This window comes from Rhipicephalus microplus, chromosome 9 (genome assembly GCF_043290135.1).
Source record: "Rhipicephalus microplus isolate Deutch F79 chromosome 9, USDA_Rmic, whole genome shotgun sequence".
Lineage (NCBI taxonomy): Eukaryota > Metazoa > Arthropoda > Arachnida > Ixodida > Ixodidae > Rhipicephalus > Rhipicephalus microplus.
Window position 1 is genome coordinate 50,198,542 of NC_134708.1, and position 72,089 is coordinate 50,270,630.

At 43.9% G+C, this 72,089-nt stretch overlaps 3 long non-coding RNA genes across 3 annotated transcripts; 2 read left to right on the forward strand and 1 right to left on the reverse strand.

The window, feature by feature from the left end:
- Nucleotides 1-4,645: 4,645 nt before the first annotated feature.
- Nucleotides 4,646-19,834, forward strand: LOC142771766 (uncharacterized). The gene is made up of 4 exons (XR_012886130.1): nt 4,646-4,742; nt 15,252-15,313; nt 17,447-17,499; nt 19,697-19,834. It is a non-coding gene; the product is annotated as an uncharacterized LOC142771766 (long non-coding RNA).
- Nucleotides 19,835-29,661: 9,827 nt separating this feature from the next.
- Nucleotides 29,662-38,681, reverse strand: LOC142771764 (uncharacterized). The gene is made up of 2 exons (XR_012886128.1): nt 38,117-38,681; nt 29,662-30,329 (listed from the first exon to the last, which is right to left on the reverse strand). It is a non-coding gene; the product is annotated as an uncharacterized LOC142771764 (long non-coding RNA).
- Nucleotides 38,682-39,068: 387 nt separating this feature from the next.
- LOC142771765 (uncharacterized) lies at nt 39,069-49,468 on the forward strand. Its single transcript, XR_012886129.1, has 2 exons — nt 39,069-39,394; nt 49,311-49,468. It is a non-coding gene; the product is annotated as an uncharacterized LOC142771765 (long non-coding RNA).
- The last annotated feature ends 22,621 nt before the right edge of the window (nt 49,469-72,089 follow it).

The window sequence follows — 72,089 nt, forward strand, 5'->3', positions numbered from 1 at the left end:
TGGAAAACGTGAGTCAAAAGCAGCCAGACAGTCATCTAAATTGTCGGCGTCGCATTCAGTCGTGGGAAGGGGAAGTCGCGATAGGCAGTCAGCGTTCGCGTGACGGCGGCCACTCTTGAAGCACACATCAAAGTCATATTCTTGCAAACGGAGCACCCATCGTGCAAGACGACCGGTTGGAACTAGTAGACCAGTGAGCCAACAAAGTGAGTGGGAATCTGTGACGATGGAGAATCAGTGGCCATGGGTGTATGGGCGAAACTTGTGCGCGGCAAGGACAGCTGCCAGACATTCTTGCTCTGTAACAGTGTAATTGCCCTCCGCTTTACTCAAAGAACGACTCGCGTAGGCAATGACATGTTCGGCGGTGCCATGACGCTGAACGAATACTGCGCCGATATCAATTCCGCTTGCGTCACTGTGAACCTCAGTTGGGGCCGATGCGTTGAAATGACGAAGAATAGGCCCAGAAGTGAGTAGAAGCTTCAGCTGCGAGAACGATGACTCTCACTCTTTTGTCCACTTGAAAGGTACATCTTTGTTGAGCAGATGAGTATAAGAGGCTCAGCAACATAGGCAAAGCTAGGAACAAAGCGCCCGAAATACGAACACAGGCCCAGGAAGCTTCGGAGTTCTCGTAGCAAGTGTGGTTGAGGGAAAGTGCTGACCGTGGTGATTTTGTGGGGATCAGGCCGAACGACGTGTTTGTCTACGAGATGGCCAAGAATTAGAGTTTCACGAACACTAAAATGGCACTTTTTGTAAATCAAGGTAAGTACTGCTTTCTCAAGGCACGGGAGAACGACATCAAGTCGTCAATTGTATTCTTCATACATGCTGCCAAAGATTACAACGTCATAAAAATAGCAAAGACATACTTCCCATTTTAAGTCACTGAGAACTGTGTCCATAAAGCGCTCAAACGTGGCTGGAGCGTTACATAGACCAAACGGCATGACGTTAAATTCAAATAAACGATCTGGAGTTATAAAAGTCGTTTTTTTTTATCAGCAAAGTGCATAAGGATTTGCCAATATCCCGATCTTAAGTCTACGGAAGAAAAGTACGAAGCAGAGTGCAAACAATCGATAACGTCGTCGATGCGGGGAAGCGGATATACTTTTTTTTTGTAACTGAGTTGAGCCACCGGTAATCTACACAGAATCTCCAAAACCCATCCTTCTTTTTTACAAGTGTAGCTGGTGCTGCCCAGGGGCTAGACCACGCTTGTATAACTTTCTTAGACAGCATTTCTTCCACCTGCTCAGCAATAACTTTATGCTTTGACGGAGCTACTCTGTATGGTCTCTGATAAATGAGATGGGCGGAACCAGTATCAATCGCATGACGAGTGCGTGAAGGTGATGCAGGAATTCTGCGACTATTCAGTGCGAAATCAAAAACGAATGCATGATTGGAGAGAATTTGAACTAACGCTTGTCTCTTCTCTGGCGATAGCTACTTATTCACCATATCCATTAGTATGTCATCACTAGGACAAGCCACATCAGAGGTATTTTCCTTTTTCCTGTTGTTGCTAATGACTGCAATGTTAACGTTGCTTCTAACAGTGAATTCAAACACAGCCAGCCTCATTCCACCAGGCAGTACAATCAGCTCGGAAGAGGAGTTGACCAACCATACCAAGGCCTTGCCACTACTTGCAGAAATCACGCAATGCGGCACAGCCACATCCTTCTTCGCACAGCTCAGCTGGATTGGGTGAACTATAACGTCAACGTTATCTGCTGTGATACCACAAACATCCACGGGCACTTGAACTATCGATTGGGCCGGTAAAACTGTGTCATCGACGACTGCAACAGTCTGTTGGCATCGCGTGGCCTCTTCACAAAAACCAGACAGTAGAAGCTCGCCAGCTGCGCAATCCACAGTGGCTCCACATTCTTTCAGAAAGTTTATCCTCAGGATAACATCATGAGTACAATTAAGAACTACTACAAAATCTGCTTTAAACAATTTAGCACCGAAACTAAAAGTTGCAGTACAAACTACCACTGGGCGCAACGGTTCTCCACTCATTGCACGAAACGTTGTCTGGCTTCTCCAAGAGAACATCACTTTCTTGCCAAGACGAGTCTTAAAATTTCTGCTCATGACAGAAACAGTTGCTCCTGTATCGACTAACGGGGGCGTGGGGACACCATCTATAAGAACACTGCTCCTGTTTTGTACCATGGAAACTGGCGGAGGCATATCTGTACGCAGTGAAAAATGTCCGGCGACCTCACCTCCATCAGCCGCGGCATCTAGTTTCCCGACGGAGGAGGAGAAGTGAGACGCCGGCGACCTGGTCATGGTGACCGATGCTGGCGGGAGGAGGCCGGTGGCGTCACACTGCAGACAGAAGCCGGCAAATCGCTGCGAAGGTCTGTTAAAAGTCGGTTCGGTAGTAGCCGTTGGGTGGCCAGCGATAGTCTCTCTGAGTACTTGCGCGCCGTGAGAATGCCGAGGGTCGTTGATACTGCAGCAGAGGTGGCTGATGCTGCTCTGAGCAGAAGCGGACTAAATGTCCACGAACGCCGCAGTAAAAGCACACAGGTGCTTCACGCCACACTCGCTACTGAAGATGGTCAGCGGGGATAATCTTGCCACGCTGCCCTATCGAGGGGTGATCTTTGCACGGAGTCGTTTCGCAGATCAGACATATATGCATGACGATGCAACTACACCGGCACCCTTGAGTCGACGAAGCGGAGGGCCACATGGTGTATAAGAACCATGGCCATGTGCTATCGACGGTGCAGTAGCGTCCTGCCGATCAAGTTCTTCACGCACTATTTATCGTATTGTTGACGCCAGATCGCTGAGTGGAGAGACTACGTCGATGCTCGTGACTGTTGTGACGTTGGGGAGTCTTCCGAATTTTGCCGAAATGCGCCGAGCATTAAGGGCCTCAAATGTTCGGCAATATCGGATGATGTCATTGGCCGACTGCAAGTCATCCTTTCCTATAAGGTAGTGATAGCTAGCCTCTGCAATGCCCTTAAGGAGACGCCAGACCTTATCCTCATCAGTCATTAGTGGGTCCACACTCTTGCAAAGCTTGAGAACTTCTTCAATATACATCGTACGTGTCCCCAGGGACTTGAGCACGTTGGCTCAGGGTCTGCTCAGCACGCTTCTTCATCGTGGTCGGATCTCCAAAACACTTCTTGATTTCGTCCACGAAATTCGCCCAGGTAGTCAAATTCTCCTAATGAATCTCGTACCACATCAATGCGGTTCCCTCAAGATAGTTGCGCTGACTGGTAGTGTCCCTGTGGTTATACAGACTCACCCGCTGATAGTGCTTGAGCCATTCATCGACAACCTCTCCAGGTTTCCCAGAGAACTGGCGCGGTTCCCTGTAATGGTGTCCATAGGTGTTAGGCGTAGCTGGTTGGATTTTGCCGTCAGGGTTCATAATGACTCGTAACGGTGGAAGTCCTGCGAAGCTCCAGGGGTGTGTCTTCCGCCGTACTTGTCCGGTGCTCCAAGGCGTTACCCAGCACTCTCCACCAATTATGTTACGGGTGAGAGATGTTTATTGTACAGGTGGGATGATAGATGGTTGCAGAAGTCAGGCCTGGCACAGAACACATTGACTTCTTTTTGCTCTACCCCACTTCAACAAAAGTCCCATATAAATATACGAGTATTTTCCAAAAGAACTATTTGACTTCCCTTCAAAATATCGCTATTTGTACATTCATAAGAATATGTGCTGCTTCACTATTGCTGTGCCCATTGCGCAGAACATGAGTGGTCATGATAACAAAATTAAGTTGAAAAATTAACTACAAGACAAGTCATGTTAAACTACAAGTGCATTCGCTTGAGAAATCATTCCTGCACTGTTCTAGCTTGGCACACTAATGTTGTTGAAAGCACTGTACAGCATGTCATAAATAAGGTTGATACTGTGCCCAACCAGTCTGTTCAGCTGTTTGATGGTTTAAACCAGTTCAAGAGCAACTAGACTTTCATTTCTGCAAAGTGCAAACTGAGCAAAATGACGTGCTTTGATCCCGAAGGCATATACACTAAAGTCTTAATATAATTAGCATAGATATAACAAAATATAACTTATAACAAAATAAATAAAAGATAGTCTTGCAATAGCTATATTGTAACTTTTATAATAAATTTTTTAATGTAACAAGCTTATTTGTTGTAAGATCCAAGTTTGTTGTAATGAGGTTTAAGTGTTTGACACCCTGCTTCACACCCGCTTATGAAGTCCTCATCACACCGATGTTGCTAAGACTCACTCGGCCTTGCACTACGAGAAGCTGACCGTGTATGTGCCGCCTCGTGTCTTCTTTTATAATACTGCCTGGTGAATGCCTTTTGGCAGATGCGGCAATGAAATGGCTTGTCACCAGAATGCTCCCGCAAGTGGCGCGTAAGGCTCTCTTTCTGGTTGAATGTCATGGGGCACAGGTGGCAGGAGTATGGTCTCTCGCCCGTATGAATGCGCACATGTTTGGCCAGGCCACACTTGCGCGGAAACACTTTTCCACAGTAGCTGCAATCGTACGATCGCCCGTTCATTGGCTTTCTCACCCAGGCAGCTGAGGTGTCGCGGTACAGGTGATGCTCCAGAGGACGGCTTATCTCACTTGGTACTTGAGAAAATGGGCTCGGCTCGAAAGGTGCGGTGAAGAAGACTGCGACCAAGAAAAAATTATGCCGCTTGAGCCAAACCATTCACCTGCCGACTCCCTGTGCCGTTGAAGGTTTGCAGTTTCGAAGCTGTTGTTTTTAATGTATTACACAATGAACCAAAAGTTCTACATTACACTTGAAGTGTACTGACTTTGTGTCTGTATATTCTTGCTATAAAGTTTCATAGCTAGCACAATGACGTTACACCTGCATAGAATCTTTTTCTAAAGGTTCAAAACCTAGAATCGCTCTGTGGTAGATTATCTTGCTGCAATTCAGAGAGCTCGGGTTCGATTACTGCTGAGATTCTGACTTTTATTTTTTGCATTTCTATGGTAATTGCTGCCAATGTTGGTTTTTAATAACGCCCTTGCATTTGAATTACACATGTCTGTTCTTGCTGTTCCTGAATAGACATTAACTCTCAGTCACCTGTGGCGCACACTTGCATACTGCAATCTGTTGTATGTGGGTACATGCCAAACTTGTTTGGAGAAAATGGCTTGATGACACACAATGGGATTTTCATGTTATTCATGTCATGACCAGACAGTCATATGCAGATCATTCATATGACCTTAACTAGGTGATGTACAGACCAAGTTAAGGAGGTAGTAACGAGAGTACCCACACAAAAGTGGCAAAATAGGTATATAGATTGAAATGCTTCATCTGGGTGCCTTTGGTTCGCTAAGAAATGCTTCGCATCTAGAACAACGGAAGATTACGGTACACACTACATATGTTACTTCGCTGACATGATCCCAATGTGCATATAGATATGCTATTTTCCTCTCAGATTATGCAATCAAAGGCTGGCTGATGCGTACAATGCTGTTTAGTTCGATCTGTACAGGCTTGACGACTGATTTCATGTTAATATCTCTACGCTTGGGCAGATGGCACAGTGTGACAAGGGTCATGATTCGGTTTAGCAACTACACAGTAACGTGCATTGCTGTTTTGGCAGCGAAGCTTTTTATGCTCGCATTACGGTTGTTGTCACTGTCGTCGTTACAAAATCTCTGTGTGATTGAAATTAGAACAGCACTTTCACAGGCAGCAATGTTCGGGCAGATTCTTGTGACCATTCTTGTTCAGACTTAAAAGGGGGCCCTGCAACACTTTCTGAGGATGATCAGAAAATGCTTCCGATTGGTAGTAGAGGCTTTCGAGAACACGCGATTCAAATATTATGACAAAGCACATGGCCTGGAACTCGCAATAAATTCTCAAATTCAGCTAAAAATTGCTCTCTCTTGACAAATGGCAGAAGAAACTAAAAAATCACTGAGCACAGCCGTTCGATCCTCTATTAGCTGATTTGAACATGGCACACTCAGCCGTTACAGGGATCACTGCAAGAGGCTGCGACTTGTCTACACGTATGTCCATGCAATCGCTTTAAAAAGCCGCTTGATCGAAAAGAAAAAAAAAGTGGTCAAGGTAACGACTCGGGCATGACGTATTTGCTTTCCCCCTTGTTATACCTCCCGGTTTAGTTTCCAGCGCTTTTATTGGGACCAGAGGAGAGAGAATGCGATTGCAGCATCCAAAATATCTTGGTAACTCTGCTCACACTAGATGGATACGAAAACTTTTTTGCGGGGGTAAATTCATGAGGCAATAAGCTTTGCAGTGAATATAATTCTATAGCTACTAGAAGAAGTGTAGCAGGGCCCCTTTAAGACATGCTTCGTGAGCCAAAACATTGATGCATTGCCCCAGCTGTCCTATACATTCCCATCTGCATGAAAGTGAAAAGCAGTATCCAAAATTCGTCCAGCAGTTGGTGTGCTTATGAGCATTATTCGCAATGCTTAGTCATGAATATGGCCTACAGCCAATCTTTCTATTACTGGACACACCGCATGCAGTTTACTGGGAGCCAAATAAACGACTTATACTCTGCACTGAACTGTAAAGATATTGAGGCCACAGGAAAATTTGCGTGCATAAGGCATAACAACCAAGTTCTTGCTCTTACACCTCCTTTTCTGTTTCTCGTTCCTTGACCAATTTCTCGCAACTAGCTTAAATCAAGGTTACTGGGTACAAGGCTTCCTCAAGTCTTGTCACTTGACATGTAAATGAGCCACTAACTGTACGTGCTTGAGCGAAATGTAGGCCAGACACCAGTAGGGGGGGCTCAACTATGTTCGTACGTGCATTTGAATGTGTGAACGTATATATAAACAAAATTGAAGAATTAAAATTTCGTGGGGGTTTGAGCCCCTCCCTTGGCTATGCCCATTCCGGAGACACAGATGACATTATTTGACACTTTGGAATGGTCAGAGCAAGTCAGTCCCTGTCCTGTTCTCTTTTTAACATCATGAAAGAGATACCATAATGTATGCAGCAGTACATAACACTCACACACACTTGCATAAAAGCAGCACAAAGAAACATGACATAAGAGACAGACAACATTTGCCCATACGATAATGCAGGCATGGCAACATGAGCATTTGAGGTGTTTCCCACATGCTAAAGGGACACTAAAAAACGAAATGACTATTTCTGTATTAGTGAATCCCACATTTACAATACCAAAATCACCAAGTTTGCCTCGACAAGTTGCTTGATAAGCGAGAAAACGTGCAGAAAAAAAAATGCTGGTGGCAGCGCCCCTTGAAGTCCCCACACCATTCGACACGACATGACAGACTTTGACAGCGACTTCTAGGGCCTATGTAGTTCCTATTCAATAAAAAAATGAAGCATGTTGTTCTTTGAGGGAGCTAAAGCTTTAGCACATCAAGTTCCAGAAAAAATCCTGGAGCCAGTGTTGGTCGAAATACAAACAAAACTTTTTGAAATCTGTGATGTCATGCGCAGAAATTTCAGTGCAAAATTCAAAAATGAAACTTTGACCTTAATTTTATATGCTATTAATAAGCCTGTAATGGTGAAATTGGCAATAGAGTCAATTGAAGCCTTTAATGAAGCGTTTCATGCTGCCATTAACAGTCCAAGCCTCTGTACAAACTGGATCGTGAACAATTCTTTCAACAAGTTTGTGATCGTAATCATGAACTCATTTCAGGAGAGCACAATGCTGGAGAGGCAGCCATTTTGGTTCCACTAGCACTGACTTGCTTATTTATGCCATTCTTAGCTCTCTTTTCTATACATGCAATACATTTATATCAAGCCTAATAAGATTAAATGCCGCGAGATGAACAAAACTCCAGGATCTCATGTTGCTGCCATTGTCCCGCGACCTGAAAGAAAAAAAAAAGCTGTGTTATATTGGTGCTGCACTTATCATTTAGTAACACAGATGGAGCATAAAGTTTTGAGATAAAGCACATTGAAGTGCGCTAGTGGAAAGCGGTGCAATTATGGCTCTATAGTTTATCTTGCTTGTAGGTGTGTGAACCAATTTTACCAACAATCCACATTCCATACTCTAACGGATGCTCATTATCTCAACATTGTTTAGGCACAATATTGATTAAAAGCAATGTCACAAAAGCAAACCAAAATTTCATCAAATGCCCCCATTTGCAACTAACTTGTCTACCACATCAGTCAACTTGGTCGGTGAAACAATGACAGTCTGTCATTAAGAGACTGTTATATGAATGGACTTAGACATATGAAGGGACCAAAGGACATCAAGCAAGACTGCCCATCGACATGCAACTGCTAGGCATATGTATTATATGAATGAATGGTCAAATTTTCAAAAGCCAAGAAATATGATCGCTGTTATGTCATATTTTCATTTCTTTATTTTAGTTCAGTTACGTCATATTTTAATTTATTTATTTTAGTTCAAAAGCAGCTAAGGTGATAACATGTTTATCACATCAAATGGAACAAGAAGTTCAATAACATGATGGCACTTTTTTTAAACCACACAAGAAGCTACAGCTCTCGTGAAACAAAGACAGGTGCACCTGCAGAGGCAGAGTGCATGCAAAGAAAGCGACGATGCATAGAAAACTTTCGGCATGTTGACACCTCACATGGCTGTTGGGGAGCAGAGGTAAATGTGCTGAGATACAATACTGCTTACTTAGACAGTTCAGGTAAGAAAAATAATGTACTAGTCAGCCAGTTAAATTTTCTTTGCTTGTATTGAAGTTTTTGCTGAGAAAAAACTAAAACAGAACTGTTATATGTCCAAGCCAAAATAAGAGGGGGAGGGGGAGAGATGAATGCCCTTTCCTTAAAATTTTGAATATTGCATCTGTGTATATATATATATATATATATATATATATATATATATATATATATATATATATATATATATATATATATATATATATATATATTGTCACGAGCGGTTGCAATGCACGGCGCATACAGCGCGAATGAACATTCAGAAAAAAGGTGAAGAAGGAAGACGACGTTGGGTGTGCTGTCTCGAGACCCCTTGTGGAAGTAAACGCGAACCATCCAGGCTCGCCTGTTTTTCAACCTTTTCGTGTACTTCTTGCGTGTAACATTTGGTGGAGCTGTGCTGGGTACCTCCCACGACCTACGACGGAGCCGTCAGCACCAGAACTTCGTAGAAGCCGTCGCCTTGCCGGACTTTCGCCATCGCGCCCCGACATGTCTCTGGAGCAAAATGACCCCCTCAGCAATGCCTCGGCAAGACCACCGCTGTATCAGCATTACCGAGAGCCACGGCCGTTCTCAGCCAAGCCAGGGGAAGACTTCGATGAATGGCTGACCCATTACGAAAGGGTAAGCCAATGCAACAACTGGAACCCGGCCAGCCAGCTCAGGCATGTCGTTTTTTATTTGACGGACACGGCCCTGGTTTGGTATGAAAACCACGCCGACACGCTTACTACATGGAGCAGTCTTATTGAAGAAATGAAGAAGTGCTTTAGCGACTCGGACACTAAGAAGAAACGAGCGGAAACAGCTTTAGCTCAGAGAGCTCAGGTGATCGGCGAGACTTGCACGACATATATTGAAGAAGTTCTCAAGCTGTGTAAGACCATCGACTCTCGAATGCCCGAGGAAGATAAAGTGGGACACCTTTTAAAAGGTATTGCGGAAGACGTCTATAACTTCCTCATTGGAAAAGACAACCTGAACACCGTATCAGACGTGATTCGGCACTGCCGCACATTCGAGGCGCTGAAAACTCGCCGAATCACGCCGAAGTTTGGACGGCTAGCCAATGTCACGACTGTGGCCAGCGTTGACGCGAGTCCGCAGACAGACCTCTCAGCTACCATTCGGCAGATTGTCCGTGAGGAGCTCCTGCGGCACGAAGAACAAACGCGTTATGCGGTGCCGCGTTGCGCCTCCGTCGCTTTCCGAGACGCCGTCTGCGCATCTCCTCCGGCTACTTGGCAGCATTCGGTGAATGCTGCGGATTGTAACAGCTACCGACACGACCCGCATTATGGCCAGACCGAACAACGCCACTACGACTCGATTGATCGGCGTTTTGATCAGCATCCACGCGACGTTCGCCCACGAAGACCCAGCACTGCCTACGACATCCAAGGGGAGGGGATGAGTTACTCTCAGCCTGTGGCCGCTGTGGAATATTTCAATCAGCGTCCGGAAGTTCGCCCTCTGCCCGTGTGTTACAACTGTGGCACGCCTGGCCACATAGCTAGGTATTGTAACCGACGTCGGGCATTCAGCAATGGACAGTCGGGATCGTTTATGCAACACGGTGGTCGTGCAATGGACACTAATAGGCCAGGAAACACCACTTTTGAAGGCTACTTCCGAGAAGAAAGAAGCCGTCACTTCCCTCTGGACAGCTATTCTGGAGAACAAGAAAGGTATCGAAACCGTTACCGCTCTCCTGCCTCCGAACGTACTCTGACACCACCACCAGCTTTCCGAGCGTCTCGATCTCCATCTCCCAGACGGCGTGTGACGTCATCATCTCCTCGACGCCGCTTCGCGTCACCACCGCCGGGAAACTAGCCAGCGCGGCCGATGGAGGTGAGGTCGCTGGAAAATCTTTGCTGCCGACTCGGATACCTCCACCTATCTTCATGCTGAAGAATAAGGTTAATGTACTTATTGATGGCGTTTCTACCATGGCTTTAGTCGACACGGGAGCAACTGTTTCTGTCATGAGTGTGGTGTTCAAAAATCTGCTGGGACGCAAGGTTATGTTTCATTGGGACCACAGCACAAGCTTTCGTGGAGTGAGTGGGGACTCATTATACCCGGTTGGTGTGTGTAACGTGGATGTCTCCTTGGGTGGTCAAACCTTTAACACTGAGTTTACCGTGCTTCCGCGTTCCACACACGATGTAATTCTCGGCATTGACTTTTTGAAATTGTGTGGCGCCAATGTTGACTGCCGAACAGGAGAACTCAGTATTTGCGGAAGTGTGTCCTCTGCGCTCTTAGAAGAATCATCCCAGCAAGAGAGTGTGTTTTGTGTTTCTGAAGACACTGTTGTGCCCGCTTTATCCGCGATGCGCGTTCCTGTTGTTTGTTCGTCTTCTGTTAGTACTTCGTTCGATGTTGCGGTGGAACCGGTCCATAGAAACTGTCTTAAGAAAAATGTGTTGGTTCCGTATTGTATGGTTTCAGTTACCGATGGATGCGCAGGGCTATGGACGCTAAATTGCTCCACTGAAGCCGTAGTGCTGTCTCAAGGCCTAAAACTTGCTACGTTTCAGGGAGAGTCATTTATACCTATGGCAGTGCTTACAGAACTACCGGATACAGCACAAACCAGTGTCTCGCACACCGCAAACGAACACATGCTCGGAATGGTAGCTACATCGCTCAGTGACCATGAACGTCGTGTTTTGATGGCCCTGCTCTCGAAACACTCTTCAATATTCGACTTTGCACAGCACGACGGCCCCACATCGATTCCTGCATCCCGTACTCGCCATCGCATCAACACAGGATCCGCTGAACCGATTCGTCAAAAACCCTATCGTGTGTCCTCTGCGGAGCGAAAGATCATCAGCGCTCAAGTCGAAGAAATGATGGGTAAAGGAGTAATTCGGGAATCGTCTAGCCCTTGGGCAGCTCCAGTGATACTGGTGAAGAAGAAAGACGGCACGTGGCGATTCTGTGTCGATTACCGTCGCCTAAATGCCGTTACTAGGAAAGACGTATACCCACTCCCACGAATTGACGACGCCATCGATTGCCTCTTTGCGGCTTCTTACTTCTCTTCTGTGGATTTACGATCAGGTTACTGGCAAATCCCTATGCACCCGGATGACAGAGAGAAGACCGCTTTTGTAACGCCCGATGGACTATTTGAATTCAACGTGATGCCTTTCGGGCTTTGTAACGCCCCCGCAACGTTTGAAAGGTTCATGGACACTATACTTCGCGGTTTGAAGTGGGAAGTTTGTATGTGCTACCTAGACGACGTTGTGATCTTCGGCCGAACATTTCGTGAGCATAACGAGCGCCTGGACTTGGTACTGAACTGCTTGAGGAAGGCCGGCCTTGTGCTTAATTCTAAAAAGTGCCATTTTGGTGAACGACAGACACTTGTGCTGGGACACCTGATCGACAAAGAAGGTATACGACCAGATCCACAAAAGACAACAGCTGTGGAGGCATTCGAGGCACCTCGCTCTGTGAAGCAGCTACGAAGTTTTTTAGGGTTATGCTCCTACTTTCGCCGTTTCATTCCCAAATTTGCTGACATAGCTCATCCGCTCACATGCCTTCTCCAAAAAGGTGTTCCTTTCGAGTGGAGCTCGGAATGCGACTCATCGTTTCGGCAGCTAAAGCTACTGTTGACGTCCCAGCCTATTCTTCGCCACTTCAATCCGTCATCACCGACAGAAGTTCATACCGATGCTAGTGGTGTTGGCATTGGCGCCGTACTAGTTCAGCGTGTCGGCGACAGCGAGCATGTGATATCGTACGCTAGCCGCTCATTGAGTCGCCCCGAGCGCAACTACACTGTCACCGAACAAGAGTGTCTGGCGGTCGTCTTCGCTGTGCAACGGTTTCGATCGTATCTCTACGGGCGCCCCTTTACTGTCGTCACGGATCATCACTCTCTATGCTGGCTTGTGAATCTTCGGGATCCCTCTGGTCGACTAGCACGCTGGGCGCTCCGTCTGCAGGAGTATGATTTCGTTGTTTCCTACAAGAGCGGCCGGCGACACGCTGATGCTGATTGTCTCTCTCGCCTGCCACTCCCAACGACTGAATGTGACGCGGACAACTTTGATGAATACATCGCTTTTGTGTCCACGGGATTTCCGGATATGGATACCTTCATATCAGAGCAGAGGAAAGACGACAGCTTACAGCCGCTATTCGCGGCCGCGCGGGAGTCCGCTGCAGACAATCGTTTTCGCTTACGTGACGGCGCCCTATATAAGACGAACTTCTCGGCTACCGGTGCGCGCTACCTTTTGGTTGTCCCCAAGAGCCTTCGCAGTCACGTATTATCTGCCATGCACGACGAACCAACTTCCGGACATCTTGGATGCACAAGAACACTCTACCGTGCTCAGGAACGCTTTTATTGGCCCCGGATGCGCAATGATACCGAACGGTACGTCGCCAGCTGCACCCAATGTCAACGTTACAAGCGACCAACTGACGCGCCGTCTGGTCGCCTTCAGCCTGTTTCGCCTCCTAGCACCCCCTTTGAGCAAGTTGGTATAGATCTTCTGGGCCCCTTTCCGCGATCCACAGACGGCAATCGTTGGGTCATCGTTTGCGTAGACCACTTAACCCGTTATTGTGAGACGGCAGCACTGCCGTCGGCCACAGCAAAAGACGTTTCCATCTTCTTGCTGTTTCAAGTTATCCTCAGACACGGACCTCCTCGCATCGTAATCAGCGACCGTGGGCGGCAATTTACCGCGGATGTTGTCGAAGAGACCCTTCGTCTGTGCTCATCAAGCTTCCGCCATTCCACTCCATACCATCCACAGACTAATGGTCTAGTGGAACGCACGAACCGAACGCTTGCCAACATGCTGTCCATGTACATCGATTCCGCGCACAAAAACTGGGACACAATCTTGCCTTTCATCACCTATGCTTTCAACACCGCAAGACATGAGACCACTGGTTACTCACCTTTCTTTCTCCTTTATGCTCGTCCACCACGCTATAATCTTGACACTATGCTTCCCTACTCTGCTCATCACAGTGAGCCGATCAACGAGATTCTCTGTAGAGCAGAAGAAGCGCGACGCCTCGCTCGGCTACGCACCGTCACCTCGCAAGACCGGTCAAAGATCCGCTATGACGACCGTCACCGACATGTTCACTTCAATCCTGGAGATCAGGTGTGGCTCTGGACGCCTTTACGGAAACGTGGCCTGTACCAGAAATTTCTCGCTCACTATGTCGGGCCCTACGTTATCCTCGAACGCCTCAGTGAGGTCAACTACCGCATAGCACGGCTCACAAGCACTGGACGGCGCTCGGCTACAACAGAAGTGGCGCACGTCGCTCGCATGAAGCTATGCAATGCACGAACCACTGAGTGACTCGCCCGGCGGGCTTCGTCTGCCAACGGGGAAATGTCACGAGCGGTTGCAATGCACGGCGCATACAGCGCGAATGAACATTCAGAAAAAAGGTGAAGAAGGAAGACGACGTTGGGTGTGCTGTCTCGAGACCCCTTGTGGAAGTAAACGCGAACCATCCAGGCTCGCCTGTTTTTCAACCTTTTCGTGTACTTCTTGCGTGTAACAATATATATATATATATATATATATATATATATATATATATATATATATATATATATATATATATATATATATATATATATATTACGCACCACACAAACACACATGCAAGCACATGCACCAAGATACATCAAGTATAATTTCAAAAATAATTGCGATTACGTATTATTTTTGAGGTGCTCCAATAATCGGACCACTGAAATTAAATTAATAGTGCTTGCGGGTAGCATGGTACAATAAAAGACAGTCATGGCCTTCAGCTGTGAATATCAGCACTATTTTTGGGCACATCATTTTGCAATTATTTGATTTCGATCAGTCTTCAAAGCAACTACATCGCCCTTGACAGGCATCAAGTGTGGCGAAGCAGCTTCTACGCCCGGTAAAGCATGAATGATATGATATGGCCACTGTGCAAATACCAATATTAAATCCCTAGCCACATTACTTCTAGTTTTTACATAGTCACTTCACTAATACTAAAACTAATATTCTGTTTATTTTATTAGGTTCAGACGACAAAGAAATGATTCTACGTGACCATGTCCTTTCTTTTGTTTCTTCAGGAAGAGGGTCTCATTCGAGCAGACCTGAAACCTTCAGCTTGCTAGTGAGGATTTATTCGCCAGCTGTAACCTCGTGAAAAGATTGTGTACTACACGACAGTAAAAGAGTGTTCCTCACTTGCCACCATGGCTATGAGTGGCATTGGCCCACTCCCAAGATTACACGCACATAAAGGTCCAATGAAGTGGATGGGAGAACAAGCGCTGTTGTAGCCAAATTGTTAGCGTGTTGGACGTGAAATTCGAAAGTTGTTGGTCTTGTCCTCATCGATGGCAAGTCGTTATCTTCTCAGCTTTGACTCATTTCTATTTATGTATAACTGCTACACCACAGTTGAAACTACAGATGACGTGCTTTCATTGGCTTCATTAGGTTGAGCCTAACAAAGAAAATAATGAACACCTGGGCCCCAAGTATTGTGCAATCTCATGAAGGTATGTGAAAAAAAAAACCCTCCTCCACCTTCTGCCTCATTGTCAAGATCTCAAAATACCCAGTTGCTCTTAGTCTTAGGTAGATATATGTGTATCTAAGCATACTGTTCGCATTGTATCTGGTAAAGGCAAGTACTTCAATGAAAACTGCTGAATCATGTAAGGGCTAAGTAATGCAGATACTTTTGCTTTCACCTCCTTCAGTTCATGTCATATGTGGTGTAATTTGTATTTGAACACTTGCATCAGAGTCAGCATTACCTTAGGCAAACAGATTCATATGTCACAATGCTGTTACTTTAGGCTATTTAGCATACCAGTCGTTTTACTAAATGTCCCGAAGTCTTGTTTGAGTATGCGAGCAATGCGAGCACTATACATCAACTAAAACTTGAGCCAATCAAGAAGGGTGTGAGGCAGAAGGACACAATCTCCCCAATGCTATTTACTGCGTGCTTACATGAGGTTTTCAGAAGCCTAGAATAGGAACAGTTAGGGATAAGAGTTAATGGAGAGTGCCTTAGTAACCTGCACTTTGCCGATGACATTGCATTGCTGAGTAACTCAGGGGACGAATTGCAACTCATGATTACAGAGTTAGACAAGGAGAGCAGAACGGTGGGTCTTAAAATTAATCTGCAGAAAACGAAAGTAATGTACAACAACCTCGAAAGAGAGCAGCGCTCTGAGATAGGTAATAGTGCACTTCAAGTTGTAAAAGACTATGCCTACTTAGGGCAGGTAATAACCGCGGAGACGAACCACGAGATTGAAGTAACTAGAAGAATAAGAATGGGGTGGAGCACATTTGGCAAGCACTCTCAAATTAGGACAGGTACATCACCACTGTCCCTTAAGAGGAAAGTATATAACAGCTGTATCTTGCCGGTACTTAGCTACGGAGCAGAAACCTGGAGACTTACAAAGAGGGTTCAGCTTAAATTGAGGACGACGCAGCGAGCAATGGAAAGAAAAATGGTAGGTGTAACCTTAAGAGACAAGAAGAGAGCAGAGTGAATTAGGGAACAAACGGGGGTTAAGGATATCATAGCTGAAATCAAGAAGAGAAAAAGGACATGGGCCGGGCATGTAGCGCGGAGACAGGATAACCGCTGGTCATTAAGGGTAACTAACTGGATTCCCAGAGAAGGCAAGCGAGTCAGGGGGGACAGAAGGTTAGGTGGGCAGATGAGATTAAGAAGTTTGCAGGTATAAATTGGCAGCAGCAAGCACAGGACCGGGTTAACTGGCGGAACATGGGAGACGTCTTTGTCCTACAGTGGACGTAGTCAGGCTGATGATGATGATGATGATGAAAACTTGAGCTAATCATTTTCAGAAATGAAACAACTTCTATTTGAAAAGTACACTTGCTTAGAGGTACAAAGGCGATGGCGTCACTGGCAACTAACTCAACAATATCACTCACTCACAACATTTTATCTCACATATGGGTTCTTTCAAACATTTGGAGACATGCAGTGATGAAACACATTATGCACCAGGCCGACAAAACGAACCTGTATCAAGTATAGTTGCCACACTAGAATTTACACTGGAACTGAATGTGCACCCAAACCATATCTGCAACGTAAATACCGCATAAAAGCGGTCCAGATTGCACTTTGGATGTGCATTGACACACCAGTGCTGCCACTTGCCACTGTTATCAATACCAGTGTTTTCTTGTGTTATTCATTAATGTCCCAGATTTCTGAGTGACACATTCACAAAGTATTGTTAAGAAACGAAAGTTCATGCATTTGGCTCGTTGAGGTGGAGCAAGAGAACATAGACATTACTTTCAAGTACAAATTGAAATTTCTAAGCAGCCAGCAAAATAATTCTTTAATAAACTGACACAGTGGCTAGTTAGAACAACTGAAAGTAACTAGACTAATATCAGTATGGCAAACTATTAAAGACATTTATTTTGCCTTAATGGAAATGAAACAGAGTGAGATAATGTACATTGAATCCAAATCCCTGTGAAAATTTTGGGTTTGACATCCTGCTTGATGACCACTGCTTGGATGCTTTTCAGACGAATGATGCTAAAATACATTCAACCTTATACTCTGAGCAGCCTGCCGTGCATGTGCCATCCGACATTATATTTTTTTTTACTTTCAGAAAGCGCATTTGAGCAGAAGAGGCATCGAAGCGAACTGTCGTCTGAATGCATTGTAAGTGGCGAACGAGCGGTACATTTTATCTTTATGTGTAAATGTCATGTTACAGAGAGTGGCAGGTCTTTTGCCAGTGTAGACGCAAACATTTCAGTCACACATTCGTCCAAACAGTTGCCACATAAGCGGCACTTCTGCGGTCACCTACTCGAAACCAGGCTTGTTGCTACAGGTATGTTGAAGCAGACGTCTCCCCCACTGCTTACTACTTTTTAAAGAAATGACCCTTGACTCTATAGGCACGGTGCCATAAAACAAAAGTGATGCGCGTGATTACAAGCCTGTAGATTACCCATGCTATCAGAGAACACTGACTTGCCGGTTTGAAGCTATCTTTTCCACACATAACATTGGAAGCCAAAAGTTCTATACTCCAGTAAAACAATGAGTGTCCTCAAGAGAAAAGAGCTTCAGAGATAGCTTGAGCCACTATGCACCCAAGGATTCACCTAAGCAGCAGAACACACAAATGCAACAAGAATTTGGGCAGATCATGCACTTAAACATGCATGCTATTGTATAAAAGGATACGTAATATTTGCTCACCATATGGTTAACGCTATGGTACGCTTGGCAACACATAGTGAGGAACTTGCTGTACAAGCCATCTCACCTCGTGTTTCCTCTTCTGCCAGTTGGTGGCGAATGTCGCCGGGCAGAAACAACAGCAATGTGACTTCTCACTTATGCGTGTTCGTACATGACGCACAACACTCTTTTTGTGTGGCTACGTAGCTGTTTTTCCAGGAAGCTCTTATGCTTGCACACTTTGCTACAGTAGCTGCATACGTGCGGTTCCCGGCTCTTCCCCTCGCTTTCACAGCTAGGTGTGGTTTCGCTGCACACAGGGCCAGGCTGTAGCTTCATTTCCTCGCTCAAGCCTTCGTGGGGAGACAGCTCGGGCGGTATGTCGATCAAGTCTGCGAGCGTACACAGAAATTTATGAGCAGGACGCAGCAATACCTGTTGTCTTCAGACACAAGCAAGCAATATAGCCTACGAAAGTGGCAGTGGAACATACTCACACACTTGAGTAAAAACAGCACGAAGGCACAGGAAATAATAAAGAAGCAAATGACGCTGGCCACAAGTTAACACATGAAGTACTGTTTGCAAATCTGTCAAAGCTGGCTGACTTGAGCTTAAGGTGTAGGCCGAATCACAGATTATATTTTCTTGGTTCTAGACACAAAAATTAAATGGCATACTGCACATGAACTGGTCCATTACTATAGAATGCCAATGGCCAGTCACACAAGAAGGAAGCATAGAAAGCAGTTTGGCTACTCGATGCTTTTTGAACAAGAAATTATAACTCTCGAGCCACTTTTAGTCTATAGTTCTCAATACTGAAATTAAAAACTGGCTTTATATTCTGGGAGCTATTTGGTCTCTTTTTCAGAGGGCAACTGTCTGGCTGGCTCCGAAACTAGCGACTTTTCTTATTGTTGTCCCCCCCTCCACTGTCGTTCCTAATTTTCAAAACACTATCTTCAAAACCCTGTCGTTTCATACAGGCCAGTAAACAGACATAAAAACAAAGATTCAGGGAATGAATCTTGAAAACTAACATTTAGTTTTTTAAGAAAACATAAAAATTCGTGCTTCCAGAACATATTCAGTTGTGTTATTCAACTTATATTCGGACAGTCACATGTCGAAGAGGCTTAATAGCAAACAGTGGTTAAGGTTTCATATTAGTTGATTGATTATATAATTGATATGTGGGGTTTAACGTTCAAATGTCAGACATTAAATCATCATTGGCAGCTAGGCTCCGCATGCACGAGGAACAATAAAAAAAAGGGCTGCAGGGAAGGCATTTACAGGGATATTATTTACCGTAACAGTACATTCACTTCTTTTAGAGGGTGCATTCAAGATCTTACTTACTCCCTAGATGATACTGTAATACCAGAGGCACTTTACAACTAAAAACATGTACTTTTTGTACTCTGCAGATAAGCTAGGACACTCATTTAAAGACAAATGTGTGAAATGTTTTTGTGCATGCGGCGCTGCTGCAAATACTAGTGCAAGCTTATTCGCAAACTGGTTGAATAACAAGATATAAATAACAGCACATCTCAGTACTTTGCATCAAACAAGCACATTACAGCAAGGACAGCTCTTTTGCTACGATTGTGGTATTAGTTACAGTGTTCTTAATTTTGGTTCTCTGCATATCCAATAGGATTCTATTGATCTGGCAAGACAAGCTTCAATGAGTTGAACAGATCTTCCACGTTGCTGCCATAGTTCCACGACCTGAAAGAAAGGAAATGGTGTGTCATATTGGAGCACCACATTTCCATAGGTGGATGCAATAAATAAATGAAGCTAATGTTTGATGACAATCAGCCCAGCATTGTACTAACAGGAAAAGTTACAACCATGGCCTGAAGGCTTTGTTTGCTTATACCGATCTTCTCGCTAGCTGGTTCATAGCAGCAATTGCAGTTATGACGATGAAATAACAGGTACGTAATGTCATTCTTTTTGTTTTGCTGTAATTTCAGTGCCATGAATTCAATTTGTTCACTTACAGATGTTCATGTTGCTTCAGGAACAACTTTTGTCAGCTATGCACATTGTACGTTATACAAGTGAAGCACATTACCTCCCTACACGTTTTAGGCACAACGATAAAATGCACCATGCATTCACACATCAGTCATCCAATCTAAGTGTGAAATCAGTGCCAAACAGGACACTGAAATTCCATGCATAATGATTAATGACAAAAAAAAGACCATATTGACAATTAAGTTTATTAGATTTTAGTACAAAAAATTAAAATTTTAGATATTCAGATAGAGGTCTGACAGCTCCAAGCTGTAGGTGAACTTCCTGTGTCATAGACAACGAATAATGATAAGTTGATTAGAAATAACAGCAATGTTACAGTCAAAGCTTGTCCTATAACAGAAAAATGATGAGATCAATTAAAGATAAGCAAAAACAATATGAAAAACAATATTCTTAAAAAATAAATATAAACCTAGGAATGTGGTAAGTCAAAAGTCATTTTGTTTCTAAATAAACCAGAAAGTTGATTTTTGCCAGTCAGCTTTCGTTGCCAGAGACCAACAGTCTTTTGCAAGGGTTACAAAATGCGGCTTTAATATCAAAGGTCTCGGCAATGGCATCTTTTTGAGCTTACATTGTCATTCAATGCCTCTTGTTCCATATTCGTTACACACCATACACATGCAGCCCTTGCCTTCGTAAGACCGTTTTTTTCGCTTAGGTACAGGTTGTCATGAATTTATGACAATTTGCATCCAGTGCAGACATATGATGCAATCTAACGGAAAATGCAAGAGGTTGGAAAACATTGCTTGTAGTAGCGTTAGACCACCTTCATAGTATAGTACGAATAAATAATATGATTTATTGCTCAGTTCCACTTTCCAATTATTTTTTTCTTACAAAACAAAAAATTTGGAAAGCATGTAATTAGCTTAAATATTATTAAATTATGTGGTGATTGTCATAAATATCAATATAATCAGTGCAAGATTTTAATTACCATCAAACTTTTGTTCTGCCATAACTAGTTAACTAACATAGCAGGAGCAGCGCTGTCAGGGAGAACGGAAGAGCGGTAGCTCCCTTAAAAATCTCACGAGCTCCACCTTTCACACCCTCAACATAAACATTAACTAAGCAAAACACATAATCTGATGGAATGATGGTGTGTACAACACGGACGATGAAAGAACGTCAACATGAGCGCCGACTAACAACTGGTTTCTGTATTGCACCAAGGCAATACGTAGAAACTAAAACAGCCTGCGCTGGACGTGCGAGACCATACAATCAAATTTATGTAAAAATGATGGAAGCATCTTTTCAGTCGTGATTAAAGCCTTTCGAATCACAAGCCTGAGAAATGCCTTCTAGGTTTGTTATTTCCTTTTTGTTTACAGATATTTAAGCCATGTTGTCACATGAAAAATGGTTTTCGTGGATTGTGTATCACCCCCTCTATCACCCGCACTTTTTCTTGACTACAACTGCACAAAAACTTACATGCACGAAACTCTGGTGCAAACATGCAGGCTGCACAATGAAGAAACAAATTGCTCCCCTGCTTTTCTTTTTACATTCATTGAGATGCGTGTGTGAGGCATCAACTGGTATGGTTGACATACAATCGACCACATATCTTTAAGGACCATGGGAGTGCGTGGCGAAAAGCCTTTTTGTTGCACTTCTACTACGTCAGCGGCAATGGACAGCAACGCAGCGCCCGAGCAGCAACCCTTTCTTAACCTGTGGCCTGTCTCTTTTCTGACTGGGTAAAAAAGAATTTTTTTCTCTCACTTTTTAATGTGAAGTGTTTTTTCGCATCTGCATCTATGTGCTTCTGCCTTGAGAGCAGTCTATGAGCATAACTGTTATCAGCTGCCATCTCTATAATAAACTGATAAGAAGCCAATGGAACGCTGTTTGAGGCACACCGTGATGGCTTTGATCGTGATATCAAAATACAAATGCGACAGTTATACTGCAGATAAAGGCTTTGCATGCGAACTGCGGACTAACAATGCGCTACGCGGCAGTAAAAAATTAAAAGGCCAGTGAATAAGAAGAAGACCCGTTTCCCGCCTAGCACTGCAGTCGAGAGTAGATGACACACCACTAGGTGAAACAGAATGGCAGTTTGGCAGACGCTTGCATGGTCTGCAAGCTTCTGTGGTTGACTGTACATTTTTATGCAAGGAGCAGTCTGGCTCTTCATTGCGCACCCTGTGGGTGCTTAGCGAACTTTCGTGCTCGTAGGACTTTGAGAGACATCACCAAGATAACATGCGTGTGGTAGAGAAAGCATACTCAATTGACAAATAGGTTTTTTCGTGTGTCAGTTGAAATTAAACACCTCTAAGCAAACGGCACATCATGTACCTGAAAGGCACTTTTTGAAGAAGAACCAACATTATTTTTCGAAGGCAAGCTTACTCTGCCACACGAATTTCCTGTATACAGAGACAGCTCTGAGCAGAGATGAAGCTCAGCAATACTTACAATGCATTTTATATTTATATTAAAGTCAATTTTCCCATGGCACCCCTACTGACATAAAGAACAGTTTGACGTTAAGCTAGAATACTAATTCTGGTGATTTAATGCAGCAATCTGACTAGCTGCGATGACGTCAGGTACCAAAACTTAAAAAAACGACCACTTTTGTGTCACCAAAACAATCAAAACGGCCGCTCGTGCATCACCAACAGGGCCACAGTGCGGAGCAGCAGCGGAGTCATCATGAGATGCTGAGAAAGCACATGGCGAGAACGTCATACCGTGTTGTAAAACCGGCGTACAGTAGGGATCACAACCAGATTTTAAAAAATTACTGTAGTTTCTTCTTCTGGGAGCATTCATGCTCAGTAGCACATTTTCTAGGCTCTGGAAGACTTGGCTTTTTATTTGATGTAAAAAAACAACTGAAAAGTTTCGTGTGCGCGCCCCTTAAGCTTGCGATTTGGAATGTTTCAATGACGACTAAACAGATGCTTTCATTATCCTTGTTTAGATTTGAGTATGTAGTCTCGCGCGTGTGGAGAGGGCTGTTTTCGCATGTATATATTGCCTTGCTGCCATAAAGAAAAACGTCGATAGTTAGCGCTAGAGTTGACGTTCTCTGCTTGATTTCCGCGCTATGACTGACTTCAGACAACGCAACACTAATTAGTCCAACGTCGTTTTTCCCTGACCCCTGTTACACGGGCGACACGATATAGAGATCGGTAAAGCCATCAAGTCCAATTATAGGCGCTATTTTTTTTTTTTGCAACGTCCGTCAATTTACGCTGACCATTTCGTTGGACTGCACGAAACAACTGCGTCGCTCACGTGAGGCCCCATCGCTCGAGTGCGGCAAGGACGGCGCAGCCCATCCCCACTACCGTGTCACATTCGCAGCTGCTGGTCGTACCATGCTCGTGGAAGCTTGCTGTCACGGTCCGCGTCATGTGGCAGGCTTTCACACAGTCTAGTAGATCACCTCCGGCACCAATTTCGCGTGACTTCAGCCACAAGCACTGTGTAAGCCACGAACAACACACGGTGACGGTCGCACTCCACCTCGGCACACGCACGTGCGGCAACGAAGATGCACAGGGCGAAAACTGTCAAAATACTAAACACCACTTAAGGCGCCACTGCAAAAGTGTGCTACAATTTTCACTAATCAACACTACAGTGGCTGGAATACCAATACGGTCAGCGAAAGTAGGTGTGGTGGCTGTGGTCGTCAGATTGTTTCCTTCCTCATGTCGCCGAACCAAAACATGGTTGATGTCGGCAGCGATGGCTCTTTATTGGCGTTCTTCATTTGTCAGAGACTCGTTGCGCGGTCTTGCTTGTTGACAGCCTTGGAAACGAAGTAGTAAAGTGACCAAAATACTTCCATGGCTCTCACACGGTAGTGACGCTCTTAAAAAAAAAAAAAAAACTCGAAGCACCGTGTTTTAAAGCCAACATTTTGACAACTCGAAGGCAAAAGCCGTCATTGCTTTTCTTCTCAGTTGAGTGTAATAATCCCTCATCGCTAAAAATTGAAACCTCACTTGGTGTTTTATTATTTCTCCCGATTACGACGTGACGCTACACATAACGTCATACCACGGAGGAAGGAAAAAATTGCCCGCAGCTTCCCTCGGGGGAACACTGAGGAGGATGCGGAGCATATAATTGGTTAACGGGGTGTTAAAGTGCGACTTACTTGGGTCGATGGCTAAATTGGTTAACGTGGTTGTGAAATGGGGTGTTAAATTGCGACTTACTTGGGTCGATGGCTAAATTGGTTAACGTGGTTGTAGGAGGGGGTGTTAAATGAGTGAACACGTACACACGTATGCGAAAGGGCGGCGCTGGTCGAAGGGACGTCGATCCTTGTGTTTGTGGATTCGTTGGAATTCATTTCACCGCGACCTTGGACGTCGACGCGCCGTACAAACCAACCGACGAGCGGCAACTGAGCGAGCGAGCGCCGACCTTGAGTATATATACAGCTCGACGGCGCATGCACTGTCAGCTGTTGAATGTTCTCGAAGCGCGACGCCACATGCGCGTCCACTGGAGAATCAGGAGAATTGTAGATGTCGAACGCGGTGTGTAGAGGAGGAAGGGTGCACAGATGGTGGAGGAGTGAAGCACGCGCGGTGTGTAGAGGAGGAAGGGATGCACAGATGGTGGAAGAGTGGGCGACGGCGCGACGGCGCATGCGCGCGCGTCAGCTGTCGAATGTTCGAGAAGCGGTGCGGACGGCGCGGACGGCGCACTACAAGGCGCGAGTATAAGATGCTTCCGCATCTAAAAACCTTTTCTTCCTCCGTGCGTCATACTATATTTGTGACTTCTTGATGACGCCATCAAATTTTGGCCACCCGTGACGTCATGACGTCACACATTTACGTCACATTTAGCACGCCGTTCACTTACATACATGGTGGCTTTTGACTAACTCTTACCCGTTTTTTTTTTCCTTTTTTTCCCATTTGCCCAACATCAAACCTTGCAAAGTCTCTTGACTTGTGCATGAGGCGTTCACTGACTACTGGCGAGAATGTGTGATTGTGCGTGATGAGATCCTTGTAGAAATGATAAGACCGTGATACAATTCCAGCGTTCTTTTGGCATTGTGCTTAAGAATAACAAAAACTGCTATGGCGCGCAGCCTAGCAAAACGAATTTCAAGCAGGATTATAAAATTTGGAGTCAGCCACTTTGCTGTATGTGGTCGCGTAGACTAATGTGCTGTCATATGCACACCTGTCCTCAAAATTTGAGTATCTATATCATCATCCAGCCGACATAAAAGGAGTTGCGCAGTGAGAAGCAGCGTTGCCTTCATGGCTGCCAGCGCACCAATTTCAAGGCACGCCACGTGCACACAAAGTTTACGCACGCGATGTAAACCACCATGCTTGAACACGAACTGCTCTCACACCTCCCATTTGCAGCATATGTTTTCGCGCGTGTGCATGACTTCATATTTGCTGCAGATAAAAAAAAAATTACGAATGGTTCACAGCAGTTTCTCCTTTATTATTCTGTGATTAAACACTCTAAATGAGTGGTGTGCTTTCCATTGTGCTAAAAAGAGTATACCATAAAAACGCTGTTAGTCTCTGTAAAAGAAGGTAGACAAATGCTCTAGACTGGCTACATTTGACCATGGTCTGCTCCATCATGAATGACCTTGAGGGATTAGATACGCACATCGTGCTCACCTCTAGTGAGCTTATCATGCTCACTTGAGGTGAGCACTTATGGACCAGTCTAGCTTGTTTTGCCTGCTATCCTGTATGTCTTGAGTGACAGGATGTGCACATCCAGCTTACCTCCAGTCTGTTTATATGGGCCAGTTTTGCTTCTTTCGACTGCTAGCCTGTATGATCTGTTGCTCTTTTGTTACATGTGGTAAACTTTTGGATGACTAGGTGAAAAACAATATACATAGCCTGAAAACCAAAGTTGCTTCTCTGTAAACTGCAGCAAATTGAGCTTTGCCTCGGCACGAATTTTCATTGTGATAACATTAACATGGACACACTCAATGGGTTTTTGCCATTGGCATCGCCGTCATGCTTCTGCATAAAGTCCAAAAATCGATAACACCCTCCGCACGTGGCATTTCTGTCAGTGGGTGAAGACACAGGAGTTGGGACGACGAACGTGACTGAAGCAGAGTTCGAACAAGCTGGCCCATCCTGTTACTCAGAGGGTGCTGGTTTGCTCAAGGTCACGTCAATGAGGCTCTCAGCCTCTTTCTCTCTTACCTGTGTAAAACCGAGGAAGGACTTCTTCTAAATATCCACTGATTTCTTATGGAAGTCAACTTCCACAAATCACATAACCTCTAAAACTTGCTCTCGGTAAGCCTGGTTGGGAGTTGTGTCAAACACAATGCTATAACACTTGGCTTTACTGATTTTTCGGAGCAAAGGCCCGCGAACTGTGGCAGCCATCATGTGAATGAATTCAATGATACGTACAATGTGGATCAGAGATGACTCTATGTATGCACAGCGTTGCTTTATGACTAGGTGAAAAACTGGAGGAAATTTCTGAGTTTGCTCTAGACTTTGCACCGAAAGTTTGAAGACTGTCTCTGTGCCCTTGCAATAGCGGGTTCCCTGCAGCAAGGAAATCCATGCAGTGGAGGACTCGCGTAAAAATTTCATGCCACTTGTGCATTTCATTCTCCATCTGGATTTTAAGGTCAACATTAACTACTCCTGCGTCATTCACATTTCTTTCCAATGTGTGAAACGCAGTCAGTGATTCTTAGCATTTATATGAAGATTAATCCTCCCATTTTCCTTACATTGGGTGAATCCCCTCCGTGCTCTAATAATAATACAGTAGCTAATCTGAGCAAACGTAAAATGCCGCTATTTTGGAAGGAGAGTAGGGTCACGACCATCGTCCAACTTCTTCCTAAACCAACCCTTGGTCATTGACGGGTTGTTTGTTGGCAAAACAAAAAGGGCATTGGCAACCTTTTCATTTGGTTGGGTATGCTGGCACCCTATTTGTGTACCCAGACATTGTTGTCTCCGGGCACACGTCGGGCATACTCAGATCGCCGCCCCCTCCCGAGTGGCGCCCAGGGGCCTTTTACCTCCTGGTCCTTCTCCCCCTGTCACACCATGAGGGGTAGTCGATATCCCAGTTGTTGTCGACAGAAAAAATGTGAATGGAGGCAAGACGAATAGGACAGTGCATAGGAGGAATAAATGATGGTGAGTGAGAACAGCGGAATAGATACCAAGGCATGGGAATGCAGGTACAAGGAAGCTAGGTAGAGTGATGAAATGAAAACCTTTTCATTCACAAAGTAGCCAATTCAAATTGTAAATCGTTGAGAATGGCCTTCATCCTGCACTGGAGTTGAAGCAGGCTGATCATGACTAATATAGATAATAACGACTTGAAGGTAAAAACAGAGGTGAGGGCTACATCAGGTCTAGTCAGCCTCATCTAGCCTTGGTTTAAGTGGTCTCAAAAAAGCTACGATTTTTTTTTATTGTGCTTCCACTGTAACCGTAACAGTAAGCATGCACATGGATAATGAGTTTACAAATGAGTTATGCCAACTATCGCCTCACATATGGAGGCTGTTGTATTTTAGAACTTGTTTGAGAGGCTTTTACTGAAAAATTCACTTCATTTGAAATGCACATACAAGCATGCACTGTTGCCATAACGTTGAAACAAAATTCGAAATGTTATGATAACATTTGCAACTTTGAGGCAACATTGCATCAACAATAGGCGCTGCTGTGGCTTTTGTTCGTGGTGGCATCCCAAATGAGATGAAATGAAAACACAGGTTTGTGATCACTAGATGTTCACGGAACTTCACAGTCCCTCAAAACTTGAGTGATACTAGGTTGGAAAGCAGTTTTATTCTTAGCTACGGTATATCCTGTAAATTCCTAAACAAATTGAGCGAGAATCGCCTTCTGAAAAACGACAGTATAATGTCAGTGCAAGCATTATTGCATGAAATGATTAAATTAGTTAGATTAATACTTTCTGTACACACATTGAGCCCCAACTACCATCATGTGACTTCAGAACTAGAGCACTCATATAATAAGAAATCATATTTTAAAAAATCAAAATTGTTTAAAATAAACGTGCAGCTGGGTGAACCCCCTCAGTTTTGTTTCACTCTTTGCCGACATGTCTAGTGGGCTTTCACTTCGGTCTCTTAGAAAATTACCCCTCTGCTTATGTCACACAGAACTGAACGACATAGATGGCTTGCTTCACCGTGTTCTTTCTGTTTTCGCTACGAAACGCTTCACTCTAAAGCCCCGATAAAGATAAACGAATTTAGACTCGGTTTATTTAATGAATTATACATTTACAAGCCGAAACCAAACAAGAAATTCGTGCCGATTCATGCGGCAAGAATTATTAGCAAAGCTGTTTAGCACATTTATTTATTTATTTACAATTTCTGAATTTAGTGTACACTTCTTTAAAGCGATTTCACCTCGATTTCGTGATTGCACGGGGGACAACTGCAACGCTCAAGTTATTTATTTATGTATATGGTAATTTCTTGACAAATTTGTGCATGTATTTATTTGCTTGTTAATTAATTTAACAATTTGTTTATTTTCTTTTATTGATTCTCAGGGAACCAGCCGTGAGTAGTGTAGGGTTTGGCCAAATTCGGCACTACATACCTGCTAGCGATTCTCTGTTGAGCAGGTAATTCTGCACTAGGTAACTCTTCATGATGTTATAATACGACGACGATTCTTATTAATCTCCGAGTCACAGCCACTTGAACCAATTTGCTAAGTTCGCCACCAGCCCTTTGAACTCATTCAGGGTGGCCCCAGTCGTTTCTTTCTACGTCAAACTGTTTTATGTTGGGGCCCATCAAGACTTTAGTGACGTATTTCTGCCACGAAAAAAAAATTACATCATCTCCTACTTGAGGAAACTATGAGTGGCATGCGAAGCAGCGCATGAGTCAACTTGGTGTTCCGTTCATTACGGGCACCTTGCCCGATATTAATGCTTCCTTGCAAGTGGAGGACACCATGAATTCACTAAGTTTACGGCGCTGTTACTCGATCCAAAGTCTTGTTGGAGCACGTCACGCGAGTTATATCGCCACGCCACGGGAAAGCACATGTGTTGTCATTGCGCGTCTGCAGAATATCATTTACCGACGCCATCACGTGAATGCTGAGAGAGTGTAAGGGGGAGAGGCCACAGTCTCTTACACAGGCCCGAACGCGCTAGCACGTGAACGCGTTCTGGCAGTGCTTGGCCCACTTGTTGCGCATGTGCAGTAAGGGTGGTCACGCTGCACATCGGATAGAGCACGAGCATAAGTTTTTTTCAAAATTTTTTATTTACAGATCCTTCAATCCCCATAGGGGATTTTAGCAGGGTGGAAATACATCGTCTGGTAAAAAAAATTCAGCCAGCAAAATATTGAAAGGTAGCAAACATTGCTTCCAATAGTAGAATACAAATAATATAGAATGCATACGAAACATGAACTATATAAGAAATGGCAAAAAATGAAATACATATCTGAATGAGATCATGTTGGAGATTGGAAAGAAATTAGCAGATATTTGCAGTAAATGAAGACATTGAATATTCAGTAACTTGAGTGTTAGTCAAATTATTCTATTCAGTCAAAGTCTTAGGAAAAAAAGAATATTTGAAGCAATTTTTTTTTACTGAGAATGGAGTTATTGTGAGGTGAGGCTGCTTCACTTTTAAATGTAGTAGCTTAAAGATATGAAGTAAACAATATTGTTTTGCAATTAGTCATACAAATTATGCCTGTAGGTTTTTATTGTTTCAGTGGTATGTCATTTTTTTTTGCGTATGCAGGTGCATGATGTAAGGCTCGTCACACGAATCTGCTCAAAATAATTTAAAGACCCATTAGTCATGAGCAGCCAAACGCACATGCACTGCTTCATGCCTCTCTTGATGCCTGATGCTGAAGAATCGTTTTTGGCAAAAGCGGCATTGATACGGCCCATCATTCGCGTGCACTTGCAAGTGGCGCTTGAGGCCCTCTTTCTGCGCACATGCCATGGGACAAAGGTGGCAAGAGTAGGGCCTCTCGCCAGTGTGGATGCGGAGGTGTCTGTCGATGTCACTCTTCCGCCAGAACAGCTTCCCACAGTAGCCGCACTTGCGGGAACACCTGCCACTTCGTGGGCCCCCAGTCGTGGCTGTCGCGTCGTCATCCATCAGATGCCATGCCTCACTCCTGAAACGTTGAAAGGGTGGCTCCAGCTTGACGGGGACAACCGCAGAAACTGCGCATAAAAATAAAATGTTTTCAGCAAGATACTAGATTAGTCAACTGCCACTGAAACTTGATGAATTTTCACTTCTTCATTGTAATAATTTACTTAACCTTGGAGGGGCCCTGCAAAACTTTTTAAGCATGGTCAGAAAATGCTGCCAATCGGGAGTGAAGGATCCAAAGAACATGCGAGCCAAACATAACAGTGCGCCACATGTGGCCTGGAAGTTACACTTGGTTCTTGAAGTAGCTAGATATTGTTCCTCCTTCCTACAAATGATGTCATAACCCAAATTTACAGCCACTTGCTGATTTGAGCACCATAAGCTGCCGAGTTTCTGAAGTCACCACAAAATGCTGCCAAATGCCTGCACATGTGCTCGAAATCGCACTAAGAGTAAACTGCATATTCAGAAAAAAAAGAGAGAGAGAAAAAGTGCTCGAGGTCATAACGCGATGACGTAACTTATTTTCCCTCTGTCATCCCTCACTGCTTCGGTTCCAGCGCACTCATCAGGACAAGTCAAAAAGAAAAGCAATCACAGCATGCAACAAATCTCTGTGACTGTGCTCGTACTTGACAGATCCTAAAGATTTCTGTGGCAGTCGATTCATGCAGCAACTAACTCCTTTTATGAAACCATTGGATGGTTGCTTCAAACAGTGTTGCAAGGACCCTATAAGTGCCCCAATAGGGTATTATATATGTGACGTATGAAGCGATGGTTGGTAGAGGCAGAGAAGGAAGAAATGAGAGATGGAATAAACATGGAGTATGAGCCAGGCCACGTCTCCCATTCATCATAGCGTCACAAGAGTCGACAGGATGGAGACCTGCCTGCCCCTTCATCAGTCGCTCAGCATCGACGCAGTTCTACGCAAGACACCCTGACCACACATGGACAACCGTGCAAGCGCCTAGCATTACGCATCGACCAGCATCATGTCAGAAGCATCTACTGACCTTCCCGTCCCCAAGTACACCGGAGCAGCGGACGATGGACCCGTATAAGACTGGTTCGACCTGTTCGAGCTCCACGCTACCGCTGCATCATGGTCGGAACGGGAGATGATCATCAACTTTACTGACTACATCTCAGGTGAGGCATTCAAATTTTACCTCACCCACATCTTCGAGAACGATGAGTCTTGGAAAAAGATCAAAGAAGAAATGATCATTCGTTTCAAAGAATACGATGAAGACCTGTTCATACCTCATCAGCGGAAGGCTTTTCAACTGACCCTTCACAGTTACGCAAAGTCTTCCCGCAGTAAGCCTATTTTTCAAACGAGACCTCAAAGAAAATATACCACCATTGTACCATCATATGACTCTTCCGAAAAAATGTCACGCATTCGAACACCGACTGGTAACTTGCACGTCACAACAGACAAGGTAAAACCTCCGTATACCGAAAGGAATTTAGACCATTTCGGCAAAAGACTAAACCTAAAGCCGGCTTTCCCAAGAACAATGAAATCGGCATTTTCAACGTGTTCACTGCACCACAACACTTCACATTTTACTGAACCAGCCGAATTCCTTGATGCTTCGTGTCACACACAAGGCCCAGACGGTTTCGAGCGTGCGACTGAATTCACGCGTGACGAGCTAGTGAATCCTCACAATACCAGCCCCTACCCTGACGTTTCGGACCAGGGTCGTTCGACAGACATTGTCAGCCTAACTACGCTGCAAAAAGAAAAACATACGCCATCAGAACCACCTGAAGCCATGTCTGTTGCGCTCTCATCGTCAAGTGACAACACACATGTGAGTCAAAGCACTGCAGGAATTTCGAATCCACCAACGCCGGCGCATTGTCAACTGACAGAAGCATTTACAATCAAGGATGACTCACAACCATCTTGGGAGCGTTCTCATCAGCCTGTCACGCTGCTTTCATCGCAGGACAAGCCTAGCAGTACAGTGTCGACTACCAACAATCTACTTATCACATCACCATCTAAAGAAAAGCAGACTCATGTTCCTGAAAGAGGCCCATCTGACGAACTTTCACAAGAAGACGAACAATTTCAACAAAGGCAACTCCACGAACTCCAAGAACTGCAACGGCTACTCGAACAAGAACAACGATCAAGTGAAACCTCCTCACGAGTACACTTGTGGCTGAAAGATCATCAGAGACAACATCAATTAAAAAAGCAAAGACGAAGTCGATGCCTAAGCCATCTTCGCAGAAAGCAACGTCGACAAAGTTTTCTGCGCCAGTTCTCAACGCCGTGTCTACGATTCAACAAACTGAGAGAAGACCACAGAAAGCTACGAAAGAGACGTGCAGCTACCACGTGTACAATGAAGGAACAAAGGCATCATACCATCAGCTTCAGTTCTCGCACATGCAGGCTGCAAGCACTCGTTCTGTCTCAGCCACGACACAGAAAGCGGCGTCTACGACGGAGAACTCCGTGCCTACGACATCCGACTCTCAAATGCTACAAGTACTTCGACCCTTGTTCATTCATGACGAGAATCGCTGTGTCATCAGTAATTTCTACGTTCAAGGCGTGCTTCAGTTGGCCAGAACGCAACAGTCAACCTCGCCCACCAGAGTTGTCATAAAATTCATCGGACTGCTCCATCGGCCTTGAAGATTTCGTGAGATTGTGGAACTCCGTCTGGACGTGAAACTGTGAATTTGGGCATTGTTTTGTTCATTCACTTCTTTAGTTTGTTATAGTTTGTAACCAGTGCCATCTTTCGGGGGGAGGGGGAATCGTGTGACGTATGAAGCGATGGTTGGTAGAGGCAAAGAAGGAAGAAGTGAGAGATAGAATAAACATGGAGTATGAGCCAGGCCACGTCTCCCATTCATCATAGCGTCACATATAGAAGGGAGGAGGGTTAACGATATTGAAGTTACTACAACAGAGCGAATGCTTATGAGGAAGAACCAAGTGCATAACAAATACAACGCACATAAGAGAAAACAAGGTTTCAGCATTGATGTTCACCAAAACAAAAGGAGGTAAATCACAGAGATGGAAGAGAGCAAGTAATAACAATAACAACAAAAAAGGCCCAACAGACTGACAATTATAGGTGGCATTTAAACCCAAGTCAAAATGGTATATAGAATATAATTTGCGACATTATTTTAAACTATGCAACAACAGTGTTGTAAGAAAAGTATACCTTTTTTTAAACAAAAGGGCGTAGTTAAAAACTTTTCAAATCTTTCTGGATTACTCTCAAGGGCAACTGCTTCTGGAAGGCAAATAAAGTTTTTAGTGGCTGCAGGAAGAAATGACATGAATTAAATGATAGGGTCGAACAGTATTTCCTTCCTCCATGGGGGCGAACCATGAAGGCATTGAACACTGAGTTGAACAGGCAGCAAGGAGTTCAAAAACTGGGTATTCTCTGTTACAACAAAGGGGGTCCTCTAACCAGCTAAAATAAGAACTTGAGTGTGCCATTCTCATGACCACTCCCACTTTTAGGCAGCAGAACATCTAAAAGCTGAAAAATTCGAGCAGATATTACATTCAACACACATACAATGCAATAACACACTCAGCAACAGGTAACATTATAATTGGTAATTAAGCATTTATGCAAGGTATATTAACTGTGCATGTGACTTGGAACAAAACAGAAACAAATTTCAGGCTAAATGCACTGTTAGTACCATCGTGATAAAACAAAATGCAAACAGTGTGGCACCTACATGACGCACTGTTCACACTGCTCTTCAGGTACTTGCAACGTGGCTGGTAGTCTTAAGACACCACAACTGTTTGTGATACAATCAAGGATGTTTCTAGTGTCCTTATTACCACCAAGGTTAGTACATGATGAAAAAAAATGTGAGAACTGGAGCACAAAGCTGCTAAGCTGTTTTCATTTCTTTTCATCGTAATATAACAGTCAAAATAAGAAGTTATTTACATATAAGGGACTGGTAACCATGAAGAATGTGTAACGAGATGTTAGTTTAAATGAAAAAGATTATGAGTTATGATAGAACCAGCCATGCAATTCGCAGTTTAAATAGAAATCATAGTTTGAGCCAACATAAAATTTTAACAGTGGTATGTCATGAGCCTCAGCCCTGAGCATAGGAGGCATTCAAAGTATAGTAATATACTTAGCCTCCTGTTACTTAAGGCCACAACTCTGAGCTCTTAAAACTGCAGTCTTTACATCACATGCTCCATTGCATGTTTCCATGTGTATAATATGTGATCAACAAAGTTCATGCTGACAAAGCAGCACTGCCATGGCAACAACATTAATTTACACTCACTTCGTAGCAGCATGCTTGAGTGATTTCACTAGTGCATGAGTTTTCAAGTGAAAGTGCATGGAGTTCTGCTGTTTCCCTGTGCAATACAAATAGCTGTAGACTGATTCTGCCATTAACTGCTGCCAGCAATACGCCAAGAGCATTACTGGCATATTCTGCCGCTTCCCAACAATGTCAGTATGTAATTTCTGTCATGCCTACCTGTCACTGTTCCACAAATGTTTCCAGCATGACTTCACCTATACATAGTGCTAAAGATTCAGATGAAATGCTTAGCGTTTCTGACTTCACCATGTCATGATTAGAGACTCTAACAACTGAGCTTTGCACTAACAAAGCGAAAAAAAAAAGAAATGCAGGTGATATAAAAATTAGTTCTCTCTTCTAAGTAGTACTTCAAGTAATGGTACTTAAAGTATTCTATGCAAGTAACAATAGCACTGCACAACCAACAACATACAATGCATACACACACACATCTCAGTGACAGGTATTGGAGGGAGAATGTGAAAGTGTGAGAACCGTAATAAAAGCAATAGAAGTAGTCTCTTTTTTGGAGGTGGTATAAATGATCATTTTGTGTCTCTACGATCTTTCTGTTACCTTGCACGATTTTCCAGAACTCATTTACAGTATACATTCTCCATGTGTATTGAATTATGAACTAATTTGCCCTTGTGCTGCCAATTGATAGAATCCCGGTAGGCTAAATTGATCCCCCATGAAAAGGACTTGATGTCAGGTTCAACGCCCATGTAGGACAAATTTTCCTTCAACTAAGAGCCTTTCCTTTCAGAGAAATTCAAAGAAGTTTCCTAGTGGCTTACATAGCTGCAATAATTATAGTCATAAGGGACCAAGAAAGCATAGTACAAAACGTACAAAGTCACTGTGAAGCTTGCAAAAGAGTGCATTCTTACAACACATCACACTGACAGCATCAATAAAACCACATATTATGTGAATTTCAGTATGTGAAGCTGCAATGTGGCAGCTTGGGCTAGTTGGTATGGCATGACGATAGGTATAGAGCGAGAACGAAACGATGACACGGAGACGTGTCCTTCTTGTCTCTGTGTCGTCGCTTTGTTCTCACGCTATAACTATCGTGAAGCTGCAGTTGTAAAGCTGCACTGGTGGCATCAGCTAGCATCCTTCAAGTTTTGTAATTTTATTCTACAAACTTTTGTCGGATCCGTGGTGGTAATACAGCTCGGGGCGTTTCTTGTTCAACCGTCGTTGGCTGCACCTTTGTTTGCTGTGAATCTCCGTCCTCTGAATCTCTGTGTAAGGCAAAAAGGGGTCGCTTTAAACATTTACTGAAGCTATAGACCAGTGAAACACAAATAAATGACTCAGTGGGCAAGTGAACAGAGCTACAAGGTGCTACCACGACCAAGACACCTTCGTCGCCACTAAATGGACAGTCAGCATAAAAAATTTAGGTACCACACAAAACAAGATGATGAATATACCTGCCGCTTTGGCAGACAGCCTGGGATTTAGATTTATGGTGCATATTAAAATGCACTAACAACATGTACTGTATTTTTTTTAAATAACGCGCCCCTGCATACAACCCACGCCCACAACTTTAACGCTACAAGAAAAAAAAAGCATATAACCTCTGCTTATGACATGCACCCTCACTTTTTATAGGCCCTTTTTTTCGGTTTTCTCATGCGGGTTATATGCAAGAACACATGGTACATGTTAATAGGGCAAACGAACACTCCTTTAACTAAAAGTTGACAAATTTAATAATAATTAGAATATGCAGCATCTTTTGGCACAGCAGATATCAAGTCAAAAGGGTGATTTGATTGATTGATATGGGGGGTTTAACGTCCCAAAACCGCCATATGATTATGAGAGACGCCGTAGTGGAGGGCTCCAGAAATTTCGACTACCTAGGGTTCTTTAACGTGCATCCAAATCTGAGCATAGGGTCAAAGGGGTGTAAAGCATAGTGTTTTCAAAAGAATTCTGCAATTTTTAATAAGACAGGAATTCTTAAAGAGCAAGGATAGACAAAGCTGTCCATAGTCTACGTTTTGGTGTGCTGCTTCTGTGACACAGTCTTTCGACTGTCTTATATGCTCTAGAGCACTGGCTAAACACGCAATATTTGAACCTGCCTGCAGAACACAAAAATTTTCTGAATTGATTTCTGAAATGAGCCCAGGTGGGCGAATCAAATGGGTTCATCTGAAATATTCACTATTTAGGTCGTTCAACTGAGAGATTTTTGCATAGAATGTGTAGGAATACAGCTGGGGATTTTCTAAAAGTTGGTTATTGTAAAATAGTCATGTTCGTACAAGCGAGAGTTCACTGTATAACCTGTGCTTTCTGAGACTGCCAGGGCGACAACACACTGCTTTAGGGAGCTAAGCACCAATGACTCGGTGAATGAAACGAACACTCGTACTCAGCAATGATAGGTCTGGAGTGCCGGATGCACACCACACAGTCAAAGGACATATGGCTGAGGCATGAAATAACTTGCATCGCATAACCAACATTTATCACCTAATGCAGCATCTGGCAGACAAATGAAGGGCAACACTGCATGAGAAATTCTTCAAAGCCAAACGAAACAACGTTACCACATTTAACAATGTTGTTAACCTGCTGTACATGTTTGGGCGTTCGTGTGAATGCGACGCAGTAAAGCTCCGCTGAAAATGCCTCACACCTCTGTAAAAGATCGAAATGGCACCTCTAATGAACAAGCTGGTATGTAGAACGGTTACCCGTCTGTAGGGTAAATAAATGTCAGTGTTTCTAATAGCCAAGTAATATGATAAATAGTCGTGAATTGAGCAAGTCGAGTGAAACAGGTTCACTATGCCATTATGTAGCTAAAGAGTTCCTTTATCCAGTAGCAGCCACTTGCATTGGAACACAGACTCAGACCACTGTTTGCAGTCCCTTAAACCCGGAAATGCTTCAGTCAGGCTTAATTAGGACCGTTGGTTTATTTCCTGGTGTCTAACAAAGAATCGAGCCCCTTGAACAGTTCCCCTTCTTTTGTAATTTCCCAGATGGCGGTAGCGTGACGCAAGTCAGGTAGCAGGAGAAAAAACTGCAACGGAGGTCGACCGATTAGAGAGTCTGCCTTATATGCCGCAAGTATTGGATTTGATTCCCAGTGCCACAGAGTCTCCTACCAGCTTTTCTAATGGAGTAAAGCGTGGGATTAGGCTAGTCTCTAATGGACTTGGCACACGGTGTCTGCGGCGGCTCGTTTAAAGAGAAAGTGACCACTTCTGTGGCCCGCCGGGTTTCCTTGTATGGTCGCAGAAATAAGTGTATTTTCTGTACGCATACGACCACCACTACTTGCAGTCGGGTCCATGTTTTTTTTTTTTTTTAATACAAACAGCGCAGCAGCCACTGTCACGAACACTTCGTACACGCGCGGTAAAGGCACAGAACACCTGTAAAGGCCTGACCCCACGTACCCGTCACAGCCCGTGTTTTCTTTCTTTTCTTTTTTTTTGGCGCGACGCCGTGCCCCTACCTTATGGAGAGAGAGGACGCGCAGCGTTGCGTAACCACGCGCCTTCTCCCTTATTAGGAGAGGGGAGCGCCGACGTTCTGCAACGGGAGCAGCGTCAGCGAGTACATTTGTGACGAAGCACGTGTCGTCGCTTCTTTTGGTAGACTACGTGCAGACGTCGGTAAGGTTTCTGGCGATGACAGCAAAAAATTGATCGACATGCGGCTCCACGATCCTTTGGCGAAATGCTATGCAAGAGTAGCGTGGCTATGTGGATTTCAAATTGCATACGACGTCATTTTCCCTCGGTGCGACGTGCCGTTCGTAGAAACACGTTCGCTTTTTGAACGACCACGCCGGCCGCACAAGGGAGGCGCGCGCACGGTTCGTCCCTGCGGTTCCAGAGCGTTTGTTTCTCGAAGCCGTACACACATCTTCTATTTGGGCTGAGCAAAGCACCAACACGCTACGTGAGGCCAAGTGTAGTTTCCTCGCGCTGTTTAAAAATGTCTCCAAGCGTCGCGACAAACTTTTTGCACACAAGAACCCAACGACAACGACCTCAAACTTCCTTCCTCCGCGAACTCAAACATTGCTACTGCTGCGACAGCGATGGAGCTTTTGCGTGGCTTTTGGAGCACAGAATTCACCGACTTGGTCTGATTCTGGTCTTAGCCTTATGTGCCCCGATTCGCGATGGTACAAAATTCCCAGAAAAATGTGGTTACTCTCATGATGCTAATAAGCACTACGATTCGCACTAATTCTATATTCTCAGTTGAAACACGATGTAACAGGTGTGAACCTATAGGGTTATATTAAAAATTGGCGCGGAACACGGAGGAAAGAAAAGAATTTCACGTGGAGTGTATCAACACAACTTACTTACATAGTAAAGTGTTAGGAGGTCAAGTAACACCACTACGCGGAGAAAAAAAGCGTCAATCACGTTTTCAACGTACCACGTGACGCACGCCAGCATGGCCACCGGTGGTGTGCGCTCGCTTATCTTGTTTTCGAAGCTGTGCACGAGCAATTTTTCTTCTCGGCGTGTGTCGTTTCCCTCCATAGCGGTACGCCTTGTGGCATAGCGCATCACTTCGCAATGGTGTTCACATTATTCCCAGAGTTGTGTGTCCCTTCTCGTGCGAGCGTCAGAGAAGATCTTCAATGGAGAGCATCTCGCCGCTTCCACTTGATCTGCTGCTGCTGCGTGTGTGGTGGTGGTGTTTGTGCGTGAGTGTTTGTTTTGTGTGACACGCTGGACGTTCCTTTCGGTGCCTTGGGTGGCCGCCTTCGGTAAGCGTGCATGATGTTTACACATCTCTTCGCTAAAGAGCAGCCGCCTCCTAAATGCTTTGTTCTCGAATATCGGTGCGGCTGGCGCCCTCCAAGGCGAGTGTGTGTTTTCGGGACGTGGCAGTAAAAGTAAAATAATGGCAGCGAAAAGAAAGTAAAGTAAGCGGTTAGAAAATGAGTGCGGGGAACCATGATCTTCACTGCTATCCTGCTTATCGCAGTATGTGCTTGCGTTGGCGACGAGGGTCTGATAACAGGAGCCGCTGCTGCCTCCGCACGTCACCGATATGGTCGTGGGAGCAAGTTCAAAGCGGTACTCGCGTCCTAGGCACCAATGTCATGGTCTTATACACTGTCGACGTAGTGTTTTATAGTCCTGTACGGGCATTGAGGTCTTAAAATGCGTCCGTTCGAGTAAACGAACACCGTACAGTGCATGCACAATTTTTAAAAAGCACGCGCATTGCAAACGTCTAGTGCTACACGGAAGACTCGCGTCCGAAGTGTTTTATCAGTCCCATAGATACGCGTGAATGTTACCGAAGTGCGACTTGTTAGTTCGCAGAATGTTATTTCTCTAAAATATTTGGTCATCGGTGTAGCGCCAGTCTAGATGTAGTTCGCCAATGTGGTGTAATCCTAAATCCCGCGCCTAATGCAGTTTCACTATTGCGAAAGCTGAAGTGCGTAGCGCGGACAGCCCAGAGGTTTCCTTGACAATCGTGCGCTTGCAGAGGTGGTGGCGCCCTCTGTTGCGCGGCGCGGGTACCACTCAGATGTTTCAGAAGTGTTTTTCGCGATATTAGGCTAACCTGCTACGAAAATTTCTGTAGTCTCTAATGTTTTTAATCTTGCATGCTTATTTTGCACTGGTTTCGGGCAATGTCTGTCTTGTGTCACTATGTGTCATTACACAGTGCATGGACAAGCCAGGCCTCTAAAGTCATTGAGGAAGAGAAAAGAAAGACGGGAGCATTGCATCACACGAGTTGAAGCCCATCATGTCGGCCCAACTCGTGACAAAAGCGTCGGAGCGTGCGATAGGCTTTAGTACTCTCGGTGATGTTCGCCTTTTGAACTTGCTGCGTGGGTGGGCCGGTCCGTGCCGAACAAGTGCGTTTCAGATAAAAGCTACTGGGCGCCACACAATCTGCTGTCTCTGCAAGTCTCGTTGCTTGCGTAATCTTGATGCAAAAAATCACGTGTTGGTCCAACTCTGCTGGCTTCAAAATTGGTTGGCTTGCAAAGGCTGGCAACATGCTCCCTCCTTTCTTGTTCTTCCTCCATGCCTGAAGTTCTATGCATTTAAGGGGGGGCGCGGCAAGTAAAGTGCCGATTTTGGTCAAAATATGCGATTTTCTGATTTATTTTTTTTCGTAATCTTCAGACCTTCAACTTCCTTGTTCTAAAATATTACAGCGAAACGTGCGCTACAAATCCCGCAAATAGTGGTTTTGCCGAGGCTAGTCGTCGAAAAGTGCGAAAAAAAAGCCCCTCAAACGGTGTTGTTCACGCCGCACAAACGCGCCAAGTTGTTGACTGTGGGCCGCCATTTTGGTAGCTTTGGAAAGAGGAGAAAGCCGGCTTCCCGATGGTCGCGGTCTCGTATTTCGCCGAGTGAAAATAAAAGCGCGAGGAGCAAGTAAAAAAACGAAAACGAAGAACGGCAATTGGCTGCGCGGGTCACGTGGTAGCAGGCGCGACCTCTTACTGGTCAAAGCTGCGCCGCGCACCTTGGCAACCTTGGAAGCGCGAGCGCATCTGCGGCCGCCGTGTCGAGAATCATCCGGCGTGCGCTTCGTTTTTTGCCAGTTTGCTGTTTTTGTGATAGTTCGCGTGCTTTTTTTACCAAGCTTTGTTTACATCGGTGGTCTCTTCTGAGTGCTTGCTCATACTGCGGTGCTATGTTGCCGCAAAAAAAGTTCCGGAGCGTCCACAAGTACGGCAAGCGTCGGAAAGCTTGGAACAAAGGGCAGACGACTGCGGCTGCCGTCCCAGTCGCAGTTCCGGACGGAGCATGCTCTTCAAGCGTCACGGAGCCTCTACTCAGACCCTTCGCTGATTGTTGTGAGGCCGAGAGTGTGGAAGGTGCCACATCGTCGTATGTCAGACCGCCGGATGCCGTCGACCGTGATGGACGCTCTCGCGAACCCGATTGCGGTGGCACCGCGTCGGCAGCCGTTGCAACTCCGGGCGTGCGCGCGTCGAACATTCTATCGCGAGTTTCGGCCCAGATTCCGAGCAGTGAAGAAATCGCGCAGCGGGCGCAGACAAGGCGGGATGTTTTGGATGCCGTAGCATCGAAGTCCGCTTCAAAGCGGAAGCTCGAGCTTCTGAACGAAGGCTGCGACGAAAATGACGGCGGTAAGGACTCCACATTCTTCATTGTAAATAAGAAGATGCTGAACGGTCTGCTTTCGTCAGTAAAGTGCAACAAGTGCGACGAAGGGTCGATACGCCTCGAGACTACGCACTGCCTTGGACTCGCGGCGAGGATGGAACTTTTTTGTGACAATTGTGGCTTAGTGAACAGTGCGTGGTCGTCCCCGAGGTGCTCCGGGCAACAAAAAACGAACCCCTTTGAGGTAAACGTGCGTGCTTTGAGGGCTGTGCAGTCAGTTGGCAGAAAACAATCTGCCATTAATGACATTTTTTCTGCGATGGACATCTCGCATCGAGCACTGCACCACAAGTCCTACCAGAGACTGCAAAGGAAGTACAGCCACCCTGCCACCACATCAGCTGCCACCCGCATTGAAGCAGAAAGTGCACAGAAGGTGCATGACATTTACAAGGACCTAGGAGGAGTGCCAGGCAACATTGATGTCATTTACGACGGCACGTGGATGACGAGGGGGCACAGAAGTCATATTGGCGTGGGCTGTGTTATCGAGCTGTACACAGGCTTGGTCTTGGACCACTGTGTCCTGTCCAACTACTGCCAAGGCTGTGCTGTTGGCCCCAAGCCTGGTGACGACAACTATGAGGAGTGGCTTGAGAAACACAAGCCACAGTGCCAAAAGAACACCGATGCTAATGCAGGCCAAATGCAAGTAGAAGCAGCTAGGATCATGTTTGAAAGATCGTTTACCAAGTACAAGCTTCGATACATCAATGTGCTCTGCGACGGTGACAGCCGTACGTACCTTGCCCTCACGCAAGACAAGGTGTATGGCTACATGGTGATTAAGAAACAGGAGTGTGTGAACCATGTGAAAAAAAGAATGGGCACTTCCTTGCGCAACCTTCTTGATGAGCACAAATCCAAAGGCCGAGGACTGAGCATGGGTGGCAAAGGCCGGCTGACGCAGGGCCTGATAAAGAAGTTGACGAATTATTATGGCTGGGCCATTAAGAGCCACCCCAACGATGTTCCTGGCATGGAGAGGGCCATCATGGCCACTTATTACCATGTAACATCCACAGATCAGGATCCACACCACGACCTGTGCCCAAGTGGGACTGACTCCTGGTGCCCGCACAATCAGGCATTGGCCAAGGGAGAGCCGCTGCCGCCTCACAAACATAAACTGCCCCCTCACGTGCGAGTGGCACTGCTGCCAATCTACAAGCGCCTCTCGAACAAAGAGCTCCTTGAAAGGTGTGCGCAGGGAAAAACCCAGAACGCTGTGGAGAGTATGAACAGCCTCATTTGGTCACTCCAGTCCAAGAGCCAGTTCGCCTCCCTTCGAAGTGTGGAAAGTGCAGTTGCAGATGCAGTCTGCCGTTTCAATGGTGGCTGCAAGAGTGCGCTGCAAGAGATCACTGCTCAACTGGGCTTCAATCCAGGAGACTGCTCTTTGCGGCGAGCAGCCGAAAAGGATGCCAAAAGGGTAAAGAGGGCTCAAAAGGCGCATTGTTCCACGACAAAGAAGCGCAAAACTGGGTTGCGCTCTACAGAGGCCAAGGCCACAGCATCTCAGGATTACTGCCCAGGAGGATTCTGAGTGTTTTAGGCATGTTGTGAACTTCCAAACAAGAGTGAACTTTCAAAGTCAGTTTTCTCAACTCTTGATTTTCGCCTATGTGCCTTCGCTAGAACATCTGTCATTTTCTAACAAAGACTGATAGAGTCGTTCCGTTTTTTGCACTAGGCTCAGGAGGCCTTTAGCAGTGCAATAAAGCTTTATCTCTCTTCATACTCGTCATTTAAAATTTTTAGAACACATTTTATAATTACTGCGATGTGTGCGCAAAATAACATCCATGTTTTGGAAATTTTATTTATGGTTACAAGAACTAGAAAAATCAACTAATAGCTTCTTTGCACAAGTTGATGCTTTGGGAACATAATAATATGAAAAAATAATTTCATTTAGCAATAATTATCTCTTTAAGTGTAAAGAGCATTAATTAGTATAATTATGCTTGTAACTCAAAAAGTACAAGAGGTATTTGAAAACGGTTTTCATATTTGGAATCCTCACAATCATCCACATACACACACCAAATTTCATCACAAACAGTACATTAATAAAGAAATTAGTTTTACTTGCCACGTCCCCCCTTAAAAGGAAGTGCACACAGCTGGCTGTTTCGACGCAATATGAGAACCTTGGCAAGTGCACCCATCAAGGCTGTTGTTGGCTGTCCTATCACTTGTGTTCCACATCTTGGCACCAGGCAGAAATGTGGGTTTTCAAAAATACAGACAGAATAAGTTTCTCTTCGTTTCAAGCTACCAAAGTAGTGGCTAAGGCACTCAGCTCCTGACTCGCAGGTCACAGGATCGAACACGGACCGCGGTGACTGCATTTTCAGTGGAGGCAAAAATGCTTGAGGCCCTTGTGCTTAAATTTAGGTGCAGGTTAGAGGCCAGCTCCAGCGATTTTTGTCGGTTAGTGGATCTCAATGAAATTCACTGGGTACATTCATTTGCACAATTTGCACCATTCATGCCAAATTGCAATCTTGAGAGCTTCGCAGATTCTTTTCAAATGAATTTTATAGCTCGCCTCGAAACGCTCACCCCGCTTGCCAGAATTAATGACAACATTGTGTGTGTGACGTTTGAGTTTTGCCTGGTGCAGAACGGATGTGCCACTGCAGCGTCTGCTTGTCTGCTACGGATTGTGTGGGTTTGGCCAGCGCTTCCTTGGTTGAGCAAGCGATTTCCACTTCCGTGTTGGTGGGTGTGCGATAGGTGCCAAGTGGTATTGTATTGTGAGCCACACACGATTCGCCATATATTCATCATAACAGCGTAAGCGTTTTAGCCGATCGCTGCGGACGGTGTGGACAGGTAGTGCCATCTGGCGGGCATTATGTGCAATCAGGCCGGTTCCGGTGACGTCAGGCAAAATGTCACACGTAAAAGCGCACTCGGTTGGGTTTCCGTATTGCGGGTTTTTGGTAATTAAATATTATTTTTGAACTTTTTGAGCTTTTCAGTTATCGGGCATGTGAGGAGAGTGTCTAAAGAACATAAAAGCACCATTATCCTGACACGGCAAAAAAATTGCCGGAGTTGACCTTTAAGGAATCCCAGGTAGTCGAAATTTTCGGAGCCCTCCACTATGCGTCTCTCATAATCATATAGTGGTTTTGGAATGTCAAACCCCAACAACTACCAATTCGTCTCCGTTTTAATGTGCAGGTATTATGGTAGGAGGTCCCGTAATTTGAGACAGAATTGGGATTTCCTTGGGAACAGGTTTTCACAGTTGACTTGAGTGCACGTCAAGAGCTTGCCATGTTCTGTCATTTGTTTTCAGCACAACATAACCAAGTGGTGACATTGGGATGCCATCATCATCTGCCTTCATTAGGTGTTGTGTACTCTTAGCATGTTCAAAGTACTTTGGCAGAAGCCCGAATGGTTATGTAAGTGGACAGTATTCATTGAAGCTCATCATGTCTATGCGACAAGCCTTACATCCCTTTTTTTACTCTTTATCAGTGCATTCAAAGTGGTGACATTGTATGTTTAGACTTGATTGAGAAATTAAAATTATGCCATGTTTGGTGATATTGCAAGCCGTGCTTGTTGCTTAGTGGATATATGCACTGTCAGCCACAAAAGTTTGCAGGATCTGCAGCGCGTGGCGGAACGACAAAAAACTGCATTGCCACATAACCTACCATGGCTTGGTGGGTGTTGAGGATATCGGCTGTGGCCTCCGCACTAAGATCTGGCAACGGCACGTTGTCTAAGCGCCATTGATAGCCGCAGAGGCCGATCAAGAGTTCCCTTAGTGCAGAAGGAAACAGTGCTTGTGCTACTACAGAGGTTCTGTTTAGTTAGGCTATTTAATGATTCCAAAATTTGTGTGTTAAGCTGTTATCTACGTATATTAAATAATAGCAGAAATACTCAAAGTTTGCAATTTTTTTAAAACTAACTGGTACTCTCGCTGAGCAATATTAACGTTGATGTGGTTTTAAGGAAATTGTATACTATGGAGAAGTGCTACTTGAAAAAAAAAAAAAAAAAGTTCCTTTATTTGTAGCCTACAGCAATACAATTTGTGCTGGATATATACACTTTTATGCTGACTTCAAGTATGCAATCAGTTTTATAGTAAGGTACATAGTTTTCGCTTTATACCATGATAATGCGTAAAGTTTTTTTTTTGGATAAACTTTTTCTGCCACTAAACTTTTATGGTTCTAAACCATTCCTCCATAGTAACTAAATAGCTAACAAGAAAGTGCCTATGAAATATTTTAATGGACAAGAAAAATTCTTGTGTGAGAAGCCCTGAATGTTTAGCCCATACTAATCGTATACTGTAGGTTCGTAGTAAATATACAAGCGATATCAAGTTTTAAGAAAGATACTTGCACCCTTTACATGTTGTAGAAAATGTGGACAATATCTCATCATGATCTGGCTATCATAAGTACCAAAAACATATCTCCGTCCTCAAGAAGTTGCCCTAAAATGGATCTTGAGAAAAACCCATTTAAAAGGTACAAGTGAAAGCTCATCTATGTGACAAAAATGTTTTTTAAATGATTTCTTCCATCATGAGAGCTTGGGAATCATGGCTATTTTGAGCATCTGGCTTTGGCGAACTGCTCATGCGAAATGCAATGGCAAGCAGCCAGGCGACAATTTCCAGCGGACTCTATACATTGAGCCTTGTTCTCTTTAAAAGCTATGTTAACCTGCTTGGATTTTAATTACTATATTCAATTTTTTTGTATTGAAAGTAGGGAAACAAAACTTGTGAAAGGAAATAAAAACAATGTAATATAGGAAACAAAATCGTTTCACTTTTATCTACCATTGAAAAAATTGTGTTTAGTTGTGAAATGTGCTTCAAACTCGAAACGCACTGTGCATTTGTTTCTCTTGCTACTTGACCACCAAGTACACCGTCACTTTCGCAGCTGACTCTTGTCACGGGACGCAGCAAGGTGTGAAGTGTCAGTGACTCATGAATTCTCAAAAGTCTTGTCACCTTGATGGGAGAATTACAAGTAATGAATGCAGTTTAGAATGTGAGTTTGCTTGGGGAGGGGGGGGGGAGAGAAATGGCAAGAAATAGTCCTGCAGGGCAGTGGCTTATGGTGCCATTGGCACATTGTGCTACAAGATTGTTGTCTGTGCAACTAGTGTACACACATTGAGAAAAAAATAATGCACATTGTCTACACCTTTTTTTGTGTGTGTTTTTCTTGGTGTCAACTTCTTTTAACTAGTAGTAAGCAAAGAATAAGGTGAGGATGCTTAAGAATATGGAGACTGTAATTTGAAGCACGAATTATAGTGCACCTAAACAGTTTAGTAGGCTCACCAAGCCGAGCCACACCTTTTTGCGGCACCAGCACTTGCCACCAGGCGATGCAATGTGCTTGTTTTGGTGACCGTCAAAAGCATTTAAAAATATGAATTCTATTCGAATCGCAAAAATAAGGTTTGATTCTGTCACTATAGTTTACAGTCTTTCCACTTCCATGAGCGTCTTGTGGCATGTTCTGGATTGTTGTCAGTACCTTTATGTCCATCAGGTTTGTTAATACTCATGGGAATTCTTAGCATGTTAGTGACATCAAAGAGTGTTTGTCCAGACGCAATAATTGCACCAGCTCGCATTTGTGAAAACCTCTATAAACTTTTGAAACGCTGATGACTAGGAAAAATAACCTACTGTTCAGAAAACAGGCATCAAAGCACCTCCTGTACAACTGTCTGAGTGCAGAAGACAGTCGTGCACAGACCCTGTGTCTTTTGCTCTTGGCTACAGTTACTTGCCTTTAAAATGGTGGAGGCATCAAATTTGGAGGCCATAACAAGCCTCTTGTGGGTTCCCTCTGCACACAGCGACACTCCACACGAATGGACGGACATAGCAAACATTCAGAATGTATTTTAATTCACTTTCAAAGTGTATCTGAACGTCTAACACTGATGTAGCTCAATAGAAAGGGCAGCAGAATTTGTAATGACGTCATACTAGATCTGTAGTGAGGCGAGTGACCTCTGAACTTCCGCTAGCCACCCTACCTCCACCACGTACATACCGGCATAGCATCGTCGCTGCTGCAACTAGCCATAATAGCTGTCGGCACATTTTGTTTTGCTGGTGCTTGTTTGGCACGTGCGCGCGACAGCAGATGACACTGCTAGACGTGCATCACAGCTTTGTGTAGTCACATGATCAAGCCGCCTACACTTCTATGTCACTGCCCAACTCGGTGCCCAGAAATTGAAACTGAAAATCGTCCGCATATATAGGGCGGTATTAAATTATTTAGCTAGAATTAATGAATCTTAGGGTATGTATCATGCTTTGTGGAGTTATAAAAAATGCCTGCAGCAAAGAACGCGCAAACCATAAATATAGTGGCACCACCCCTCTAAAGGGCCAGTAAGCAGGCTCAGACTTTTTTTTACACCCCCTATACAAGCTCGGCAATTCATAGATTAGGCCGTAGCGATCATGTTTTCTGAATATTACAGCATTGTGTGCTGCGCAAAGCCTCTATTTCGAAAAACGATGCTCGTGCATCTTTCCTACGGCTGACCGACCGACCCCCTTGCACGCGCAGTGACATCAACTCGGCGATCGCTGACGTGACGTAGCACGCAGCTCGCTGATCGGTCTAAATCAGGTGTGAAAAAACAGTAGTGGAGTCGACGTCAGTTCCTGTTCCCACCCACAGCTGCGAAACTGCTCCTTGTTTCTTGGCACAGCGGTTGAAGGACCAGCCTCACAGTTGTTGCGTGCACATGTACACTCCTTGCTCAACTACAGCGCCTGTGTGCACTTACGAACGTACTTCGCCCTTGACATGAGCAACACAGTTTAAAAGCGTTGCTTTGTCGTTGGCTGCAAATTGAGCGACTGGGCAGCGGAGAAGCATCGGCACCGGGTGCCTCATGATGGGGGCCCTGTGCGCTGCATGGCTGAAGCGAACCGGCCATCAAGAGACTTACGTTGGGGACCTGATTGTTTGTGGTCGACACTTCGCACCTGACACGTACACGGTTGACCCGCGGCTGGTGCGGCAAACGGTAAACAAACAACCACGCTTCGCAGCAAGCGGAAGTGCGTTGCGACTGATTGAGTTTGCTGATGACGTCAATCACTGATGTGGTGTCACGTTGCCGAAGTGGGCGGAGTCACGACGATGGGCTACGCCTTTCCCTTCATGGAAGGAAGAAGGGTGGCGAGGCCGCGTGAAAATTTCAAACCAGCTTAGACCGATGTTCTAACCCATGTAACTTCCTTAATATAGCACATATTCGCAAAATTCTTGCGGCAGCATGTTCGCAAAAAAAAACTGCACATATATCTCTTTTTAAAATTGTTGGACATCAAAGCTGTTTACTGGCCCTTTAAGGCAGAAGTGATGCCTGGACAAATGCCTGAAATGTAGGCTATCTTGTTTCACTGTGTTTATTTTGACAGTTGGCATTGTTGAAATTGATCGCTGTTACTAAGCTTTTCTTTCTTTCTTGTTACAGTGGAAGTATCAAGTGTGCCTACATCAGAAGAGCCATTGAACTCTGTAGAAAGTCTGGTCATTAAGATTAGTTGCGATTGCTGTACAGTCTTGCTTGCTTCAAAAGATTGCGTGTGTCCCGAGAATGTCATTTTTGTGTCTGTTTAACAGTTTTTTACATTTATGCTAGACCTGTGACCTGGTTTCACTCTGCTCAAAATTAATCCAGAGGTAAATGTGCCTCAACCATGTATACTGTGAAATCCTGAGCAAGCACCCCTCTTTTCTTTGCGGGATTCCAAGTATATGGCTTATTCTCCCCTCCCGCCATTTTCACTGTTTTCATTCACTTGCCGATGGCCAATGAAAATAGTAAATTAATGTGTATTCAATAAAGCATATGAAAAGGAGCACTTGTGTGCATTCTTTATTTTTAGCGATTCATCTGCCGCTACCTTATAATGGCTATCCATGACCGAGCAAGGGCCCCCCTCTCCAAGTCTTGTCACGTTACCTTTCCCCGCAGGGAATGCACTTGCTCGGGATTTTACAGTAGTGGTTTTGAAATGTAAAACCTCAAAGCTTAATTAATCACCCTTGCATAGCTTGGTAGATGGAGCGATGTTAAGTAAAGTGAGGCGTGAAACCAGCTTTTCAGCTTCAGCTTTTATTTTATTGTTGAAACAAAAATGAACCCAATGCCAGCAGTGCAGTTTGTTCATGTACCTGTGGCCTTAATAGGGGCTCATGTCGCTTGCCCAAATTATAAAGCACTGTGTCTTGCTCTTTTACGAGAGCTGTTTCTATTTGAAATGTGTTCTGTTTCTTTCTGATATAGGTCATATGAGCATTAAAACATTGATATATATATATGTTTAAAATTTTAGATAGTCCAGAGTGAAATGGTACTTAGGGTAGTCGTGTCCATGGTTGTTTGTCTGGTTTGCAAAGTGCTATGACCATTTTTTTGTTCCTGCTACTGTTGTATTGTTGGCAATTGGCCAACTGTCATTGACATTGCTGAAAAGAGTGGTTGGTTTTCTTTTTTTTTTCTCAAGTCGGGAATCATGCTTATATTGCAATGTGCAATTACAAAAATGCTTCTTCTGTAAAGTTTCTTTTTTTTGTGCTCATGTATTTTACTCAATTTTTCGTGCTCGTGTATTTTACTTTGTTGGTACTTTCTTGACATCTGTTGGTATTCTGTTGACATCTGTTGGTACTTTCCTGACCTCTGTTGGCCTGACAGGCCTCCGTGTTTAAACGAAAGCGAAGCGGCAGGTGTGGCTTGAGACAGCTGTCGGCCCTGACTCTCCAGGCTAAGCGCGGTGTGCTCCAATTGATGTTCTTAAATTCAGCTTGTGTTATAACTCCAGCAGTGTGGACCTGCTTGCAAAAGCAGTGTCCTAGAGGCTAGCATTGAAGCCTGTGATCCGTGGGATTCCGAGCAAGCACTTTGCCTCAACAAGTCTAAACTCCTGACACAGTGGAGGGTATTTTGCAGAGTGGCGCCAGAATTCTAGACGATGGGGGTAAAGCCTTCCCACCAGAAAAAGCTTGAGTGCAAGTAAACCTCTCCAGAAGTCATCTAATTGTCATTCATGGCACAGCACATTACAGTGATGACTGTAAAAGGCAAGAAACACCAAGGCATTGCAATTGGGCCATGAAAAAAGTGGTATGTAATTACCTCTGATCCTGAAGGCTGCAGACTGGTTACACCTTAGGGGCCATCTTCTAATTGCAAATGCACATCTCAAAGGCTATGCTTTTGCTTGTAGGTGTCGTGCACCAAGTTCAAAGCATTACCATTATGTGCCAGACAAAAATAACATTTTCACGACAAATTGCAGGCTCAAATGCTTAGAGATCGGGCTTCTAAGCAGGATTGGAAGGGATTTGAGCAGGCCAGTATAGCCTGAACCTGGTATGCTGTCAGAGAGTGAAACAAGGGGGGGGGGGGGGGGCTTCCTAGAATGGCAAGCAAATTTTATATAGGCACTGAAATGGGAGAGTGCACTTGCTCGGAATTTTATGATAGTCTCCTCTACTTTAGTTTCTGTTCTGTGAAATGAAATAAATTCTTCTCTTCTGTTTGTAGACAGATTGATAACCTGCCCCAACCATATAATCAGTTCCACCTTCCATTGTGCCTAAATCTGATAACCGGCTCAGAAGTGACTCAACCCATCCCTGTCAAGTTTGTGTAGGTGCCTTGCAGTACACTGAGCTGCTGCCTGTTTGGCATGATTCTTTCTCTCCCGCAGAAGTCATGAGCCGAGTGGAAATGGCTCGTGCCGCCGCCGTTGCCGTGGCATCGTGCCCAGACGCCCGCGACTGCCCCATGTGCCAATACGTGGCCACGACGCGTTCGTCACTCATCATCCACATGCGCAAGCACACCGGGGAGCGGCCCTACCGCTGCCACCTGTGCCCGGCCGCGTTCGCCAAGAGCAGCGACCGTAGCCGCCATTTCCGCACCCATCAACTTCACAAACCCTTCCACTGCGGCAGCTGCGGCAAGTCGTTTGCGCAGAGGGTGACGCTGCTCTCGCACAGGTGCCTGCACACTGCTGCCACAGGCTTTAAGTGTCAGTGCCAGAAGTGCCTGCAACTGTTTGCCAATGCCGCCTGTCTGAAGGAGCATGCTCGCGAGTGTGGAAGCGATGCGGCGGGGCAACTAGACTAGACACCTGGGTAGGCGCTGCACATGAGGAGCTTATGTGAATTGTTGTGCATGCTTGTGTAGTCAGAACCAGGTGCTGCGACAAGCACTTCCAACTCGGAATCAGAATTTACTGACTGTCCAGTGATGTTGCAGGTATTTTGTATACAGGAAGATAAGCCATAAAAAAAGTGGTACATGGGCATTACTAAAGCTTGAATGAGTTCTAAAATAATGAGACGAATGAAGTGAAGCATAATACAAATGCTGTCTAGTTTGTGAATGTAACACTGTATTTTACTGGTTCCACTATGTCAAAGTGCAGGGGGTCAGACAACTGAATGTGATTGAGTGATAGCATACTTGTTGCTGCTTCTTCACTTGTTCTTTCAAAAGTACTGTTAAACGTGTTGCTATGGTATCAAGGAACCGAGAAACAGTTGATACAATAAATGAGTTCAGTACTTTTCTTCTTCATTCAAGCTATACAGTACTATACTGCATGCCTGTTTGTATTCTACTGTTAATATGTGTTATATTGTGTGCATATACTGCCTTAAGCTGGTAGTCTCATTGTTAAAACGAGAAAGAAGTGGTATGAACTGGTCGATACTAATCAGTTCATATTAATGTTATACAGACGGAAAATGATGCGTATAACTTTAAGAGACCAAAAGATAGCAGAATGCATCAGGGAACAAGCAAAGGTAGCCTATATTCTAATTCGCATAAATTGGGCTGCTCATAGTCATTGGTCAGTTAGAGTGATGGAATCGTTACCAAGGTTTAAGAAAAGAAACGCAGCGAAAAATGGTAGCGAGTAGAGTGACAAAGTTAAGTTCACTGCATCAAATGAAATCAACTTTCACAAAATATGGCATATTGAAGGTCATTGGGAGAGGCCCTTGTCTTGCAGGGTACATAAATGATGCTTATGATAATGACATGTGCTTGATTACGAAAAAGTAATTGAAATACAGTTACTCTTATTAAGTGAGAAGTAATTGACTAATTATAAAATACTAAGAAGTATAATTTATTACAAGCAACTATGATACGTGAATGTAAACATTCGACAGAAATCTGTCTGGTTGGGTATAAAACTGGGAGTTGATTTAGACTCCAACCAAAAGTTTTGAAGAAACCCAACGTTTCGAAACCGACTCGGTTCCTTCCTCAGGGGTAACTGCGGGGACTACGTAGCAGCGGTGTCTTCAAAGCACTCGCGGAGTGGATAATGACCCTCTCTCTCTGTCTCTCGTTTTGCCGTGGAGTGCAGTTCATGTGTATACACTGCGAGAAGGGTTCCGAGAGAGCGGTTGATATGGGCTATTCTGTGTATGTGCCACGACTCGAGTAATAACCTTCTCCACCAGTTCGGCTCACTTTCAAGGATGGCCGTCGCTTCGAATTTATCTGGTGATTTCGAAGTGACAGCCATCCATGAAAGCGAGCCAAACTAGAGGAGAAGGTTATTACTCGAGTCGTGGCACATACAGGGGACAGCCCATAACATTTCGAAGCGACGACCATCCTTGAAAGCGAGCTGAACTGGAGGAGAAGGTTATTACTCGTGTCGTGGCACATACAGAGGACAGCCCATAACACCAACCGCTCTCTCGGAACCGTTCACGCAGTGTATACGCATGGACTGCACGCCACGGCAAAACGAGAGAGAGGGGGGGTCATTATCCGCCCTGGGAGTGCTTTGAAGACGCCGCTGCTACGTAGTCCCCGCAGTCACCCCTGAGGAAGGAACCAAGTTGGTTTCGAAACTTCGGGCTTCTTCAAATCTCTTGGTTGGAGTCTAAATCATCTCCCAATTATGACACGGAATTGATTGTGTACTAATCTGTCAAAAATCGAGGGCAGGTGGGTTGGGGGGGGGGGGACTCAATCTTTTCTAAAACACACAATGCAGAATCAACACAGTGCATATAACACCTTACAGATGTGTAGCAGGTACCATGCTTGTCCGCAGAAAGATGAATAATAGGGTAGTGGGTGCTGTACTTCACAAAAATTGAATACAATGTATTCGATATCTTGCCAAAAGCCAAAACTTCGAACACAGCTGACCTTGCCCCAACCCAAAGTTACGCTCAGAATTTGCATGAGGCAGTATCATAATCGACGGTGAATTTTTGGCTTAGTACTCTAGCACTGTAATTTTAACTGATTACAGTGGCAGTAACTCTACTTGCTAGCTTGTTGGTTCCAAATGGTCCCTCGCAATCCTCCAAGTCCTGATGTAATGATCTTTACTTCAAATTTGCCATTTGGTATTACAACAAGTATGTTCAGATCCAGTCCAAGGCAACATTAGTTGTGTTATTCCCATTCACTCCTATTGGTTCTGCTCCTGGCAGATGGTACATTTGGTTTGAGAAGCAGTGGCAGAAGCGATTCTTAATTTTAAAGTCGGCAGGAAATGTCCTGTTCGTGGCTGACGTTTGCTTCAGGTGCACCGGCAGTTTTGTCTAATCGTTCTCTATGTACATTGTTGCCTGTTGGATCTCTGCCTTTGTGGGCCATCGGTACCCTAAATAGACACCTTTCGCAGAGCTGATTGGGATGCCGGTACCAGCAGAGCAGGTCGTTCTAGTAAACACGCGCACTAGTCTTTTTTTAAGTGGTAGTGCCAATTTCCTTCTTTTTCTCCTTTGTTTTGTTATTATTTTTTAGTAGTGAGTTTATATTAGCCTCCCATGGAAGTGAAATGCACAAAGTGCTGGCGTCCTTGGATTTAGGTACGCATTAAAGTACTTATGCTGGTCAAGTTCGAGTCTAGCCTTGGGGCTCATTGTCTTGTTTTATGACGTCAAGCTGTGAGTATCACCTGCTAAACACTTGCGCTGTGCAAGAGTGTAATACAGCAGCTTGTAGCCTTTTTACAGCTGCCCTAGACGAACGCATATAGTTTTTTTTATTATGGGTGTTACAATTGTGCCATTTATCACATTACTCGCGGTGCAATCAAGTTTACCTGTGACTCTTGCGCACTGTCCTGGTAATGTCCTCAAATGTAGTTCTTTATTTACACTTGTACGCTGTCAATGAAGGGATCGCTGGCTACTAAACATCTTTGGTCGTTACAGGCTTGCGATGTGAAGCTAAATCTTCGCCATTACCTTCGTAGCTTTTTTGGGTAGTCTAGCTGGAACAGTTCTATTGTCGTTTTGCTTTTATCTTTTGGGCAGCTCGAGTGATTTGTGGTTGTCTACAAGGGTTCGCTTTGTTACCCTCATGATCACGTCGTTGTTTGGAGACGTAACATGTCGACATTTATTGTTATTACAAGGCTTCGCTTTGTCAAGCCACGAAAGGAGTAACAAAGGAGGCGTTTTCTGAGCAAGCGGTGGGTATGCAATTCGAAGTGAAGAAAAGAGGGACAAAAAAAAGTGTTCCTTCCTGTCCTGTTTTTTTTTTCACTGTGGCTTTCATCTTTACCTCTTGATCAGCATGAACAAACTAGTCCGACAGTACGTTTTACCGTGTTAGACATTCTTCTATGCATTCAGCTGAATATGTATATGCACCGAGTGCACCGCCACTACAGCCGTCATGGAAGTGGGCAGCTATTCGATCATGTGGTGTTGCAATATTTCTTGTGTGTGCACTAGTCAGCCCTGTGCAATTAGTGTAGGCAGCACAGTGGAAAAAAAAAGGCCATGAGCCACGAGTGCGTTGGCTTACTTTTTGGGCTGCTGTGCTCCCTGCTTTGATCTGCACTCTCTTACATTACACACAGAAAAAAAAAATATCATACTGGATTGGTGATATATACAATTAGAACCGATGGGCTTGATTTTGCTAGTGACGTACACACAGAGTGAATAGACAGTGAAGCGAAGGGGAAAATGCATGAAAATAACACTACACCTTAATGAATTTACATCTGATTGTTACTGCCAAGCCATAGTTTTTAACGGCAATATATAATACTGTGTAATTATTCAAAAAATTAATAATTTTGTCAATTAGGCATCACAGAATGTTATCCTGTCAAAGGAACCTGTTCTAATAGCACCTTGTCTCTGAAAAATAAGCAACACATGGCATTCCAAAGTGCTACATTAGTGCCGCATTTTTAGTTTCCAACAGTACATTTCTTTCTAGGGGAGTTGCAGCTGTTTGCCCAACTACGTGTGTTATTTGCATCCATCGTCGTTTGTGTGCCATTTTCTGTAGAAGCTTTTCAATCATCTTGAATGCCTTTTTTCATTTTCCTGGGGCACGAACTTGTATTTCACATTTCGATCACATGTTAAATACAGGCTACAGTGGTGGTATTTATAGATTGTTGGCATATATACTGTGCCATTATGAAATGTGCGACGGATTCTGAACGGGCAGTCGGTATTGATTGATTGCCCATTCGGTATTGAATTTCTCAGTTGTCTTACTGGCATGTTTCAGTGCAATAAATATAATGGCCAATAAGTTACTGTTGAGAAGTGTTTCTTCTCAGGTCAGGCTAATCTAGATTTATTTACAATTTTTATGTAATCTAGCTTGGGTGTGTGCTGTCTGCTTAATGTTAATCTTCCTTGGGAGTGTGGTTCTATGTTAAAAGAGGCCCGCTGGCTGGTAAACTTAATGCCCATATGAGCTCAAAGTTTTTTGCACCTATCGAAATCGTGGAAAGTAGAGGAGAGGAGGATAAAGGGATTATTAGACAAATGTGCATAGGTAAACAAGTTTTGCAGGTAATTAGTGATAAAATAACACAAACACTAGAGCATTACCTTTTTTATGACCTGTTATTGCATTCGCTACCTTGATGGCAAGTACTAAAGCGTTTAGCAGACAGGAGGTATAACTGGTGTTATGTGAAAAAAATATGGTTGCTCTACAATCAAGCTCAAAACAAATTAAACAACATTTTCCATATTGCTGGTCCTATTGCCCTTTATAAATAATCTGTGAACCTCTCTGTTGTACTATTGTTGGAACTGTAATTAGCCACATACAGTTAACTATACACATTTTCTTTATAGTCGCATCATGGGATATTACAGCTCCGCATTGCATTTTACTTAAGTGAAATCTGTGAAAAAGCTCTTTGTTGTTTAAGGCATTTTTATGCAGACTTCACAGTGCATCCTGTGAAACTTGATTGTCAGAATGCCGGCGTTGTGAACAAAAATTTGTGAATGTGATTTCGTGTAACCTGGAAGAACAGCACTTTAGTGCGCATGATTTTGCTGCCTGAGAAGCGTGATGCGCGTGTGTTGTTTCGGAGCAGCCATTGTTTGTTGTTTTATAATAAAATTCTTTTTTACTCCCAGTTGAAAAACTGTATGCAACTTTCTTGTTGCACGACTCGCCATTTTGGTGTGTAGTCTTTGCTGTACTTGTGCTTTCTCGCTGTTTTATACCTCGCACACAGTGCATTGCTTGATGGAAATAAGAGGGAAATGTCCTCAACGTAGTCCCACCAGCTTTAATATTGAACAGTGATTGGCTCGGTCTCATGGCCAGTTGGAGGATGTTAGTCTACCAGGTTTCCGGCATTCAGTCAGACAATAACTACTCTAGTTCAATGGTGGTGTAGGAATGAGCTTAAGTTCTGTTTTTGGCAGCAGATGTCACGCCATTGACAGAAACGTTCAGTTATGTACAGTCATGTCACAGAGAAAGGTACTCTGCATTTTGGGTCCTTGTAGCTAGGTGATTCTTACAGCTGGCACATTACTACCTCATACCAGTGTTAAACTGCAGCATCTATTCCTATAGATCAAATTTTATTATCAGGTCCTTTTTATGGCCCCATCAGAATGAAATTTCTCTATCCAGATTCAACTCGTTGTATAATCTACGCTTGGGTGAAAATTGCAGTAAAGATTTTTAGTCATAATCGCGTTCACCTCTGACGAAAGCACCCCCTTCTGTCTGGTGCCGTGTGCCACTAGGCCTACTGAAAACTTATTGTCGCACTATGCGCACCACATTGTGTCGATGCAATGTCTGCAGAACTTGCGTATACATGTATCTCTAGGAAGTCATGTCCCCAAATGGGGATGTCACGAAATGTGTTAGAGAGAGAAAATTTAATAACTGGAGAGTACAGCCACGTGACAGGCACAGCATGCTTATCCAGGTTGAATAGATGGGGAGGTTCAAAAGCAATTTGCGTGTGTAAAGCGTATTAGTGCACATACTTGAGAATGTTGACAATAGTGAGCACCATAATATGAACGAAGTAGTTATTCAAATTGTGGAAGTTGCTAGGAATAAAAGTTGTAGGCCCGTGTGCTCAGATTTGGGTGCACGTTAAAGAACCCCAGGTGGTCGAAATTTCCGGAGCCCTCCACTACTGCGTCCCTCATAATCATATGGTGCTTTTGGGACGTTAAACCCCACATATCTATCAATGCTAAAAATAAAAGCTGTTTCTATCGGCGCATTATCTGCATCTTTTTCTGTCAATCCCATGAGACAATAAGATAGCATTTTATCGCTTTTAAGGTGTAGGCTGTGAACGTTTTCAGAAAGTCTGCCTTTTGAAAAGCATTGCCATGTGAATTTGGTAAGACTTCGTAATGTGCTCTAATTGCGAGTGACATTATGACAAGAATGCCATAAAAGTGAGCGATCTGGCAGGGATGAAACTTAAGCCGAGGACGCACGCATCAAATAATACCAGTCCAAATCTTTGTGCTTACAGACAATTCAGACGACATAGAAAAAGAATAGACATGTATTGGGCATGTAAATAATAGTTATCCCTGAGAAAACTATTCATGTCACCTACTTTGTCATTATGTCACCCTTGAACTCTGAGTCTGGACCATATAAGATATCACAAGCAGGGCATGCTTGTGGGGCTCAGCAACTACAATATACAAGGTCATCATATCAACTCTTCCCTGGCACCATGTTGTCTCCTGACAACGACCTTGTTTCTGGTGCAGCGGTGCACCATAAAGAAGGAAGTGGTGCAGTAACAGCTTCTCTTGTCAGCACTCTAGAAGCTACAGAACCGAAGTGCATGCCTGCTACCGTGCCCCTAAGTAGTACTTAGTTTGCTGATAATTTTCTCATTTGCCTTGCTAGAATAAATGCTGCTGTATTTATTACCAGACTCATACAGTTATAGAAAGTCTTAGGTAAAATCGTTACCATTTGTCACTTTGCAAGAACGCCTTTCCTTTCTTTCGTTTGTTAGACAGAACCACCTTTTCAGCAGACCCGTTTTCCAAAGTAAATGTGGCGTCTATGACGTAGTGGGTCAGTGTGCACTGGTGAACGCACTGTTTAGTTCTAAAAAAGATATGCTCATAATATGACACCAAAAGGTACACGGAACCATCAAAACATCTCTCCCATCCACATTTTCCATATATATAATTTTCTTCACGCGTTATCGATGCGAGCGAGCAAAACGGAAGTGAGCCACAAGCTGCCATACTACTCACAAGAGAGAGAGAAATAGAGAGGAAACGCAGGGACGTTAACCAAGCTTGCAGAGCAACGCAAATGTGCGAAGGGCCCGCCTACATAGCCCTTGCTTCAATGTCGAGACAAGTTGTCGCCTATTGTAGTGCAGGAATTGAAGAAGTGGGGTCCGTTGTCTAGGTTAGTGCAGCAGTGAAATTGTGCCCGGCTATCCTTGGCCTGCTCTCTATATAGCTTGCCACTTTGTTGTACCTGACGTGGACAAGTTTCTTCGTGTGCCATCTTTGCTGCGTGAATACTTCCCAGCTACTTTGCACTCTGATAAATGCTTTTTTTTTTTTTCTGGAAATTTGTTCTGTTGCAATACGCCGCACCTTTTTGTTCCGATGTATTGTACCTATACTTCCCGTTTTGTTAAGCAGGTTCACAATTTTATGAATGCAAGTAATGCTTTTTGCAAAGTGTGTCTATGGATGGATTTTTGTTTCCTGATTTGAGTACACATTAATTACTCATAAGTAGCCACATCAAGTAATTAGTCTGATACTCCCTTGCAATCGGATTCTTTTTCTTTCCTCATAAACTGACTTGTCTTTATTCTGACGGAAAACAACAACAGCAACTTGAAATTAGATCTTGCATATTCACGAACACATTTATCCCTAGAAATCTGCATACTGGATTGCACTTTTAATCCTCAACATTCGTTAAAACACCTTTAATTTTCACTGTCGTGCATTTGCAGCAGGATAAAGAAAGGAGAGAGTGCTGTATGCAATTTGTGCAGCTGGCCATATCAGAGATGCGCTTCTATGGTGATGTGGAATGGGACGGTGTAAGTGATAAAATATTTTTGGAAAACTGTCACCAAAGCCAGCGTTTTTTCTTACTGGCTACCAAATGCATTAACACACCCAAGTAAGGCCAACAGTGTGCTTAGTACTGTGCCAATACATTGGGCTTCAGCACTGCGCTGGTAAGGCGAACAGCTGAGGCATCAATTCACAAGTTGCTACTCGTCATACCTGATCGTACGACAGAGGCTTTAACACCAAATAGAGCCCCGCCGCGGTGGTCTAGTGGCTAAGGTACTTGGCTGCTGACCCGCAAGTCGCGGGATTGAATCCCGACTGCGGCGGCTGCATTTATGATGGTGGCGGAAATGTTGTAGGCCCGTGTGCTCAGATTCGGGTGCACGTTAAAGAACCCCAGGTGGTCGAAATTTCCGGAGCCCTCCACTGTGGCGTCTGTCATAATTATACGGTGGTTTTGGGTCGTTAAACCCCACATATCAATCAATCAATCAACGCCAAATAGAAGCAAAACATTGTGCCACATAAAAGCCCTAGTGTGAGACAGTGTATATGTATTTTTATGTTTAAAATATGAGCAGATACATCCCGGAAAGTTTGCATAAACAGTTGTTTTTGATACTGAAACTTTGTTTGCTAGAAGGGACGTGTGACGAGGGCACAATCTAACCTTTCCAGCTCCATGGCATTTCCTCAGAGAGGGGCGGTGGTAGAACCTCTTGAAGGCCCCCCCCCTTTTTTTTCATGTTGTAACTACCAGGCACATGTGATATTTGGTTACGTGCTCTTGAAGGCTACAAAAAGAGAAAACGTTGTCGTCATTGCTTCAGCAGTACATGCTACTTTCTCATAAGATATGTAGCTATAGAATGTAGTTAAATAGATAAATTTTGTAGCAGTTAAACAATATTGTAAGCAGAGACTTCAAAAAAGATTTGGCCCAAATTAAATTATGATAGATGTGGTGTACTGTAGGGATATTGCTGTACAGGGTATAATGGAAGTTAAAGGGGTACTGACACCTTTTTTGGAGGCAAGTTTACTCTGCCATGCAGATCTCCTGTATACAGCGATTGCTTTGAGCAAGTGTGACGCTCAGCAAAGGCTGATAAGATATTTCATTTTAATATTTAAGTCATTTTTCTCGTGGCGCACCTTCCGACATCCACCCTAACTTGACGTCAGGCTACAGTACTAATCCTGGTGGCTTCACGCAGCACTCTGGCTAGTTGTGATGACGTCAAGCACCAAAACACAAAAAATGGCAGCTTGCAAGTCGTCTTTTCGATCGTCTGCTTGCTGTCGTGCAGTCACTGTCATACAGCGTACTTGTAAAGTGAATTAGTGGAGTCTAGCACAGTGTACGTGCACGTTGTGAGGGTGCTGACACCCCTTGTAAAGTTGTTTGCACTGCGTGGAGTACGTGTCTCGCCCAAAAGCCGGATTTGAGTTACAACCACCGGGCGATAAATAGCGCCGTGTTCGCATTGAGCACCACTATCATCATCATGGTTGGTAGTGGTAGTGCCGGCGGTGACCCTTGGCAGAAGGCAAGCCTTGGTTACGGACTAGAGTTGAGCGAGTCTCTTCGGTGCGTGGCGGTTGCCGCGAACGGTTGTCTCTAGCGTGGGTCCTGGGCACGTGGTACCGCGGCCTGCGCGTCGGGGGCCCTCGGGGTAAGTCAAGCATTCGCGACGCTGCCTTGGGTGTGTTATTGTGTTTGTCACATTATTGTATGTTTGTTGCGTTATTGTGTTTGTCATGGAGTGTATGGTCATATTGTGTACGGATGTCCTAGGTTGTTGATAACGATTGATGTATCGATGTGGCAGACGATATTGTCGTTATAAATTAGTTAAATAAATGTATGTATGTTCTTTGGCTTGTACCAACCATGTCTATTACATCCTTTCACTCCAAGAGCGTGGTGCTCTCGCCAATTCGAGACCCCACAACGTGAGTAGACATACGCCTACCAGAGAAACAAAGGAATTGTCTGATTTCGAATTTGTCGTCATGGCGCCAATATTTTGCACTGTGAAGTCTTGCGCCAGTTCAATAGGGGACAATAGGTGCAAGTTTCACCAATTCGAGGCTCGTACAAGCGTGGGTCAACTTTGTGCGCCACAGCTGAGGCAACCTAGCAGAGTTAACTTCGTTCGCGCACTTCACTTCAGACACGTACACAACATTGCTAACTGACTTCGGATTGTCTTAAAAGTGATGCTATCCCAGCGTTGTGCCTACCTGCGGTGACAGTTGCCACACTTTCGGCGCGCAGCAGACAAAGCAGACGATCGAAGAAGCTATGCAGGAACAAGGACACGTCACAAAAACGGGCGCATGCACACACTGCCTCCCGGTGGCGCTGCTACTGCCATGTCGGTCGTCGAGGTACAATAGGAACCGAAAGTAGCTTTTAAAAGCATGCTGTAATTAATTTTCAGTCATGAGATCACAACTCGGGTCACGTGCAGTTGTCTGCTGCCGCAGGTGTCCATAATCACATCGCGCGAAACTAGAAAAAAAACCTAGCACCAATGACACAGTGGGGTTTGAACTCGGGTCCACCGGGTGTCAGCCCGGTATTTTACCACTGAGTTACGCCAGTGCTTGTAACTTGTCAAACTTGCCTTAGGCAGGCTTGACCTAGCACCAATGACACAGTGGGGCTCGAACCCAGGTTCGCTGGTTGCCAGGCCAGTATTCTACCATTGAGCTACTCCGATGCTTGTGACTTGCTGTGAAACTCGCCTTAGACAGGCTTGATGTCGGGAAAGCATTGTGTTAACACGACTTATGAAGCGTTTTACAACAGCGAAAGAACTACCAGTCGTCGCACGATGCGATTAGCGTAACGAATGGGCCGTCCAATGCTCCAACCCATTACAAAAGCTTGTTTTTGTTTCCCTATGAACTGTGGCAAATACCCACTTCAGCCGTCAGCCACTGCATGAACAATTGGTACAAAATTACTTTCAAGTGTTTAGCGGATACCACACTTCTTAGAAAAATGACGAAGAATAGCATAGTGAATGCCAGCCTGCTACCCAAATAAATTTATTAGTAATGACCTAGTGGTTATCAAGCAAGTGTGCTTGCAGTAGTTACCCAATAAATGTTTCGAAAAGGCTCTGAAAGGCCGCTCTTCTAGCTTTCGCTGTGACTGTGCTGCGCCTTCCGCGCAGGCCAGGAATTTTTTTTTTAGAGCGCACTCATGCTTACCGGTTCGTTTCCTACGCTCTCGGTGGCTTGGCCTTTTGTTTGACGAAAAAAAAAAAAGGATGAGTGAAAAAATCTGTGTCAGAATCCTATTACCAATTTTTGTTAAAATTAGCAGTGTGACCAGTACTAGTTCTATCATTCAAGTTGTAGACACTCTATTGATTTGCTTAAAACTGTCACAGTCACAATTTGGCTGCACTTGAGCAAATGAAATTAATGCTCTTGTACACCTTTTTTTCTTCTTTTCAGCCTGTTTACAAAACTGGAATTCAGCGAAGGGAAAAGGCCATCCGTATTCCTCTCTTTTGTTGCAAATTGTTCAGTCCATCTATTGTGAAATGTGCCGACTTTTTTTGCTTGTATGTCTCAAGTTTCATGTATGCTGTAGTGTGTTATGTGAACTGCACTTCGTGGTCTTTACTTTGTGGTGTTGCATCTCTTAGTGGTGAAATTGGCTTTTGCATCCTGATTGCCTTGCTTTTTTGTTTTTATTTAGGATCACAGTGATATTTGTCTCAGTTTTAAGGACGCTATTGTGATGTCTTTGCTTTTCTTGTGTCCTGTTTGCATGAACATTGTGGTGGGAGGTTTTGGCATTTCTTGCTCTTGGGTCAATTTAGCTGGTCACCTATCATGTGCCATTAGCACCTGATTTTGTTTTGCTATTGTGTTTTAGTACACCTTCCTGCATGCTAAAATAATTACCCTTGGTGAGGGAGTGATAGTTGAATCACTCCCTGCGCTACACATAGCACATTGGTGTAATCTTTTATTAGGGCATCGAAATCCAAACTATTTATGTAACATAAGCTGTCAAAACAACAAAACCAGTTCTTGTTTTGTCCAAAATTTGAACATTCTTAACAAGGCACCACCAGGATAGATGGGAATTCACTTACACTTATCACTAAATATTCTGGAATCAAAGTTTGTTGTGAATGTTAGATTTGCCTCCAACAAATGTTAAACGAATGGATCACAGAAAGAGTTCTTGCATAATGCACCCCTAATATTGTAAAAAGGCCTCACTTGATGGCTCAAGGTTGTTCAGATATTGAGAAGGTTGTTCTCGTGGGGGGGTAGCTCAGGTGCATTGCCAAGAGAAGGATGTTCATTTCTACCTATTGTAAGCATGATTGGCAGTGTAAAAACGATACAGCTTATAAGGGGACAGTTTTCTCGCGAGTCTCGAGCAACATGACTCATATAGGTTCATAGTTTTGTTTGTTTCTTTGACATTACAGTGCCTCATTTGATCAGGGATGTATCGCGCCAGTACCGCAAGTTCGGCCTCCGACACAAGTGCCTCCTCTGTGGCTTCGTCACGGACTCCTCCAGCGACATCGACACCCATGCTCGGGCACATCATGTCAAGCCATCCCTTTTATTCATTCGTTTGGAGCCATTCTGGGAGTGCCTGGTTTGCAAGCACACCTTAAGCTCTGCACCGGGTATGGCCAATCACATGCTCAAGCACACGAGCGAGAGGCCGTACAAGTGTCACCTATGTCCCTATAAGAGTACTCGTCGAAATAAACTGAATGATCACATCCGATCTCTTCATCCCACAGCCATCAAGGTTGGCAAGCGTTCCAGCTGGCCCCGGCGAAAGACAAGATGCTGTGAGGACACGCTGTAGTAGTCAATTGCAAATCAATGAGGCTGCTGGGTTGTTGCCGGTGCGATGCACGGGCACCAGCGAATCTGTAAGCCGTGTTCAACTATTTTGGGTATAAGGTGTGTGCCAGACCTCTTACCGCTTCCAGACCTTGTCCCATGTACCAGGTTGCTGTCTGCGTCCCAGTTCCTGGGACATCTGCAGCCCGGGAACTGTGGTCATGTCGGTCCGCTGCACCTTCTTGACACGGCATTTGCTCCGGGAAGAGGAGGTTCGGCTAAGTTGTGTGTCTCCTCCCACAGTCACTTCACTAGAGTTTGCGCACGAGCTGGGACGATGTTGTCCTTCGAAAATGCATTTTCGTGCTCATTAGCTCGGACTGGCCTTCAAAAGAACACTTTCAGGTTGATCGAACAAAAACATCACTAGCTGTGAGCTTGCAATTTCTGAAAGCATGGCATTGTTTCCTTTTGTCCAATCTGTTTGCGTACTACTGGCCCGTTGCCAAAGTGGGTTCGAATCTCAAGATGTCATTGGTGTTTTTATTTACTGAGCTTTTTTCTTGTTTGATACTGGTTACGGACACCGGCAGCGGTGGCGGACAGCTACGGCGCCACGCGGGACTTGTGTTCTGATCTCGTAACAGCTTTCACTGTAAAAAATACTTGGCTAAGCGTGGCGTGACTCATTTTGAGGTGCGCATGTGAGCATTGGCTTTTGTGTTCAGCTGTTTCAGCATTTCCTGCATCTGCAATGGCAACATTGTCATTTTGCTTGCACTGGGGTTCTTTTGATTGGGATTTGTTTGTGTTCATTGCTAATTGTTGCACTTTTAAAAATCTTCTGGTTTCTTGCTTTTGTATTGTCCTTGCTTTTATTACAAACAAGTTATTTTGCTAGTGTTGGCACTGCGTTTTAATACTAGAAGAGAAGGCAACCTAAATACTGTCAGGATGCAGATAAAAATTTAAGCAACTAAATTCTTTCACCGCTGAAAATTGGTACTATGACACACATTTTTACCTCTCTGTTCCTTGCAATGGCACAAGAGTTGAATTAGTGGTAGTTAATGTCCCTCGAGATGAGTTTTGTTTTCCTTGGATTTTTCACCTATAAATAAATTTTGAAATGGGTAAGCTCTCCAGCCTTCTTCATCTGGTAGGAGATTTGATGAAAAACTAGGAGTTTAGGCACTGCTTTATCATAGGCATGTGCAGAAATTCCAAGATCACAAATTTTTCAGCTGCCTGCAATTTACATCTTGTTAAGCGTAAAATTTTGCCAGTATGACGCCAACACCAGTCTTCCATTAAACAAATACTTAAATGATCACTTTTTTTTTCTGATGGGATTTGATATATTTACACTGTTTGGAAAGTTTGGATCTTCTTGCAGTATTTCAAAAAACAAGAAAAGAGAAAGAATTTGTACCGAAATTTTAAACTTGGCCTTTTTCTCAAGGTACTGAGTTGCAAGTATTGCTTGTGTTAGACGTGTTTGCACTTCGGTACATAGTTAAGTGGGGGGTTGTGGGTGGAATGTCTTTAATTATAATTTGCTTGCTGCTGCCATTTTTGCACTAGGATATCCTGTGTAAATGTTGCTAAGTGATACGCAATTTTTTATCTAATCAAGTTGCTGAAATATCGATGTGTCAGTATGTAATATCAATCATAAGCATGCTGTTACTGTGAGCTTTTGAAATGAATGGGGATTTAGGTACTGTTATTTTGTTTGCTGTGTTACTTCCACTCAGTCATTGAACTTACTGTTTTATATTTACTAGCGCTGCTGTAATGTTGATACCCAAACATTTCAATACAATGAAAAAAAACATTCCACTCGATTTATATACATGTTTTCAATAGGTCTTGTAGATTCAGATAAAAACCTAAAATCTCATTAGGATTATATTATCTTTTTTTTGTATTGCTAGCCAAGTTAGCATGTGTGTGTTGTGCAATAAAGTAGTTAGTGATGAAGTAGTCATTGGGATGTTTTCGTTATTGCGCATGCTTAGTAGCTTGCATTTTTGGTTATAATAATTTTTTTACATTATGTACTTCATAGACAAAGCGGTTGTCTCAAATCATCTACCTTGATGAGGTAACATCTTTGTATGCTTTTGTAGCCTTCTTTGAGTAATACAGTTATGAATAAAGATAGTTATGAACAGAGACATTTGAAATGAATAAAGGCAGGCATTGTTAGTACATGCAATTTAACACAATCCCTACTTAGACTATTCTTCAAGTTCTTTTAGATTCATTCAAGTAAGAAAAATTTTTCTTCTTGTACATTTATTTTTGTACAGTACTCATAGATTGAAACAGGACAATTTGGGGCTAAGTAACGCACAAACTTCGGTTTCAACCATCGTCAGTTTGATTCACATCGGCGTCATTTCGGCTCAAACGTGTGCATTATAACTGAAATTATCTTTAGAGACCAGATTTGTAATGACATGAGGTGGTCAACTTGAGCATTTGTTCATAAAAGTTGTTATACTAAAAAATTTGGTGCTGCATTTGAGTCTGGGAGTACTGCACGTACATGTATTTGCTTTGATATCACTGTTCTACTGTTAAATTTGTTCGGCGGAAAAACTATTCCATCTGCTATTTTAATGCTTTTGTCCCACCATTTTATCTACATTGTGTATGTACACCGTGCAACCTCTTGGTTCTCAGTTCTCTGTTACATACAATGGCTGCTGAGAAAAGAAGAAAGTTTTTAAAAGTGATAATATTTGCAGTAGAGTTGTATAGTTTATTGCATTGTGTAGGACTTTATGGTTTAAAAGAAATTCCAATTGAATTACAGGCTTGAAGACGTCCAATCACAGCTAAGCATGTCTGCGTGCTAGACATTTTTTGGAATGCGCCTGTACTTAAAAGCTTCGACTCTATCTAAGCTTTTTATGTTCAACTTTCGAGAGGCACAAAAGTCAATTTCACGGTTACGTCCGCTGGTTACAACTCTAGACCCACCATAATTTGGAAGAGGCAATTTAGCTTTCTGTTGAATCCTTGGTAAATTGCACTCAAGAGCTGCGTAGATTCAGTATAGCTGTTCCCAGAGTTCCGTAACCAACAGGCAGCATGTGTGATGTGATCACCTGCTACCACACGTGCAAGTCGTTGCTTAAAACCTCATGAGTCCAAGGCGGCTCAGAGCTTGGACCGTATTCTTTCACAGCCACCCATTCTGAAAACTTTTGTACATGCCTCTAACTGGCACAAGTGGCACGTGGTTGAAGGATGTGCCATCGCAACTTTTTTGTCAATCATTATCCAGTGTGGAATCTCAAGAGATGTGTAATATTGCTACTGAGTACAGATACATGCAAATCTCGCTATAACGAACCCAGATATAATGAACTACTATTGGTCATGACAAAGTCAAGAATAGCTATGTGAAAAATACAGTGCAGTAGATGTATGTTTATGATGAATTTCTGGATATAACGAAGTATTTTTGTGGCAGGCGTGACTGTTATGATGAGGTTAGAGTGTATGTAGATTTAGTCCTAGTTAATTGAACCCACATATGAAGGGCTTAGCTATGGAGGCAAAGAGCAGAGACGCTTGTGTACTGTAAGCACCACAGATTCTTGAGCCTGATTCGGAGGCCTCCATCAAGGACTCCCTCAACTTGCTGTACACTTTAGGGGTGTTTAAAAAGTCTAAAAACAGTTTCCTTATGTATCCACTTTCGTGCTGCCCTACTAGGTGTGTGGTGTTGTGCTACTGCTTGATATTTTCTGAAAAGTGGTAGTTGGGAAGTTTAAGTGTGAAGCTAATATTTTCAGGTATACACGCTAAGTAATGACGAGATTTCTTTCGCGAAGTTGTCTTAACTGACGCCAAAGGCTGAGCAGATGAAATAATAAATTTTTCGGCGAAAATCATCGGCACGTTCTCTTAAAAAAACTAATTCTACAATGTTGCGCTACTCGGTTTTGTTGAGTGATTACAGAAGCGCTGTAAAGGAGTGTGCTCAATGAAGCTTAATGCAGTTACAAATGCTGATTGCTTGTGTGCAAACAAGATTTGCAAGAGGACCATGAAGAGAGAACTGCTGTAGCTGAGATTTGCCATGACTTGGTAGGTGTAGTTTAACTGGCTTGTGAAGATTGGCAGTTTCATCTCTACTCCCATTTAATCGAAACAAACTCTTCGTGATTGTATATGGAAACAAGCGAAAGACACCAAAGTTGTGTAAGGCACTTGTATCACTTTTTAGGTGTCCAAGGTGATCGCATTTCACAATCTACTGAAGACATTGCACGCAGTTTATCATCACACTAACACGTAAGGGTGCACAAATATTAATTTTCAAAACTGAATAAAGTACAGTTAGAATAGTGTCGAAAGGGGATTGAATATGAATAAATTTTTGATATAGTGTTTGAATACTAAATGATCATTTTTAAAATACAAAATAAAGTTTGCATCCTAATGTTAATCATTTTAGCATTAAAACGGCAATAGACCATCGAGTAAAATAAGCAAGTTGCTAAGCGTGTGGACTCCTCTTGAATGTGTGCGGACAGTTATGAAGTAGGTAAATATTGGCTCTGCAAGTAATGCCTCTTGGTGCTAGTTGTTTTGAAGCTTTTTATACCTCTCTGGAGTATAACAATACATGTATGCTTATCATCGCATCTTCCCTGTTTTGTTGCGCTTGCAGTGGGTTTTGCTATGTACGCTTGTGAAAGTCATTTTTTTTTTTTTCGGATCTCCTGCAGTTTTGCGCATTTATTTTGCATCGCTGTTTATGTTGTTTTGTAAAAATCCTTGCCTCAGCGAGCCTTGTGAAATGTTTGTCAGTTGAAGTATCTAACAATGATGGCAAGTAGTCCTTGTGTGTAAAAGAAAAAAAAAAAGTGAGGAAACCAGCAAAACTTCTAGTGGTCTTATTTTTGGCAGGATTGACTGTTGGGCTTGTTGGCACTACATATTTGACATTGCCCGATGCTCGAGACAAAGACAAGCAGATGAAAGACATGTGACACACTGCACATCTTCCTCATGTTTGTCGCTGACCGTTGCACAGGGAAATGTCGGATGTACTAATTTTCTGTGAGTCCTTTCAACGTGTTGCTTGTAGTTGTAGTGAAAGTAAGCAAGACTTTGTAGCCAGTTAAATATTAGGAACTGTAGTTCAAGGGGTGTGCGTGTGTCTGTTTTTTCTAGCTTGACATGCCAAGAGTTACAGTAAGGAATTTGGGATGAATTTGGACCACAACCAATTTTCACGTTTATCATTTTATTCTGATCCGTGTCATTCCATGGGAAAAAAAAATTATAGAATGCTTACGCATTTTAAATACAAAGGGTTTAGGTAGAGCTTTCAATTGCTAATGATCACACTTAGTTTTTCGTGCATTTCCAGACCTCCACTCACATTAGCACGGTTGACCTAAAGCAACATGTGTTACAGAATATAGTAATGTTAAGGAAATGGTATTTAGGAGGTAAATTTCTCTTTACAAGTTTTATATTTCAGTTTTATGAGAAACTTTAATGATAGGCATAAGTCAATTGTTTTATTTTTAATTGTGGCTTGTCATTGAACATTGTTCCAATGCTGCTGTTTTGTAAATGTGGCTTTATATGTACAGTGCAAAAAGTTTCAATGTATGGTATAATTGCTCTTTTTTTTTCTCACGCCTTTTTTTGTGAATTGATTAATTACAGCATGTTCCGAAGCTGTGCTTGTGATGTCGTTCACACGGTGTCATGCTTTCGGGCCTTGATGTGTTTGCAATCACCCACACTATCGCACAGCTAGTGCTTGATGCTATTAGTGTCTTGCTTCTTGTTTTGTATTATGTTGCTACCAAGTGACTCTGTCTGTGGCCTCACTTTAATTTTTTTTGTTTCATTTATTTTTTTTTCATTGTGAAGCCATTTTTTATTTGCCGTTCATGCACCAGCCGTGACTTCGTGATCTAGACTTCTCCTCACTTGCTTTATCTGAGGCTTCTGTATGCCATTGTTTGCTTGTTCCTCATTGCCATATGTATCATACCCTTGTAGACGTAGCCTTGCTCAGTACATTTTGTGCCCTTCATTGTTTATGGAATTTTAAAGCTTCCCTGTGTGTACAAAGATGTGGCTTTACTCCCCCGTAATGTTAACGTCAAGTGTCTAACAGTACTTGAGAGAAAGCTGCATCCCTTTAAAGCTTGACTGGATAGTCCTCAATATTTCAGTTTCTGGTAATGAGTGTCATGACCACAGGGATCTGTTTTACCCTAAGTAAAGCAGTAGTTGATAATTTTCGTCAATGCGCACAATGATAAAATTTTGATGCGAAGTCAGGCATCTCACCTTGTGAATAGAAGGCAGTTGTCACAAGGGTGCATACAGACAAAGTTAGGTGTACAACTTCGCCTTCCACTGCACACAATTTCATGTTGTGTTGCCAGCTTTGACAATGTACTGCAGTGCACTGTGGAAAGCCTCTCTGTGCCGTTAATTCCTCGCATGTCATTCTTTTGCTCCAGGGTTGGAGAAAGAGGTCACAGCGTCGTCGTCGCTGTTCACTGTCATGGGAAAGTTGCGCCATTGCAAGCTGTGTGCATACTCCACAGTGAGCTCCTCTAACATGGCGGTGCACCTGCGTAAGCACACAGGCGAGAAGCCATACCAGTGCCCGCACTGTTCGCGGTCCTTCGCACACTCGAGCAACCTTCGCGCCCATCTATTCACTCACTGGAACAAAGGGACATTCAAATGACTTTTTCTCCCGTCTAAATTCCGAAGGCAAGACAAGACTGTCTTGTCATATGTGCAAACACCACCAGACTGTTCAACGACTAGAAACGAAAAAAAAAAAAGCCGTTTAAACAGATAAGGTGCCTTCGGCTGACGACAGAAAGGTTGTTCTGGGTTGGCATCAAGAAAGAACATAAGATGTGGGCTGGTGCCTTTAAGTAAAGGACTGCAGTTCCCATTCCAGCTTTGGCTGCAGCAAGTGGTCTCTTCAGAACCTGTCCTGGTGCGCAATATATGCAGCTGCTATGTACACCCTTCAGACGGAGCAGCCTCAGTGAGATTTGCTGTGATTATA